Source organism: Lepus europaeus, chromosome 17 (genome assembly GCF_033115175.1).
Source record: "Lepus europaeus isolate LE1 chromosome 17, mLepTim1.pri, whole genome shotgun sequence".
NCBI classification, from domain to species: Eukaryota; Metazoa; Chordata; class Mammalia; order Lagomorpha; family Leporidae; genus Lepus; species Lepus europaeus.
Window position 1 is genome coordinate 2066311 of NC_084843.1, and position 70365 is coordinate 2136675.

At 52.7% G+C, this 70365-nt stretch overlaps 1 protein-coding gene and 1 pseudogene across 2 annotated transcripts; one reads left to right on the plus strand and one right to left on the minus strand.

Moving 5' to 3' along the window:
- Positions 1–8159: 8159 nt before the first annotated feature.
- On the plus strand, positions 8160–48908 carry C17H10orf143 (chromosome 17 C10orf143 homolog). 2 transcript variants are annotated; one of them, XM_062214496.1, is made up of 5 exons: positions 8160–8552; positions 32327–32464; positions 32561–32623; positions 46502–47045; positions 48218–48908. In XM_062214496.1, the coding sequence occupies exons 1-4, from the start codon at positions 8484–8486 to the stop codon at positions 46625–46627; spliced, it is 396 nt and encodes a 131-aa protein (XP_062070480.1). In that variant the 5' UTR covers positions 8160–8483; the 3' UTR covers positions 46628–47045; positions 48218–48908. The 2 variants fall into 2 exon arrangements, with proteins under 2 accessions (XP_062070480.1, XP_062070482.1); XM_062214498.1 differs by lacking the exon at positions 46502–47045.
- A 6123-nt stretch (positions 48909–55031) lies between these two features.
- Positions 55032–55997, minus strand: LOC133776313 (ADP/ATP translocase 2-like; annotated as a pseudogene).
- Between the last annotated feature and the right edge of the window lie 14368 nt (positions 55998–70365).

Here is a 70365-nt window from a genome sequence, read left to right on the forward strand (position 1 = left end):
CAGCGTGGCATCAGTCATATTTCCACATGCTGGGGGCTTTCTCCTTACTATGTTGTGAGGACTGAGAGGCAAAAACACCCCATAATTTATATGAAAATACATGCCAAAAATGGATTATCAAACATAACCAATGTGATTTCATATCCTCGAAAATAAAAAAATTTAGGATGAAATATAAAACATCACGCTCGGATTTCAATCCACTGTTAAAGAAACAACGCGCGATCTGGCAAGTGCACTGCGGTACGGCAGCCGACAAACATCGCTGGGTAGTTAGAAGCAGGGACAGGTGTGTAGGAGATACAGGTAATACTTCCCATTCCAGTGCAGAGCTACTGATCTGACAAGGCGCATTTTGGTTTATTGATATTTTCATTTTATTTATATTTGCCTTTATATCAATATTTTACTTACAGCAACTATCAAGAAAATGCAAAATGACAGATTAGAAACTTACCTTCCATATGTAGCAAAGTGTTTAAGGTTATATTATGGGATGGAATTTTTTAAAGATGTATTTATTTATTTGGAAGTCAAAGTTAGAGAGGGAGGGAGAGACAGAGAGAGAGAGGGAGAGAGAGGGAGAGAGAGAGATCTTTCATCTGCTGGTTCCCTCCCTGGATGCCACAACTGGGGCTGGGCCAGGCCAGAAAGCCAAGGATCAGGAGCTTCTTCCAGGTCTCCCATGTGGGTGGCAGGGGCCCTATTCCGCCGCTTTTCCCAGGCCATTAGCAGGGAGCGGGATAGGAAGTGGAGCAGTGGGGACTCGAACAGGTACCCATACGGGATGGCAGCCGTGCAGGCAACAGCTTTACCTGCCGTGCCACCACGCCAGCACCTGTGGGACAGGTGTGAGCACACATTGCACGGTATCGTCTGACCTGGGGAGAGCCATGCAGCATTCAGCACTTAGCTGTTTCCCACGGTCCTCTGAAGCACAGAAAACAATCCAGGGAACTCTGACCACAGAGGTCTGTGTGTTACCGTCCTGGAAGCTGAAAACCGGTTTTCTTTTTTTGCCTCCACAAAGTACTCCTGGATTATTACATGGACTACATTTAGAGAAACCTGATCCTGGATTATGCCATAAAGGAAAATTCAGTCTAAGGTAGTAGAACGTTGGAACAAAACCACGAGCCTCACCAAATCAGGTGTGGGCTGTCCAGGGAGAAGGCCGTCCTTCAGCTTCTGACCCTCTTAGGGTACAACAGCCTGTCCCGCCCACAGCCAGAGGGAGGGACACGGGTCAGTGCCCTGGGCCCTGCAGAGCCTGGGCCCCTCCCAACCAGCTAGTTTTCAGAGACATCTTGGTTTGCACCCCCGGTTTCTGTGCAATTGCTACATCTCCATGGGAGTGAGCACACATGGGCCGAGGGAGGGTGCGCATCCTCATGTCTCATCCTCCCCAGTCTTGGGGCCTCTGCTGCCGGCGCGGAGGGGCCAGGGGCAGTGGCACCTGCTCCTGGAGGCCTCCCTGGGGCTTGGCTTGAGCAGCTGTCACACAGCCAGCTTGACAGAACCTGCCCACTCCTCCACACTGGGCCCCGCCTGTGCTAGGCCCAAGGACGCAGGTCACTGGAGCGCCCCTGCTGTGTCCAAGAGAGAGCATGGCCAAAGCGACGGAAAGCTGGTGGCTTCTCTGGGGGCTGAAGTCAGAGCAGGAGCTGCCGGATGTGACACTTGACAATGAAGGGATGGCCTGTGGGATCAACGGATGCTAGTAGCAGCTTGGCCATGGTGGAGGGGCCAGGGAGGAAAAGAGGCCAAGGTGCGAAGGGCCCTGCAGGTGCAGGCCAGCTCCAGGCTGCCCTGGAGGGAGCCGGGGAGGCAGCACCGCCCGAGCCTTAGGGAGACAGAAGCCCTCAGCCCTGGCACGTTGCTACACCTGCCACTCCAGAGGTTCAAGAACACCCTGCCCCGCCCAGCAGGGCTCACTTGCTGTGGAACGAAGGCCCGCAGGGCTCCCGAGGAAGCTGGCTCCCCTTGTTCTCACGAAGACTGCAGCTGACTGGGGGGCTTCACACAGGAGCCTAAAGGCCGCGGAGCAGCAGGAGGCGGGAAACCCACCCAGAGCTGTGCTGCTGAAGCAGCCGCAGCTTCGTGCCCGGGGCCGAACAGGGAGGCAGCCCTGCCCAGTGACCTGGAGGAGGATCGAGGGGCGCCTGGGGGACTGGCGCAGTGTCTAGTTAGCCCAGTTGCTTCCCGAGTGCCTGCTGTGTGCCTGGCTCTGGACTGGACAACAGGCACGGGGTTTGGGGGATGCAAACAGAACATCTGTCAGTGCGAGGAAAAAAACCGACCCCACAGAGAGGAGTGCCAGGGAGAGCAGCAATGGGCTACTGGCCGGAGCGCTGGTGGCTGCTGGAAGTGGGGTGCTGGGACCCGCTCCCCTGCGGAGGGGACATTTCACTCAAAATCAGAAAAACATGAAGGAGCAAGCGTCTTGGCAACGGTGATAGCGGTTACTGCTGGTACAGTATCTAAGAAAACTATTCCTTATAAAGAATGGCCTGGCGGCAGGCTTTATATGACAGCGCATCTAGCCCCAGCCTGAGACAGTCACACCCACATTGGGAAGCCTGGGATCAAGTCCCACGTCTGCTTGTGATCCAGCTTCCAGCTGATGTGCCTGGGAGGCAGCAGGGGTTGCTCAAGCACTTGGGTCCCTGCCAGCCATGGGGGAGACTGGGATGAGGGCCAGGGCTCCTGGCTTTGGCCTGGCCCAGCCCCCACTGTTGTGGGCATTTGGGGAGTAAACCAGTGGATGAAAGAACTCTCTGGCCCTCTGCCTTTCAAATAAATATAAATAAATAAGCTTTAAAAAACCAATAGCCTGGAGTAATCTTTTTATTCCTTTTTACAAAAATATTTCTTTATTTATTTTTTTTCTTTATTTTTTTATTTCTTTATTTATTTTATTTTATTTCTTTATTTATTTTATTTAGGGGCCAGCGCTGTGGCATGGCAGGTAAAGCTGCCGCCTGCAGTGCCGGCATCCCACATGGGTACCGGTTCAAGTCCTGGCTGCTCTACTTCTGATCCAGCTCTCTGCTATGGACTGGGAAAGCAAGAGAAGATGGCCCAAGTCTTTGGGCCCCTGAACCCGTGGGAGATCGTGGGAGAACGTGGGAGATCGGAAGAAGCTCCTGGCTCCGGATCAGCACAGCTCTGGCTGTTGGGGAGTGAACCAGTGGATGGAAGACCTCTCTCTCTCTCTCTCTCTCTGCCTCTCCTTCTCTCTCTCAGTGTGTAACTCTTTCAAATAAATAAATAAAAATCTAAACAACAACAACAAAAAAGAGTTGAGAGAGAGAGGAGGGAGAGACAGAGCTCCGCCATCGGGGGGGGGGGGGTGTTCACTCCCCGCCGCGGTTTCCCCTCCGAGCCACACCGCCGGCCCCTATTTTATTCCTGTTTTGCAGATGCAAGAACTGAGGCTCAGAAAAGAACACACCCAGCGCACATCCCTGGTCTGGAGCCAGAAGTGAACCAACTCTCCAGAAACTTCCTGGACGCCAGCTGGCCCAGTGCTTGTGGGCAAAGAGGAGACAGCTGCACCGGGTCCAGCCGATTGAGAGCTCCCCAGACTGCACAGCCAGGGTCTCACTTAAAACTCAGAGTACCCTCTGAGGTAGGAACCAGGGGCTCCGGTTAGAGCATCTTTCTCCTGAGCCACGCCCTCTGCAGGTGGCCAGCGAGACCACGGGGACGCACGGAGAAGCAGCGTTGTTGTAGTCTCCATGCACTTCGTTTGGGTTGTGGTGAACACTTGCCAGCGTGGCCGTTTTTCGGTGTGAGTGGAGCACTCACACACTTAGCGCGGAGCCAGTCACCACCGCCCACCCCCGGAACGCCTTCATTCTCCCAGACTAAAGCTCTGTCCCAGGAGACACTGACTCCTCCCAGCCCCGGCCCCACCGTGCCACTCCGGCTGGTCCCTCTGCTCCAGGACCTCAGAAAGGGGAATCGGAGCTGGTCTGTGACTGATTCCCTCTCATTGGTATGATGCCTTCCCGCCCATCCTCCTTGGCCATCAGCGGACGCGTGGGCCCTCCCACCTGTTGGCTCCTGTGGTGATCCCACTCTGACACGCGTGTACACACCTAAGTGCCTGCTCTCAGCTGCTCCCCATCCCCACGAGCAGGGTGCAGGGGAGCCAATGTCTTCACATCCTAGCAGGCACTTCTTTTATCTTTCTAAAAGGTTTATTTATTTGAAAGGCAGAGTTATTGGGGGCAGGGGGAGGAGAGTGAGAGGGAGAGAAGTCGTCCATCCACTGGTTTATTCCAAATGGACCATTTATTACAAATGGTCACAATGGCCAGGGGTGGTGGGTGGCAGGGGCCCAAGTCCTCAGCCACCTTCCACTGCTTCCCCAAGCACATCAACTCCCACGAGTGGATCCCAAGTGGAGCAGCTGGGACCTGAGCCAGGCACTCACACGGGTGCCAGCACCCAGGTGGTGGCTGCGCTCGGCACCACAGCCAGCCTTCTCTCTTTTCTTGCCCTGACGGCTGAGAAGTGGGCCCCAATCTGGTTTGGATGTGTATTTCCCTAATGAATAACGGTATTGATTTTCATGTACTTACTGGGCATTGGTGTATTTCCTCTGGAGAAATCTCTATTCAAGTTGTTAATTTTTTTTAAGAATGATATTTGAAAGGCAGAGTGACTAAGAGAGCAGAGAGGCGTCTTCCACCTGCTGGTGCACTCCCCAAATGCCCACCGTAGCCAGGGGTAGGACATGCCTAAGCCAGGAGCCAGCAACTCCATCTGGGGCTGCTACGTGAGTGGCAGGAGCCCAAGACCATGGGCGTTAGCAGGATGTGAGATCAGAAGCAGGGTGTTGGGTCTTGAACCAGGCACTTTTTTTTTTTTTTTTAAACAGGCAGAGTGGACAGAGAGAGAGAGACAGAGAAAGGTCTTCCTTTGCCGTTGGTTCACCCTCCAATGGCCACTGCGGCCGGCGCACCGCGCTGATCCGAAGCCAGGAGCCAGGCGCTTCTCCTGGTCTCCCATGGGGTGCAGGGCCCAAGGACCTGGGCCATCCTCCACTGCCTTCCCGGGCCACAGCAGAGAGCTGGCCTGGAAGAGGGGCAACCGGGACAGAATCCAGCGCCTCAACTGGGACTAGAACCCGGGGTGCCGGTGCCGCAGGCAGAGGATTAGCCTAGTGAGCCGCGGCGCTGGCCAAACCAGGCACTTTGATTCGGGCTGCAGGTATCCCAAGAGGCGGCTTAACCTGTTGTGCTGCAACACCCACCCCATTTTGTCAATTTGTCATTTTTTTATTGTTTGTTGCTAATTTTGTAGATAATCTTTATAAAGTTCGGATAGTAACTCCCTATCAGATATATGATTTGCAAATATTTTTTCTGATTCATGGATTGCCTTTTCACTGTTAATATTGCAATTGGGGCACAAATTTTAGATTCTGATGAAATCCAATTTAACTGTTTTCACGTAATATGCGAGAATCTAATATCATGAGCCTTTCCCATATTTTCTTCTAATAGTTAATACATTCACTTAAAATTTTAAAATAACGAGCACTTTGAAGCATCATTTTATAAATGATATTTTTTTAAATTGAGATACTGGGAATTTAAACAGAGCAGGCAAACAACAGCGAAGGTCGGTGTACATCGCAGCTGGTGCCCAAGTGACGCATGTTCGGCAGTGTGTATATCCCGTGCAGGGGCCCCACGGCCGGACCCTCCGTGACCCAGCGGTCGGCTCGGGCCATCTGTTAAAGACATCAGGCCCCGAAGTGGGTTCTCACTCAAGGCTGAAGCCTGAGCTGTTTACTTGTAAGATCTGACCTTCTGAGAAGCCAGCAGAGAGATGAGAGTTAGACCCCACTAAGCCAACAGGATTCCTCTCACACCCTAAGGAACGGAACCTTGGAACAGCCCACCTGCAACGTGTCGTCTTCCTGCTTCCCTGCCTGCCTGCAGCTCCCCAGCTCTCCTGGGTCATCACAGCACCCTACGTGTGGACTGGAAGCTGTCTGGTTCCTGAGTCCCTAATGAAGACAATTCGATTTCAGGAAGTAAATTGTCGAAATGTTTGTTCTCGGCCCATCGCAGCAGCACAGCGACGCTGACCCTGGGTAACAGGGCAAACCGTCTCCTCCACACCGCAGGCCCCGAGGCTGACAAGCAGACACAGCACATTCTATCCAACTCGCAAACACTAAAAAGTTTAATTTTTTCCTGCGTTTGGCACAAACCCTGTTGGGCATCGCCTAAAACCTCCACTACAGTATGGCGCCTGGCGGATGGGCGAGGGGCGTGTCTGCGGCTGCCGTGGTTAAGCTACCTAAGATCAGACCACGGCAGGGATAGGTCCGCTTTAGTTCTGGACACGTGGACAGTGCGTGACCCCTATACTTTACTGCAGGTGCCCCTGTGCGTGGTCCACCCGTGCCTGCGTGACCTTTTCTGCCTGGCTCCCCTCCTGCGCACGTCCTCCGTCAGCTTTCTAAGCCTGCACACGTCCTCAATAAAGCGGTTCCTGCTTCGACAGAACTCCCGGGTGCTGTGGTGTGTTCATCACCCGTGGACCTTACCTCTCCCGTTCGTTCACCTGGTTGGGGAGTGTCTGCAGCCTCGGGCTTGAGACCCCGACAAAACCCACTTGAATTGAGAACACTTACAGTCTTTGTATATCCCGTGTAGGGTGACTATTTGAGAACATTCATATATTTTAGCTGCCAAAGTATTATTTGATTAGAGGGGCAGTCCCAGATGCCCCTGGGGTGTCTCATGAAATACAGTGCACACATCACCCTTTTAAACCACTCAAAATACTCATTGTTTGTTTGGCTTAGAAATGTAAACATCCTGAATTTCAAGACACCACAAACAGAAAAGTCAAGGCCCAAGAGCAGTGATTTGTCTACCATACAACCAATGGAAGGACAGCTCAGGACATAAAGAGAATTCAAATGTTAACAAGAAACCGATGAACTATTTAATCGCTACTAATTAAGGAGAAGTAAAATCAGCATAGTTATTCCTGTACATGACCTGCAGCAGTACAGGAGGGCTGGCCTGGTGGGGAGCCCGCCTGGGGCGCAGGTTCCAGTCCTGGCCGCTCCGCTCCAGATCCGGCTCGGGCTCCCTGCTAGCACCTGAGCAGCAGCAGGGGCGGTGCCCGCACCCTCGTGGGAGGCCCGGACGGAGCTCTGGCTCCTGGCTGCTGGCCACTTGGCAAGCGAACCGTGGATGAAAGAGCTCCCTCCCCTCTTGTCTCTCTTTCAAATAAACTTTTAAAAAAGCAGCCGGAGAGAGAAGCATTAAGAAGAATTTTTAAACACACCGCTGAACACAGAAGCAAGTCCTTTAGAATCACAGCGTGACACCAAAATCAATCAATCGATCGATCGATCAATCCTGGCTTCCAGAAGCACCGCAGCCCCGCGGGTTCCGGCGGAGACGGCACCAGCGGTGGCGGTGGCGGCTGCACCCGACTTCCAGGCCTTAAATGTCACGCACCTTCCCGCGTGCCCTGTACAGGGAACCTGCAAAAACACGCGGAGACACGGAATTAACGCATGCTTACCTGGCTGCGAACAATTTTAAAATTCAGTTTTTTTAAAATAACACCATTTCCCAAGAGCTTTGGGACCGTCCGCTCGCAGGGGCCCACGGCTTCCCGACGGAGGACACCGGGGGCAGGGTCCCGGGAGCGAGCGAGACCCCCGCCCCGCCGGGGACCAGGCCGCGCCGGCTCCCCGCGCCGATCCGGACCCCACCCGCGGCCGGCCTGGCTCCGCCCCAGGACCACCGCGGCCAAAGCCGTCAAGGAGCGGGGCCTGGGTCCGGCAGCCCCTCAGCGGCCGGCCGGGCCTCAGTTTCCCCTACTGCGCGGCCAGCGGACCCGGAGGCGGAGTAGGGCACCTCCGGGGCGTCCCCACTACAGACCACGCAGACACCAACCCCACACCGCCCCGGCACGCGTAGTCCAGAGCCGGTAGCCACTCCGGAAGTGAGGAGGCCGCCCCGGGACTACAACTCCCAGCGACGCCCCACGGCAGCCTCGGCCGTAATGATTGGCCTGCCGCGCCATCTGTCAGCCACAGGAAGAAGGCTGCCGATAGGGCGCAGGGACCAATCAGAAGACAGAGGAGGCGGGCATTGCTCCATCCTCTGGAGACCGGCAGTCAAGATGTGGCGGGGATCCTGAAGTGGGTTCCTGGGGACCTGCGGTTGATTCTGTAAACCGAGAAGGGACATACTGGCTAGTCGTCGCTAAAGACTGACCTGGAGAGACGCGCGAGCCCCACAGGGCCCTAGTCCCCAGGAGACTCTGGCCTCCACTACTCCTGCCTGCGGCCATTGCCTCGGAGGCTCACGTGCTGCCCTCGACGCCCCACCCCTTCCGCCTCCTCATTGGCTCTCACGGGACACGTGCGGAAGGGGGTGTGGCCGTGGGCGCGGCGGGCGCGAAGAGCCGCGCGGACTCGGGCGCGAGGCCGCATGGACGCCCTTGCGCTGGGCCGGTGGCGACGGCGGAGGCAGGAGGAGCTCCAGCTTCCGGGGGAAGCGGTGAGCCCCGGGGCCTCGGCGTCAGGGAGGGGATGGCGGGCGCGCGCGCGGGGGAGCCCCCGGCGGGCCTCGCACTTCCCGGCTCGGCCCTTCCTGTGAGGCGAGCGGGCGAGTCTCCCGCGCACACCTGCCGGGCGGGGCGGGGCCTGAGGGGGCGGGGCGCCCGCGCCTGCGCAGACAGGCGGGACCCGGCCCGCGGAGCGCTCGGTGCGGCCCCTGTGCCTCTGGCTGACCGCCTGCGGCCGCCCTGGCCGAGAGAACGGGGCGAAGGGCTGGTGACGGGAGGAGCGCACCGGGAGCCGGGGTGGGGCCTCAGGGAGACGCCCGGGAGGAGCAGGGGTCGGCAGGCCGGGGCTGCGGGAGCGAAGCGTTTCGGGGAGGGGGCGCCGTCCCTAAGCTTGCGGCCGGGGGCAGCGGCGTCTGGCTGACTGGTCCCCCGCCTCTGCGTGCAGGTCGGCTGCGGCTTGAGCGGCCGCTGTCCGGCCTTCGCTCTGTGTTCCCGTCTGCTGGGCGCGGGGTCGGGCTTCCCGGTTATTCCAGGCAGCGTTTTCTGCAGAGTGACCGCTCTGTGCGCTGCGCTGTTGCCCCCGGTCCCAGCGGCTGAGTGAGTAGGGTCTGTGGAGCTGAGCAGGGTCCCTGAGGGTCATCGGGGACCTGCATTCCTTCCTGACGCCGCCCCGGGTCAGGTCCCGTGTCCGAGCTGGTCCCCTTTCTGAGCTGTCGCCACCGCCGTGCGAGAGCAAGGTGACAGGAGAGACCGTGGTCCCGTGTCCGAGCTGTTGCCACCGCCGTGCGAGAGCAGGGTGACAGGTGAGACCGTGGTCCTGTGTCCGAGCTGTCCCCACCGCAGGAGAGCAGGGAGACGGGAGAGACCGTGGTCCTGTGTCCGAGCTGTCGCCACCGCTGCAGGAAAGCAGGGTGACCGGCGAGACCGTGGTCCCTTGTCTGAGCTGTCCCCACCCCCGTGCAAGAGCAGGCTGATGGGCGAGACCGTGGTCCCCTGTCCGAGCTGTCCCCACCGCAGGAGAGCAGGGAGACGGGCGAGACCGTGGTCCCCTGTCCGAGCTGTCCCCACCGCAGGAGAGCAGGGAGACGGGCGAGACCGTGGTCCTGTGTCCGAGCTGTCCCCACCCCCGTGCAAGAGCAGGGTGACAGGTGAGACCGTGGTCCTGTGTCCGAGCTGTCGCCACCGCCGTACGAGAGCAGGGTGATGGGAGAGACCGTGGTCCTGTGTCCGAGCTGTCGCCACCGCCGCAGGAAAGCAGGGTGACCGGCGAGACCGTGGTCCCCTGTCCGAGCTGTCCCCACCGCCGTGCAAGAGCAGGGTGACAGGTGAGACCGTGGTCCTGTGTCCGAGCTGTCCCCACCGCAGGAGAGCAGGGAGACAGGAGAGACCGTGGTCCCTTGTCCGAGCTGTCCCCACTGCAGGAGAGCAGGGAGACAGGAGAGACCGTGGTCCCTTGTCTGAGCTTACTGCTCCAGCTGCTCTCCGGAGGCGGAAGGCGGTGCTGACCCCAGTGAGGGCCCAGGCTGCAGCAGTGCTGTGAGAGGTGGCGGCTGTGCCTGGGAGGGGGGCCGGCAGGTGCAGCAGAGTCCTGTGAAGGGAGGAGCCCCCGGGCGTCACCGGAGCTCCTGGGAGCACAGTCCTGCTGTCCACTCCAAGGGGGGGATGGGAGAAAGGGATGAATTCCTGGTAGCCAGCATGGGCCTTTCCTTGTCTGGGGCCCATTTCCTGCAGATGTAACAGCGCTGACAGGGCGTTCACTGTTTAGATTTCCCAGTAATCTTTATTATTCCCATTGTGAATGAAGAAACTGGTGTGCAGAGAGGTTAACGTCCTGGCCTTAGCGGTGCTGGAGTTGGGTCTTAAACCCCAGCCGAGTGGCCTCTGAGCCTGCCGCATTGACCACTGGGCCACCCAGCTCCCCACCGGAGGCTCCACAGCGGTGAGCTCCGCTGGCCACTGTGAAGGACGAGAAGTGTGATGCCGGGGCTGTGGGCACAGGGAGCCGGAGGCCGCTATCGATCAGCGAGCTCGGGATGGCTGGATGGGGGGAACCGTGAGTGATGGAGTTGAGTGCCGTGCTCGGGGTTGCAATACTTCCTGACGGTTGCCAAGAAGAAGGAGTTGGATGTCTTATTGCCGTGGTGTGCACTGCCTCTTATTTGATAAAGGTCTTGTTTGTGTCGTACTGTGTCCTGGTCTTTGATCTAATAATCCAGATGCAGTTTAATAAAGTATCTAAGTTCTTGTCCCAGGTTTTCTCTCTCTCTCTCCTTCTTCCTTTTCCCTGTCCGCCCCCACTCCACACGCACACGCAGACGTACACACACACACGTACATGTACACACACGTCCACACAGACACACACCCCTCCAGGGTTTGTTTACGGAGGAACCACAGCTGTTTTCCTCTTGTGTTTTGACCTGGTGATGCTGCTGTCTGCGCCTGTGGCCACCATCAGAGTTTTAGAATATGCCGGGGCCCAGACCCATCTCTGATGGCCTTGCGAGTGACTGTCAGGCAGAGGCAGGCACCTCCTATGATGCTGAGTGTCCCAGCCGCCACACGTGTCATTGCAGTGAGCTCAGCTGAGCTGCTGTGGTCCAGGTGTTGCCATTGCACAGTGCAGCGTCTGTCGTTCCTGTTGGACACTCTGTTCAGGCACGGGCAGCAGTGTGTTGAATGAGACCAGGGGCCTGAAGTTCGTGGTCCGGTGTCCCCACACTCCTGGTTAGATTTTCTCTGCGACTCCAGTGGCGAGTCTCCACAGAAGGCTCCCTGCCTGCCGCGTGCTCACCAGACTCTGTGTTGGGGTGAACATGTGCCCAGAGCACACTCGGCCTTCATCTCTGCTGAGACGCCTCCCCGGAGCTCAGCAGAGAGCAGGTTCCCGGGAAGACAGCGCCCGAGAAGCCTGGTGACGAGCGCAGAGGGGCGGAGCCGGAGGGCTGTGTACGTAGACAGGTGGCGGGGGAGCTGCCTGAGGAACTGGCTCGGGGCTCCGGCTGCTGCTGCAGCAGCTGAGAAGTCTCATGGCGGCTTGCCTGCCGGCTGGCGGCCCTGGGGTGCCGGGAAGTGACTCAGTCCAGGTCCGAGGGCCTCAGACCCAGGCCTGAAGCCCGAGTGAGCGCCAGCAGAGGGGCGGCAGCCGAGAGTCCCGGCGTGGAGGCCAGACGCTAGTGCTCCTGCAGGGACTCAAGCACGTCAGGCTCTCGGAGCAGGGGACCCGCTCAGGGCCCATCGGACCCCCGGCCAGTGCCTGTGCCGCCGGCGCTGGGCCAGCTCTTCTCATCTGCTCCACTCAGACCATGCTGGTCGCCTTTGGAAGCCCCTCACAGACACACCCAAATACCTGCTTCCTAGGTATTCCTTAGTCTAGCTCAGTTGACACCTAAAGTTAACTGTCACACCTGGGCCTGACAGTTGTGTTAGCGTCTCCTGGATTAATCTGCATTGATCCAAGATCTTTTTCTTTTAAAAAAATTATTTATTTGAAAGAAAGAGGCAGGGAGAGGGAGAGGTCTTTCATCCACTGGTTCACTCCCCAAATGGCCACGACAGCTGGGGCTGGGTCAGGTGGGAGCCAGAAGCTTCGTTCAGGTCCCATGTGGGTTCAGAGGCCCAAAGACTTGGGCCTTTCCCAGGCACGTTAGCAGGGAGCTGGATTGGAAGTGGAGCAACTGAGACTATAACCGGCACCCATACGGGACGCTAGCACTGCAGGTGGCAGCTTTACCCGCTACACCATAGCACCGGCCCTTTCTTTGTTTTTAAATATTTATTTCTTTGAAAGTTACAGAGAGGAAAGGGAGAGACAGAAAAAGATCTATCTTCCATCCTCTGGTTCACTCCCTGAATGGCCACAATAGTCAGGGCTGGGCCAGACCAGAGCCGAGAGGTTCATCCACGTCTCCCACATGGGTGCAGGGGCGCAAGCACTTGGGCCGTCTTCCAGTGCTTTTCCCAGGTGATTAGCAGGGAGCTGGATCAGAAGTGGAGCAGCTGGAACAGGCAGGACGGAGCCCTGCCGGCATCACAGGCGGCAGTTATATTCACAACACACAGTGCCAGCCCCAAGAGCTTTTTCTCTGGCTTTTGAGTGCAAGGGTTAGGTGGCCCTTTTCTTCTGTAAATTTTCTCCATTCTTTGTCACTGTTCTTTAGAAATAGATTTTAGGGGCTGGCACTGTGGTGCAGTGGATTAAAGCCCTGGCCTGAAGCGCCGGCATCCCATATGGGCACTGGTTCTAGTCCCGGCTGCTCCTCTTCTGACCCAGCTCTCTGCTATGGCCTGAGAAAGCAGTGGAGGATGGCCCAAGTGCTTGGGCTCTTGTACCCATGTGGGAGGCCCGGAAGAAGCTCTTGGCTCCTGGCTTCGGATCGGCACAGCTCCGGCCGTTGCGGCCATCTGAGGAGTGAAGCAGCGGATGGAAGACGTCTCTCTCTGTCTGCCTCTCTCTCTAACTCTTTCACATAAATAAAATGCATCTTTTTTTAAAAAAGAGAGATTTTAAGGATATGTTGGCTCATTTCTTGGCCGTATGAGTATTTGACTTTACCATTTTTGTTTCTTTGTACTTATTTTTAATAGTATATTTGGGGTATAATTTGATGTATATCCAATTGTACATACAAGTATTTAAAGTGTGCAATTTGGTATTTTGGCTGTTGTAAATAATACTCTGAAATCCATGCACAAGTGTTTTTTAAAAGTTTTTATTTATTTGAGAGGTGGTGTTACAGACAGGGAGAAACAGAGAGGTCTTCTATCGGCTGGTTCACTCCCCAGATGACCATAATGGCTGGACCTGAGCCGATCCGAAGCCAGGAGCCAGGAGCTTCTTCCGGGTCTCCCATGAGGGTGAGGGGCCCAAGCACTTGGGCCATCCTCCACTGCTTTCCCAGGCCATAGCAGGGAGCTGGATAGGAAGAGGAGCAGCCAGGAGTTGAACCGGTGCCCATATGGGATTCTGGTGCCGCAGGTGGAGACTTAGCTCATTATGCCACAGCGCCGGCCCCAGGTACACATTTTTTAAACATTTATTTATTTGAGAGGCAGAGTTACAGACAGAGAGGTCTCCCATCTGCTGATTCACTCCCCACATGGCTGCAACAGCCAGAGATGGGCTGAACAGGAGCCACGAGCTTCTTCCAGGTCTCCCACGCGGGTGCAGGGGCCCAAGCACTTGGGCCATCTCTGCTGCTTTCCTAGGCCATTAGCAGAGAGCTGGATCAGAAGAGGGGCAGCCAGGACTCGAACTGGTGTCTGAATGGGATGCTGGCACCGCAGACAGGGGCTTAGCCTACTACACCACAGCACCGGCCCCATGGACAGACTTTTTTATTGACACACGTTTTCCTTTCTCTTGGGTGTTTCCATAGCTTTGGAATGTCTCGGTCATACGCTAACTCTTAAGTTTAGCCAGTTGTGGTACAAGGTGGCCAGCCCAGTTTACGTGCCCATCAGCCCCGTGTAAGTTCTGATTTCTCCACCTCGACACCACTTGTCATTTGTGTTATGATTACGGCCGCCCTAAGTGGATGTGGAGTGTCACCTCCCTGGGCTTTCGATTTGCCTTTCCTGAATACTGGTGATGGCGCCGAGCCTCTCTTCACGTGTTTCCTGACCGGTTGTCCATCTCTTTAGTAGACTGTCAGGTCCTTTGCCCTTTTAGAACTAGGTTGTCTTCTTTTCATTGTTGAGTTGTAATAGTTCTTATATTTCCGAGATAGAAATTCCTTATTGGATATATGAGTTGTGATTTGCAGTAATCCTCTCCCAGTCTGTATCCCGTGTTTTCTTCTAGGAGTCCGATAGTTTTAGCTCTTACGTTAGATCTGTGTTCCGTCTGAGTCAATTTGTCAATATGGTGTGGGGGCTCAGCTGCCTTCCTCGGTTTGTGGGTGCTCAGTTTTCCCAGCACCATTGCAGAAAGCACTGTTCTGTCTCCCCATTAATTGCCTTCGCACCCTTATTGAAAATCAATCACTGTAAATGGAAGTTTTTCCCCAGCCTGAATTCTCGTCCATTGATCAATATCTGTCCTGTTGGTGCTGCTCTGTCTTGGTCACTGTAGCTTTGCAGTAGGTGTTGAACTCTGGAAATGCGTGTCTTTCGACTTTGTGTTCTGTTCTCAGAATGTCTGAACATTCTTGACTTTCTGATCTGAGGGCCTGCTTGTCCGTTTGTGCCCAGAAGTCAGCCGGGCTTCACAGGGATTGTGTCAGATCTGCAGATGATTGGTGGGCAGGGCCACTTCAGCAGCCTTAAGTCTTCTAATCCATGAGCATGGGATGTCTTTCCAGGCGTCATTGATTTCTCTCTATTGCTTTTCTATTTACTATCTTCCTCATGTTCACTTTGATCTTTATTGCTTCTTTTCTTCTGTTTACTTTGGATTCAGTTGCTCTTTTTTTCAAGTTTCTTAAGGCAGCAGCTGAGGTCACTGGCTTGAGACCTTTCGTCTTTTCCACTGTAGATATTTAGTGCTATGCGTTTTCTCCAAAACACTGCTTTTATACAAATTCTAGTGCTTTTTTAAAAGATTATGTTTATTTGAAAGTGTGACACAGAGGGAGAGACAGAGAGAGAGAAATCTCTCCACCGGTTCAGTCTTCATGCTGCAGCTAAGCTAGGTCAAAGCCAGGAGCCTCGAGCTCTGTCTGGGCCTCCCTTGTGGAAGGCAGGGGCCCAAGCGCTTGGGCGGTCATGCACCGCTTTCCCAGGTGCATCAGCAGGGAGCTGGGTCGGCTGCAGGGCAGGGACTCAGCTGGCGTCTGGTACGGGATACCAGCCTCTCAAGTTGTGCCACGATGGCAGCCCTAAATTTTTTTTTTCCAGCTCAAAATGCTTTAAAATCTTCCATTTAGTTTCTTCTTCGATGCATTAATTATTAGTGTGTTAGTTCCCCGATATTCAGAGATTTTCTAGAAATCCTTCTGTTAGTGTTGTCTAATTTAATTCCACTGTGGCCAGAGAACATACTTTATGATTTGGATCCTTTAAGTGTATTGAGACTTCTTTTATGACGCCAAAGGTGAGTTTTGGGAAGTCTGGCTTCCGCTGTTGCTGACTGAAGAATTCCCTAGATGACTGGTAAGTCGGGTTGGTTGACAGTTTGACTTAAGTCTACATCCTTTATGGCTTTTCTTCACGTCCTGTGAATCTTTGTGAGAGGGCGTTACAGACCTCTGACGTCCGTGTAGATTGTCCAGTTCTGCTTGTGGTTCGCGTGAGCTCGTGAGTGGGTACAGAGCCTGAAGAATTTTATGTCCTTGATGAGCTGATGCTTCTCTCCTGTCTGTACTGTGCCTTGTCTGATGTCAGTAATCCCAGCTATCTCCTGATCACTGTTAGCGTTGTATATAGTGTTGCATCTTTTTTATCTACTTGTGTCTTTATTTTTAAAGTGAATGTCTAGTAGGCAGACTTAGTTGAGTCTGTTTTTATGTATTCAACCTGATAATCTCTGCCTTTTCATTGAGCTGTTTGTTAATTTAATGTGGCTATTGAATAAGTAGATTAAAATTTATCATCTTGCTATTTGTTTTCTATTATTTGTTTACTCTCCCTTATTTTGGCTTAATAGGATTTTTTAAATAATGTTTCCTTTATTGGCTTATTAGCATAACGTTGTTATTTGCTGTGTGATTTAGAGCATGCCTGTTGGTCTTAGACTAGCACAGTCCACCTGCGGGGGACACTGCACCACTTCACACGTAACAGCTTTCTGTGTGGTTCTAGTCCTGCATTCGCTTTGATGTGTGCTGCAAGCTGGTATTGTGTTGTGAACCATTTCGGTTTAAAAGGATCATCTTCCTTTAAATAGGTTTCGGTAACAAGAAAAAGACCTGTTTGTCTACACAGTTCCATTTCTGGTGCATTTGCTCTTTTGCTTGGGTCCATACTCCACCTGACGCAGTTCCCTCACCGTCTCCTACAGGACAGGTCTGTCGGTGATAAAACTTTTGAACTCTTGTATGTGTGGAAAAGTCTTTATTTCACTCATTTTTGAAAGATGTCTCCCCTGTGCATGGAATTCTACATTGATGTATCTTTAAAGAAATCTTGAGAGACTTCCTCTGTCTGGCTAGGATCATTTCTAATGAGAAATCTGTCCACTGTCTTTGTTCCTCTGTGTGCGTCTTTTTGTCTCTGGCTACTTTCTTGAAGTTTTGCCTTAGTCAGGCTTTGAGCATGTGCTCATCACACAGAGTTTCCTAGATATGATTTTGTGCTTGAGGGTACTTAGATTCTTGAATCTATGAGTTTATGGTTTTCAGTAAATGTAGGACATTTTCAACCATTTTATCATCAAAAATATCCATTCCCTCCATTTTTTGGAGCTACAGTCACACAGCTCTTAATGTTTCTTGAAGTCTTCCCGTAGTTCCTGCTCCTTTGTTCATTTAAAATAAAATCCCTTGTGTCTGGTTCTGCTGGTTTCCGTTGCTGTGCCTTCGTGTTCACCGCTGTCTGCTGCGGCATCTCAGGTGCTGTTAGCTGCAGCCACTGCGTTTGTCACCTTAGCCGTCACCTTGTAACGTCTGACGTCTTCCTTGTCTCTGTTTAACATGTTAAAACATACATAATTATAATAACCCTCTTAATGTTCTCTGCTAATTCTCATATCTCTGTCAGTTCTGGACTTTTTTTTTTAATGTGTAATTTTTTCATCTGTTTGAAGAGTAACAGATCTTCCATCTGCTGGTTCACTCCCCAGATGCTTACCCGAGCTAAAGCTGGGCCAGACGGAAGCCAGGAACCTGGAGCTCCATCAGGCTCTCCCATGTGGGTGGCGGGTGCCCAAGCACTATCGTCTGCCTCCTGGGACGCATTCGCAGGGAACTGGATCAGCAGCAGAGTAGCTGGGACTGCACCCACGCTCTGGTGCGGGGTGCGGCCTCCCAAACCATGCATGAACCGCCTGCTGCACCGGGACCAGTCTGGGGGCTGGTTTTCCTCCTGTGGCTCATGCTTGCTTTTCTGCTGCTTTACTGGTCTAGTTATTTTTGGTTGGATGTCAGGCACTGGAAATTTTACCTTGTTGGGTGTTGGGTGTTTTTGGATTCCTATAAATAGGCTTGGGCTTTGTTTTGGGATGTAGGTGACTTACTTTTAGGGTGTGTTAGGTCAGATGGGGGTCAGGCGCAGCCTAATTGTTCCCTACTCCCAAGGTGGGATGCTTCTGTTTACGTCAGCTTGTGCCCCAGGAATCCTGCAGTTTCCCCAGCATGTGCAAGCACCAAGCGCTGTAATGTTTAACCCTTTCAGGTGGTTCTTTCCCTGGCCTTGGGAAAGTCCCTCACCTGTATAAGCTGCCCAGTGCTCAGCCAGATACATGCAGATCTTTGTATTTCTCTCTCTCTACTTCTGTCTTTTTTTTTTTTTTAAGATTTATTTATTTTATTTGAGAGGCAGAGAGAGAGAGAAGGAGAGAGAGAGGTCTTCCATCCGCTGGTTCATTCCCCAGGTGGCCGCAACGGCTGGAGCTGCGCCGATCCAGAGCCAGGAGCTTCTTCTGGGTCTCCTCGTGGGTACAGGGGCCCAAGCACTTGGGCCATCTTCCACTGCTTTCCCAGGCCACAGCAGAGAGCTGGATCAGAGGTGGAGCAGCTGGGACTTGAACCGGCGCCCATATGGGATGGCGGCACTGCAGGCAGCGGCTTTGCCTGCTATGCCATAGCGCCGGCCCTGCTTCTGTCTTCTGTCTAGCAACTTGGCCTGTGAACTCTGGCCACCACGGCCTCCCTATCCCAGGTGTCCAACTCAGGGAGCCCAGCAGGCTCTGCTTGGCTCCACGCCCAGCGCTGTGGCCCAGAAGCTCCAGGTGGTGGATGGTGATCACTGCTCTCCCTTACCTCTGGTCAGTTTCTCAGAATCCCTGGTTTAGTTTGTTTTGTATGGTTTTGGTTGTTTTGTGTAGAAGAGTAAATCCAACTGCTGCAGTTTGGCCCGAAGAGTAAGTTGGATACGAGAATAAATCTAAAAGAGGAAACGCACACTCACGTGTGTGAAATCAGGCCCGAGCGTTCTGCACGGTTGGAACGTGTTCATTCTAAGTACTTTCTGTCCTTTTTGCACTTAGAATATTTGTAAGAATGTCTCCTGGAAAAGTTCATGTAGACAGCGTACTGTGCAGCAACTTCACGGTTAACTCGGATTTCTACCGTGTGACTGTTCTCTGGAGTTTGGCGCATCAGCTGCTGTGGCTGTTGGTGCGTCCACCTCCCCTCTGGACTTCTCTGGTGGGTCGAGGGCAGCCTGCCGACTCCCACACCCAGGCCCACACAGGCCAGACCGTCTGTCTGGAGATGGCCGAATGTGGGCCTTTGGGAAGGGCAGGGCATTTCTAGTCTGCTTCCCATTGGCTCTGATGCAGCTGTGGAAACTTGGATGTGCGTGAACTGTGAAGTTCCTGTCTGACGCTTCCACTAGTTCTCAGGGTAGGAATAGCTGCTCCCAGAACGGGGGAGGGGAGAGCACGTGCTGTGTCCCCTCCACGCCGGACGACTTGTACTCGCACAGCGCTAGCACTGGCACAGGTGAAGCCAGTGATATTTATTAGCAGAACCGTAGGAGTATGTTGATGGCTCTGAGTGAGCCTGGGGGGTCTAACCTGTGAAGTGAGCCGGCTGAGAGGTAAACTTGCTTGTCACTTGCTGAGCGAGATCCCCTCCGTGCAGCCCTAGTGAATGCCGGCTGATGGTGTGGACTCTCCACAGAACACTCATTTGCCTTAATTCTACATAATTGTAACCCACTCCTCAAGAAACAAGTTATTAAACTCTCATTTTTTAGAAGGAATAATCTGTGGAGCTACTTCCTGCTGTCAGTTCCACTCAGTTTAATTGCACCCAGCCGTCCTCACATCTAGATAAGGAAATTGATCTATAATGATTCCTCTTTGGTCACAACCCTAGAGGCACATGTTCATTCTGATAGCCACACACAGTCTAACTGATTTCTGCTTTTTGGCAGCTTCCTTTACATAGGACGTGGAAAATGAGGGAGGTCAGGAGGGAGGCAGTTCTCCGTGGCTGGGGTGTTTTCGCAGGTATCTGCCGCTGTTACGGTGTGAACAGGATTTGGCTTCCAGACGCATGAGGATATTCACACCCCGAGTCTGACGTTAACAGTCTGTGGAGCGATTGCTCGGAGTGAAGGCTGCTCCGGTAGGCCGTCGTGGATGCTCTGAGGGCTGTTCTCTGGAGAGGGGTGATTATTCAAACACCTGGCCGAGCTCCTCGACTGGCTGTGGGATCACCCCTCTGCCACCCTCCAGCCTCACCAGACACCTGAACCGATGGGGCTGTCCAGCCCCGGCCGTGAGCTTCCACCCATAGGCTGAGAGTGAACCCTCCTCCTTCCTGAGAGCTCCTCTCCGGGACCTTGGTTAAAGCAACAAAGCTGGTCAATACCGATGTATTTGGCAGAGGTCCCAGAACGGTGAGACGTGGCTCTGCTTCTTTGATTACCAAAGCCCAGAACCACACAAAGCACATGGTAGGAATCAGAACATACCTTCTGGTGAAGAAATGAAGGGAGGATCATAGAAATGCATAGAATTTTCTGTGTTTTTAGAGCATCATTAATTTGAGGAATATTACAGAGCACCTGGGAAACACCGTTAGTGTGCCACGTGATCACCTTCTGTTACCAGGACTGTAGCTCGTAGGATTTCTCGTAGCTGTCATCAAGACCGTGTTGTTGGGGACCAGCATTGTGATGTAGCCGGTTAATCTGCCGCCTGCGATGCCAGCATCCCATATGAGTGCCGTTTGGAGTCCCAGCTGCTCCTCTTCCGATCCAGCTCCCTGCCAATGTGCCTGGGAAAGCTGTGGAAGATGATCCAAGTATTTGGGGCCCTGCCACCCACCTGGGAGACCCAGATGGAGTTCCTGGCTCCTGGCATCGCTTGGTCCAGCCCTGGCTCTTAGAGACATTTGGAGACTGAACCAGTGGTTGGAAGGTCGGTCTCTCTCTCTCTCTCTCTCTCTCCCCCCCCCTCCCTTTCATTGTCCAGGTTTAGAATGTCTGGTTGCCTTCAGAGCACTCTCTGTGGGGAGGCCCCGTGACCGCTAAATCCATTTCTGTCTCCATGGACTCTTTCACTGCACCTGACCTTCCTGACTGTCACCTACAAGGAAGCATATTTCAGCAGCCTGTTCCTTTTTGTGGCTGAATAACATTCTGTTGTTTGGATGTACCACGTTTTGTTTATCCATTCATCTGCTAATGGACATTAGGGCTGGTTTTCCTTTTTGGCAGCCATAGTGTTGACAATTCGCATACAGTCACTGTGTGGACTTGTTTTCCTGTGTTTTCGGCAGGAACCTAGGACTGAAATTGTTGGCTGTTATGGTGGGTTTATGTTTGGCTTCTGAGAAACTACACAGTTTTCCAGAGCGGCTGCACCACTTCACATCCATCCCTGCCACCACATGCGTTTTCTAAGGCCTGATGATGCGGAACCCCTTTTCGTGTGTTTAGTGGCCTTTGATGTACTTTGTTGGATAAATCACTAGTCAGATCATTTGCCTGTTTAAAAATTGTGTTATCTTCTTGGCCAGTTGAGAGAGTTTTTAATATGTTTTGAATGCAAGTCCTTCATCATAGCTATGCTGGGTAAACATTTTCTTAAAGAATGTGCTTGTCTTTTTCATTTTTTAATGGTATTATGCCTAAAAGATGTGAAGATTGATGAAATCCAATTTCCAATAGGTTTTTTAGTGGGTCATGCGTGGTGGTATATCTGAGAAAGCTTTACCTTTCCTAAAACCATAAAAATTTCGGCCAGTGCCGTGGCTCAATAGGCTAATCCTCCGCCTGCGGCGCCAGCACACCGGGTTCTAGTCCCGGTCGGGGCACCGGATTCTGTCCCGGTTGCCCCTCTTCCAGGCCAGCTCTCTGCTGTGGCCCGGGAGGGCAGTGGAGGATGGCCCAAGTGCTTGGGCCCTGCACCCCCTGGGAGACCAGGAGAAGCACCTGGCTCCTGCCTTCGGATCAGCGCGGTGCGCCGGCCGCGGCGGCCATTGGAGGGTGAACCAACAGCAAAGGAAGACCTTTCTCTCTGTCTCTCTCTCTGTCCACTCTGCCTGTCAAAAAAATAAAAAATAAAAATTTCTTCCAATTTTTTAAACATTTTATTCATTTATTTGAAAGGCAGAGTTATAGAGAAGCAGAGGCAGAGAGAGAGAGAGAAAGAGAGACAGACAGACAGACAGACATCTTCTATCCACTGGTTCACTCCCTAGATGGCCACAATGGCCGGAGCTGAGCCGATCCAAAGCCAGGAGCCAGGACCCTCTTCCTGGTCTCCCATGAGGTTGCAGGGGCCCAAGGACTTGGGCCATCTTCTCCTGCTTTCCCAGGCCATGGCAGAGAGCTGGATCAGAAATAGAGCGCCAGGACTTGAACCAGCACCAATATGGGATGCCGGCACTGCAGGTAGTGGCTTTACCATCTACACCGCAGCGCCGGCCCCATCTTCCAATGTTTTCTAAGCATTTTGTACTTTCCATTCTTATATTCAGGTCTCTAATCCACATTGAGTTAATTTTGTGTGTGATGTGTCTATAACTGCTTTCCTTAAGATCCTTAATTTTAATTAGAAGAGTTAGATTGATCGTATACTTACATAATGTAGCAAGCGTAAAAACTAGCCCTTACCAAGTCTGGTGTGTGCGTTTGTGACTTTCTAAAAACCAACAGTAGGGGTTGGCACTGTGGCATAGCATGTAGAAAAGCCACCTGCAGTGCCGGCATCCCATATGGGCACTGGTTCAAGTCCTGGCTGCTTCCCTTCCAATCCAGTCTCTGCTATGGCCTGGGAAAGCAGTGGAAGATAGCCCGAGTTCTTGGGCCCCTGCACCCACATGGGAGATCCTGAAGAAGTTCCTGACTCCTGGCTTCAGATCGGCTCAGCTACAGCCGTTGTGGCCAATCGGGGAGTGGGCCAGTGGATGGAAGACCTCTCTCTCTCTCTGCCCCTCCTTCTCTCTCTGTGTAACTCTTTCAAGTAAATAAATAAATCTTCAAAACAAAACAAAACAAAGGTAAAGGCAAGGTTCTGCCTGCTCTCCCCGAGGCTCCTCGAGGTCTCCACGCTCCCAGTGGAAGCCGCTCCCTTCCTTGGCTTGCTCATCCAGGCTTGTTCATCTCATGTTTGTTTTCATATAAATTACGGTTTTATGTGGATTTACCAAGGATTGCATTACCGAGTTCTAATGATTTGCATTGGTATTCCACTTTATAGCATACATGAATCTATGTGGGTATGTACAGCAAACGTTGTGGAAAGTGGAATTAAAGGGAAGTGTTTTGGTGGGAAGATTTGGAAATCTTTACACACCGTTTTTCATGATACGCATTTTCCCTTGAACTTTTTGAAGACCCCTGGTACTTCTGAGCCGATCTTGTGTCAGAGAGGGTGGAGTGTGTGCACCATCTCTGTCTGATGTTTAGAAGGAGCCATTGCTTTGCTTTGCTGATGGAAGGAGAGTGCACAGGGTTGTTCTGTTGCAGAGCTCTAAAGAGCAGGCACCGCTCTCTTCATTCTCCGACTCCTCTGCCCGCAAAGCAGGGAGCTGGACCCCTGGAGGTGGCTGGTGAGGTGGAGGCCAGCCAGGTGGAGCTGGCACTGCCCCGCCCTGGACACTCTCTGCCCTCTGGCCCAGCTGTGTGCTCCCAGGAGCATCTTAGAAACACCCCTGTCTGGCCTCCCAGGGCTCACGCTCATCAGCCTGGAAGACACAGCTTTGAGGCGGATTTTGGGCAAGTTGGGTGCCCTCTGGACTCCTCGCTCGGAAGCCCACTTGGGCCCACCACCTCCAGTAAGGGAGAATGTTCACGGGCACAGAGGGGCCGCCTCACCTGGGGCAGGCTCTGGGCTTCTGAGCCCTGTGCCAGCTTTGTCTTCGTCCTCCGTGGAGGCCACGCCATGTGTGCCTTGTGCTTTAATCCCTGCCTGTTGAGAGGCGGCTGCTGTGTGGCTCAGCCGTGAAGCCGGCTGCCCGGGCTTCCTCAGTTCTCGTTAAGTAATGGGGTTTTCATATACGCTCAGGATTCTAATTCTGTTTATGCAGTGCGGTTGTCTCGTTAGCATGGGGGTAAATCTTCATTGCCTTTGAGGAAGGCTGAAAGGGAGCAGAAGAGAGTGAGCCATTTAGCACGGCGGCCTGGAGTTAAATGCCTCTGCAGAGGTCATTTTTCTTCGGCCCAGGCCAATCCATGATAGCTGACTATTTGCCAATAAGTGTGTAGATCAATACCACCTGTGGTCAGCTCGCACTCGCCACAGAGAGGAACAGAGAGTGAATAATTCAATCTACTGTGCACACAATCCCACTTTCCCTGGAGGAGCCAGCCCTCTGCCCACCTTGGTGTGAGGGCACAGCTTCCTCTTTCTCCTGCCACAGGGTGCGTGGGCCCTGACCCCTCGGCCACCTGAGCCACTCGAAGGAGATTGGCTCATCACCACGGATAAGCACGAGTCTGCTGACCTTAATCACCAAATGTCATTTCACCACACAGAAATGTTTAGAGAACAGAGCGCCAGATGGGTTTCACTTTTCATCCGGAAAACATAGGTTCCAGTTCATCTTCATCCATGCTTCTTTGCTTCCCTGGTTTAGCAAACCTGATGGTACTCGGAAAAGAGCAGGGGAAATAATGTTGCTGCTATTAGCCAACTATGATGTTACTGATGGGGAAATTGAAGCATGTGGCAAATGATGTGGGGAATTTTTAATATTTCTACTCTTTCCCTTTATCCCAGATTATTGAAAGCAAACCAGTTCCAACACATCACCTCTTTTGCTGTGTAGAAATTGAGCAAATCCTGAACAACCACAGCTCTAGGGCCTTGGTCTTACTTGCCTCTGACGCCACCTGACTCAGGTGGGGACACAGGAGGCGATGACCTGGAGAAGCTGAGGGTGGTTCGTGTGGTGGCCGTGGTGGCCCATAAGGATTGGGTGTATTTTGCCATCCAGAACACAGCCCGGGAGTGACACTTAACACGTGTGCGTCAGCCTGCTTTCAAGTCACAATTCTGAACTTTATCATTAATGTAAACCTTTGTTTTAAGGTTTGTTTTATTTATTTGAAAGGCAGAATTAGAGAGAGAGAAAGAGAGATTCCATATGCTGGTTCACACCCCCAAACGGCCACAGAGGGCAGGTCCGGGCTGAAGCCAGGAGCCCTGAGCTCCATCCCTGTCGGCCACGTGGGTGACAGGTGCCCGAGCACTCAGGCCATCTTTCACGGCTTTCCCAAGCACGTTAGCAGAGAGCCGGGCTGGAAGCGGAGCAGCTGGGGCTCACACTGGCACGCCTGGGATGCCGGTGTCCAGTGGCAGCCTGGCTTGCGGCACCACTGCTGCTCTTCCTGTAAACTCTCAGGGAGATACCTTGCAGCCATGCAGGCATCCCGTTCCTGAGTCTTTCGCCGACTGGTGTTGGCGTCTGTTGGTGGGACTTCCCTGCAGCCTTCTCACTGTTAGGCTTGCTTGATGGCTGTCCTGTGCCTTCCGCTCCATTGTGCGGTTGTTTTTGTCATATGGACTCAGGGGTATCTTTTTGTTATGGGTTATAAACCCGTGCTATTGTTGTTCAGTTTACTGCTTAAATTGTTCCAGCTTTGGCCACTGAAGTTCACTGGATATGATTGCATCCTTTACAAAACTCCCAGGGGGGCCGGCGCCGCGGCTCAATAGGCTAATCCTCCGCCTGTGGCGCAGGCACTCCTGGTTCTAGTCCCGGTTGGGGCGCCGGATTCTGTCCCGGCTGCTCCTCTTCCTGTCCAGCTCTCTGCTGTGGCCCGGGAGGGCAGTGGAGGATGGGCCCTGCACCCGCATGGGAGACCAGGAGAAGCACCTGGCTCCTGGCTTCGGATCAGCGCGATGCGCCGGCCGCAGCGGCCATTGGAGGGTGAACCAATGGCAAAGGAAGACCTTTCTCTCTGCTCTCTCTCTCACTGTCCACTCTGCCTGTCAAAAAAAAAAAAAAAAAAAAGAACTTCCAAGAGTTTTGGTCCCACCGCGTATTTCAGATTCATCTTGTGTTTCCCTGCTGTGTCCCTGGATCAGCTGCTTCCCGTGCAGCTCGGATTGCGTTGGTGGAAGGAAGGTCCGTATGGGTGTGTGATACACCAGCCCACGTGTGCACACTCAGCCTTGTGTGTTCTGTCTCTGGATGCGGATGAAGCTGGACTCACACTAACGTTTCCAGTTCCGTCAACACCTCTTCCGTTAGGCTCGTTGTAGCCCTCCCTTTGCAGGTTATTTCTTGAACAGTGAAGAGCTGGTCTCCCATTATTGATTCAGTGCCGACAAACTAGTTTCAAAATTGCAGTCCTGTGAGCAGCAGCAGAATATGATCTGTGTGTGGCTCTGTCTTTAGCCTTTGAGTTTGCAGTCCAAGCAGTACTTTCCCATTTCTTGGGGTTTTTCTTGTCTTTGTTGTGGCTGGGTTATTCATCGCTAATGCATTAGGTTCATTTGTTTGTATTCCATTTGGAGCCCCCCACCCAGACATCCTGGTTGATTTCAATTGTTTACCTGTATTTTAGGTATGTGAAAAATTACTGTGGTGCTGGGAGAGCTGCCTGCTCCCTCTTCCTAGCTGGTCCCAGGCTGCTGGTCTCCCACCCCTCCCTGCACTCCTGATGAGTTCTGCTGGGTCTGACCTGCCTGTCTCTCTCGCACAGATGAGCAGACAAACAAGTCTTGAATCATCTTTTGTACACAGACGATGACAGGGATACTTCTTGTAGCTGGCTTTTCTCCGGTTAGCAGTATGTTCTAGAAGTTACTCCGCAGCCGTGCACAGCACTCTGCCCTCCTCTTTTCCACTCCTGTGTAGTGCTGGGGGGTGGCGTGATCATCAGCCACTCTCCTGTGTGGGGGCACTGGGGGTGTCTCCAAGGCATCGCAGCTTAGCAGTGCAAGCTGACCACCTGGCACACGCGCTTCTGCACGTCGTTGGAGGTGCCTTTAGGGTAGATGGCCCACGGAACAGTTGCTGGGTTAAAAATACGTCCACAGCCTTGTCGGTATTGCCCAATTTCCCTGCAGAATTTGCATTCCCAGCAGCACCTCAGAGTCCTGTTTCCCTGGAGACGTGGTGACAGGGGCCGCATCGCACTTCCATGTTTTCCACCTGTTAGATGATGAGTTCTGAATGGCATCTTCCTTTGCATTAACCTCAGTAAGTGTGAGTGTGAACACTTTTTCGTATGATTGAGAACCATTTTAATAACTTTTTTTGTAAACTGTGTAAGTCTTTTTACCATTTTTCTTTAAGGTTTTGGGTCCTTTATCACTAGTTTTTTATGAGTTTCAGGCATTAGGATCCTCAGCCCTATTTCTGTGGTGTGTGTTCTAAGTGCTGTCTTCCATTTTGTCAGATAGTGTTTGACTTTGTTTAGGGAGTTCGGGATTGTTTTACCCTGCAGAAGTTTTTGTTTTTATGCAGTCAGATCTATCAGTCTTTTTTTTTTTTTTTAAGATTTTATTTATTTATTCGAGAGGTAGAGTTACAGACAGTGAGAAGGCGAGGAGACAGAGAAAAAAGGTCTTCCTTCCACTGGTTTACTCCCCAAATGACTGCAACGGCTGGAGCTGTGCCAATCCAAAGCCAGGAACCAGGAGCTTCTTCCAGTCTCCCACATGGGTGCAGGGGCCCAGGGACTTGGGCCATTTTCTACTGCTTTCCCAGGCCATAGCAGAGAGCTGGATCGGAAGAGGAGCAGCTGGGACTCGAACCAGCGCCCATATGGGATGCCGGCACTAAAGGCGGAGGATTGACCTGTTGCACCACAGCGCTGGCCCCTATCAGTCTTTCCTTTGTTGCCACTGGGTTTTAAGTCATAGTTAGAAACATCAAGGTTAACCGAGAGTTCGCTCATTCTTTCCAGGGAATTTGCAGTTGTTTGTCGTTAGATCTTTCACGTTTAGATCCCTAATCCATTTGGCTTATTGGTGTGAGATGCAGATCCAGTTTTCTTCTTTGCCCAAACAGCTTCGCAGTTGTCCCGGCACCATACATTGACTTGAGATGCCAGGTTTCCATATGCATTTGGCTTTGTCCCTGGACCTGCGACTCTGTCCCGCTAGTCGGTCAGTCTGTCTACACAGGAGCACCGTCGTCGGGGGTGTGGCTTTCCTGGTTATCCTTGCATGCTTGTTTTTCCGTGTGACCTCTAGGTCCAGCTTGGCAACTCTGTACATGGTTCATGGGTTTTGTGATGGGATTACCTTGAACTTACAGACAGAGAGAAGCATCATGTTTGTGCAGTCACACCATCCCACCCAAGAACAGGGGCTCTCTCTCCACTTGTTGGTGTTTTCTGATGCATCCTGCAAGAACATCTCAACGTCTCCTAGTATCAGTTTTGAACAGTTCTTAAGTTTAATATTTATTTAATCTTTGCTAGAATTATTTTAAATGGAGTTTTTTCTAACTAGTTATTGTTTGTGATTGAAAGTTGATTTTTTTTAAAGGTGTATTTTATTTATTTGAAAGAGTTACAGAAAGAGAGGGAGAGACAGAGTGATCTTCTGTCTTCTGGTTCACTTCCTAAATGGCTGCAACAGCGAGGGCGAGGCTGGACCAACGCCAGGAGCTTCTTCTAGGTCTTTCCGTGGGTGCAGGGGCCCACGGACAGTGAGCATCACCTGTGCCTCCCAGGGTGTGCATGAGCAGGAAGCGGGATTGTAAGTGGAGCAGCCAGGACCTGAACCAGTGCCCACATGGGCTGCTGGCTTCACAGGCGGCAGCTGTACCTGCTACACCACAGCACTAGCCCCAGCTGTTGATTTTTGTGAGCTCTTTTATTGAGTTTTATCACTGATTCTCTGGGGGTTTCTAGGTAGATGATCATTTCTACAGACACCGCTAGTATAATGTTCAACAGAAACGGAGATGGGGACATCTTTCCCTTGTTCTGTTTTTGTTTTCTCAGAGGCTTAGAATGTTTTTAAGATTTTATTTGGGCCGGCGCCGTGGCTCACTAGGCTAATCCTCCGCCTTGCGGCGCCGGCACACCGGGTTCTAGTCCCGGTCAGGGCACCGATCCTGTCCCGGTTGCCCCTCTTCCAGGCCAGCTCTCTGCTGTGGCCAGGGAGTGCAGTGGAGGATGGCCCAAGTCCTTGGGCCCTGCACCCCATGGGAGATCAGGATAAGCACCTGGCTCCTGCCATCGGATCAACGCGGTGCGCCGGCCGCAGCGCGCCTACCGCGGCGGCCATTGGAGGGTGAACCAACGGCAAAAGGAAGACCTTTCTCTCTGTCTCTCTCTCTCACTGTCCACTCTGCCTGTAAAAAATAAAAAAATAAATAAAAAAAAATAAAAAATAAAAAGATTTTATCTGAAAGTAAAAGGCAGATGAGAGAGAGGAAGAAAGAGATGGAAAGAGAGAAAGAGATCGCCTGTCTGTCGGTTCATTCCCCCAATGCCCACGACAGCCTGGGCCAGGCAGAAGCCAGGAGCTAGGAACTCAGCCAGGGCTCCACGTGGGTGCAGGGCCCCAGCCCTTGAGCATCACCTGTGCCTCCCAGGGTGTGCATGAGCAGGAAGCTGGAGTTTCCTCGTTTCTCAGAGCCCAGGCCTCATTTAGAGAGAGCTGTGGGCCTGGCTGCTCCTGGAGCTTCGGCAGCAGTGCCCTGCGACCCTCTGGTCTGGTGCTTCCAGCGAGGCAGCGTGATGACTGATCCTTCTGTGGAAATCACCTGTTTGCACCCGCCAGCAGAAATGAGGTCAGCTTTATGACCTTAATTTCTTTTTTTAAGATTTATTTTATTTATTTGACAGGTAGAGTTACAGTGAGAGAGACAGAGAGAAAGGTCTTCCTTCCGATGGTTCACCCCCAAATGGCTGCAGCCACCGCAGGAGCTACGCTAATCCGAAGCCAGGAGCCAGGTGCCTCCTCCTGGTCTCCCATGCGAGTGCAGGGCCCAAGCACCTGGGCCATCCTCCACTGCCTTCCCGGTCCACAGCAGAGAGCTGGCCTGGAAGAGGAGCAGCCGGGACTAGAAACCAGTGCTCACATGGGATGTCGGTGCCGCCGGCAGAGGATTAGCCAAGTGAGCCACGGCGCCGGCCCCTTATGACCTTAATTTCCTTAGGAAATTGTCTGTTTCTTCTCATTTTCAGGTTGATTTTCAGAAAAACCTGCAAAGTAGTACCTTACCTTTAAAAAAATGTATTGTTTTCTTGATTATTTCCCTTGTGTGTGCATTTCTTAGTTTCTACATCGGTGCTCCTCATTTTTTCTTGGTCAACTTACTGGTTTATCTGTTTTTTTAATCCTCCTATCCTTCCCCCCTCCTAGGAAAAAAAGGCTTAGGACAGGTGTTTGACGTGGCAGTTAGAGTGCTGCTCAGGAGGTCCAGGCCCCACATCCGCGTGCCTGGTCTGCATCCCGGATCTGCGCTCGGTTTCAGCTTCCGCTGCTGGGCGGCAGGTGATGCCTCAGGTCCTTGGTCCCTGCCACCCAGGTGGGAGACCCGGACTGAGTTCTGAGTTCTGAGCTCCTGGCTTCAGCCTGGCCCGGCCCTGATGTTGAAGGCATTTGGAGAGTGAACCATTGCATGGGAGATCTTTGTCTGGGTCTCTACCTTTCAAACAAATAAAAATAAATGAATGCAGATTATTTTTATAGCAGGGTTTATTCATCAGCTCTGTTGTCTTTCTACTTTGCACCTCATTAATTCCAACGTTTCCCTTTATTTTGTTCCTTGTATTGTCCTTTGGTTTCCTTTCTGTTTTTTCTTCCAGTTTTTTATGAGCCCGGAATTATTAATGAATTACTTTTTATTCTTTGTCTTTATTGCTAAAAGTGTTAGTGCAATGAATTTTTCTCTGGTTGTTGCTTTAAACATATTTCACAGATTACGGTTTGTGGTGTGTGCATTGTAATCTTTCTCCTTAATTCTGTGTTTTCAGTTTATGGTCTTTCTTTCACCTAATAGGCAGAGGTAATAGGAGGAGGTAATAATGGGATTTTAGAATTTCCAGGTGGACGACGAGCTTTGCCGTTTTTTGCTTTTGTAGATAATGAGCATTTCTGTTGCTTTTTGATCAGAAGGTATTATTTGCAGGGGCCAACGTTGTGGCGTAGCAGGATAAGCCATCACCTGCATCACTGCCATCCCACATGGGCAGCGGTTCAAGGCCTGGCTGCTCCGCTTCTGATCCAGCTCCCTGCCAGTGCACCTGGGAAGGCAGCAGAAGATGCCCCATGCTTGGGCCCTTGCCACTCACCTGGGTGACCCGGATGGTGTTCGGGCTCCTGAGTTTGGGGCTCCTGGCTTCTGCCTGGCCCAGCCCTGGCCATTGGGGCCATTTGGGGAGTGAACCAGTAGATGGAAGATCGCTGTTTCTGTCACTCTCTACAAATGCCTTTCAAATAAATAACTAAAGTGAGAGAGACAGAGAGAAAGGTCTTCCTTCCGATGGTTCACCCCCAGATGGCTGCAGCCACCGGCAGGAGCTACGCTAATCCGAAGCCAGGAGCCAGGTGCCTCCTCCTGGTCTCCCATGCGAGTGCAGGGCCCAAGCACCTGGGCCATCCTCCACTGCCTTCCCGGTCCACAGCAGAGAGCTGGCCTGGAAGAGGAGCAGACTTTTAAAAAGTCTTTAAAAAATCAATGGAAGTGCTGTCTGCATCCTTGGGCGATCCCAGTCGCCAGGGCACTGCCGGGCGTGTTTCTGTAGGAGCTGCCTTGCGGGACGACTGTGTGTAGGCCCTGCGTCCTCTTATTGATGTTTTGTGCATTTGATCTGCATTTGACTGACCGTGGCCTGTCCAGGTCCTGTTACCCCCTGTGTCTGTCTTCGTCTGTCTCCTGCAGTCTCTACTTCATGAAAGCAGTGGTTGTCATTCATAGATGCCCATGAGTTCTGGAAGTCAAGAGCGAACCCCAAGAAATTATGTTACGTGGTTCTGGGTCCAATACTTTTTGCTTTAATTTTTAAATATCTATTTTAATGTGTTTTAGAGAACAACAAACCTAGCACTGTGGTATGAGGCTTCTAGACTGAATAGATCCATTAAGTTAAGAAAAAAAAAAAAAGGCTGTTTAGAAAACATTAAGTTCACGCTAGCGCAGATAATACACAAAACTGGCAAGAGTAACTGTGGCGGTGGGGAGTGGGGCAGGGCCATGGGGAATGGGGCGGGGCAGTATTGTTACCCTAAAAATACGCAAGGTTTTGAGACACTGGAACTGGACGCTTATTTCCTGTAGCCTTAGAGGATTTTGAGGATTTTATAATTATCTTTTTCAGTTCATGTGAAAGCAAACACCAAATGTTGATTTTCCCAAAGGTTATCGATGTGAGCTGTGTAACTTTTGAAATAAACAAAATTAATTTGCTCTTCAGTGCCAGCAAGACAGAGGATTATTTGTCTGTGAACTATTCATTTTGCATTAGAAAATTACGTGAGCACAATGTGTTGAACATATACCTAGTTTCTTGATAGGTTTTGCACACTTTCAACATCAGAACGCCAGTCACAATGGTTTATTATAAGAATTTCAGCCAACTTTGTTTAAATGACCATTCTAAATGTATGGAGCTGAGCACGTGTCAGCAGAGCTCACGCAGAACCGACGGCTGTCTCGCGGGAGCCGTTTCCCCAACGTCCCATCCAGGTTCCTGCGGCTCGGGGTCTGCGTGTACTCCTGCGTTCTTTGAAAACAAACTCAGCTACAGCACCGGGTGCTTAACCAGGCCATCACAAGTGAAATTTTGTTTGTTTCAGAAACGAGTGTGCAGGCGATCAGAAGCCAGTGCGCCCGAGCGTGGGTGCCACCAGGTGGGCACAGGCGTCCTGGCGTCTGGCAGCACAGAGGACCCTGCCACCAGGCCCGAGGGTGGCCAGGGGAGACCCAGTGCAGTGGTACGTTCCTACCTCGCCCCCCAACCCTGCAATGTCTTCACAAGCAGTGTAAGCAGTGTTGTTCTGATGCGTCTGCCGCTGTGCTTTGTTGACCAGATCCTGCAGAGCGGCTCCAGGAGCTCCGCCCCGCCTTGCCGGAGGTGTATTGCCGGGGAGTCTGTAAGTGTTAGCCCTCTCGCCGTGGCATGAAAGATGGGCTTCTTACATTAGACCCACGAAGCAACGTTACCACAAACCCAGTTACAGGGCCGAGGAGCGAGGGCGTACGTAAGAAGGCGGAGACTGAAGCTTTCCTTTGGTTCCGTTGAGGGGCAAACCGATTTGTTTCCAGCTTCCGACTGGAAGTAGAAATTGTGAATGCATTTAAAATTCATTCTCAAAGGCAATTTTTAGGGAAAAAGCCACTTGATTTGGTGGAAATAGACACTCATTTGTGGACACCTTGGAGGAAAGCGCCAACCTTCCCCTTTAATTTCCAAATAGGAGTCAGCACTGTGTTTTCTCCCTGTAAACTCCTCCTGTGTTTCTGTCAACTTCACGTGAACTGCAGGTTTCGGGAGGAAACAGGAGGCTCGGCGCTGCCAGATTCGAATTCTCACTCTCCTCTCTTGGGCAGAAACCATAAAGCACACGTTAGCATAATAATGCCTTTGTTATTAATTTTGAACTTCCTCTAAGAACAAGTTAATATGTTTTTGATAACCTCTATAATTCTTGGTTTTTTTTTTATTTTAAGTTTGGAATCTTAATATTGCAATAAAATAGAATTATATTTAAACTCCACATAGAAGCCAGGAATTTGTGTCTGCTGTGCACGTGTGTGCATGCATTTCTGAGATTGCCCCCCAAAGATCTTCAGAGAAACACATCACTGTGTTTTTGATAAGCACAAGATTGAGTCAGTGAATCACAGAGGTCCTCGGCTGACACGTCGCAGGCTCCTGTGCCCTGGGGTGCTTGACACTGATTTTGTTTTAAACAAAGACCTAACATCATGACAGCCACCATCCCAGTGAGCCTCTGGTTACAGGACTTTGTTAAACAAATTAGGAGCAAAGTTTCATGTGAAACTGGCTCCATGAGTTTGTAGTTTGCTGCTTTTTGTACTCTACCTTAAGAGAGATTCCCACAAGTCATGTTGTATTCTATGGTGTAATTCAAGTAGTGATGCAGCAATTTGAATTTAGTATCTTCAGGTTGACTCATTCAACTGCCAAACATAGCTTGGCATACAGACGAATCGCACTCTGAGCACTGGGGCGTAGCGGGTTGAGCTGCCGCCTGCAACACCAGCAGCCCTTGTAGGCGCCAGTTTGAGTCCCAGCTGCTCCACTTCCTACCCAACTCACTGCTGAAGGGCCGGAGTTTGGGGCACCAGATTCTGTCCTGGTTGCTCCTCTTCCAGCTCTCTGCTGTGGCCCGGGAAGGCAGTGTAGGATGGCCCAAGTGCTTGGGTCCTGCACCCGCATGGGAGACCAGGAGGAAGCACCTGGCTCCTGGCTTTGGATCGGCGCAGCGCTGGCCGTAGTGGCCATTTGGTAGGTGAACCAACGGAAAGGAAGACCTTTCTGTCTCTCTCACTAACTCTGCCTGCCCAAAAAAAAAAGAAAGAAAAAAAAGTGCCTCCATTTGGGGGCCCGATTTCCTGTAAAAGCTGGGTCATGCAGGGGAAACCGAAACTTAGAACAGAACAGCTCCTTAGCTTCACCATATAAGGAAATCCCCTGGGTCCGAACCAATCAGGAACAACTGCGTTGGATCAGGAAGTGCCAGAAGTGACCCCAGCCAATCCACTGTTACGCGCACCCCTCCACGAAGTGCCCTGCTTTAAAAGAGGCTCCCAAGCTCGGCTGGGGGTCTTCCTCTGCCCTCCGCTGCACGGTTGGTTAGGCGGGTCCCTGCCGCGGCTTGTACTTCTGAAATAAACCTTGCTCTTGCATTTCGGGATGTTCGAGTCTCTGGCGGCGTTTGAGGATCCAACAGTCTGGGCACAACACTGCTAACGTTCTGGGAAGGCAACAGAAGATGGCCCAAGGGCCCCTGCCCCCACATGGGAGACCCAAATAGAGTTCCAGATTCCTAGCTTCGGCCTGGCCTAGCCCTGGCTGTTGCGACCAACTTGGGAGTGAACCAGATGGAAGATCTCTCTGTCTCCCTTTCTCTTTAACTCTGCCTTTCAAATAAATAAATAAGTAAACAAATCTTTAAAAAAAAAGAGAAATGTGGCCCCATTCCGGTGGTTGCCCAGCACCCTTCCTGTGGCTGCCCCATTTCCATGGACTGCGTCTCTCAGGTTCCCCACCTGTGGGCGCAGGCGCTCCCAGCGCTCCCCCCGTGATTGGGCCGTTCGGCTAATAGTCTGTTTGAGCAGTAGGACCTGCTGGATCAGGGCTTTCCTGCCTTTGTAATTCCCCAGGCTTCTCTCTGTTAGGTTTCACAGGAAATGAATCTATGAGCAGAAAACCTACATTGATATGTAAACATCATTTTTTTGGTTAATGCTCAATATTCTTTTCATCTAAATTTCAGAAACTGACTTTAAAAAATCAGTTTCCTTTTATTTGTAGTCATTCTCAATAAAATTTTACCCAGGCTTGGGCGTTTTAATATTTACACCCACTATTTCTAAAAGTCTTATGTAAATAAAGATTGAAATGTGAATTTGAAAAGTCACACCTCTTGATATTTGAACAGACTATAGCTGCATATATCTTCTTTTTCTAATAATATGGCTAGTTTCTCTCCTAAGCTTTTAAAATAATAAGACACTATTTTTGTATTCTAAAACATGAAAAGGTTCAGTGTTAAATAAAAAGCAAATAGTATTTTTAGAGATGCCAGATCCCAGGGAGTAGTGCTTAACAATAAACCACCGATGGGCAGCAATTCTGAATTCCAGAAGACTTTATTATAGTCAGGGCTCCATTCACAGAGGCGTGTCCATCTGCACACGAGCCCGCCCCTCCCACCCGTGGTGCCTGCAGGTGACGCTCTGTGGCGCCCTGGGACCAGGGAGAAGCAGTGGTGGCTTGTGTGGATTTCCCAGCAGGCAGCTGGCACGTGGTTCAGCGTGGGTGGGGGTCTCCCTGCTGAGCGCCCTCGCAGCTGGGCTGTGGTCCATTTCTGACCGCAGGAGGTGCTCAGCTCCACTCCGGCCCCGTGTCGCCGCCTCGCGTGGTGCTGGGTCCCGCTCTCCTGTCCCTGTGTTCCCCGCCGTTCCCCAGACCTCTTCAGACCCGTGTCCCAGTTTGACTTCGTCTGTCCTGTGTGAACCCCTCTCGCTCACTGTCACAGGGTGCTCTCAGGCATCCTGATGCGGCTTATTCCAGGGGTTACTGCCGCCGTTCGGCTCGGGCTACACATTGCGTCCAGAAGCGTCTCCTCTTGTGCCAAGCTGCCCTACTGGTGTCCCGTCACAGGACCAAGGGTGGTGGGAACCCGCGTTGTGGCGTTTGGTGGCCGCCCCAGCCCAGGGCCCGATGGCTGGCGCCCTGCTGCTGTGCGCTGTCCTGCACTGTGTGTCCAGGGGCAGTGCAGAGACCCCCGTCCCCAGCACAGCTCCTCTCCTGGCCACAGCCTCGGCAGCCAGCTCCTTCCCCAGGCCAGCTGCTCTGGCTTGGCACAGGGGCCATGTGGCAGCTGAGAGTAATGTGGAAACCAGGCTGTTCTTTGGAGATTCAGACCAATTAAGTGAAATCTAATGAGGCGCCCGGGGTCTCCGGAGTAATCAAAAGAAGATACAGGCAGAGAGGAGGGGGCTTGTAAGACAGACAGGCTAGGGAGAGTGGGCTTAGGAGGTCTGTGGGGGATGGGGTGAGGCGCAGCATCCAAGGTGGAGCCTCGGCCACCCCCACCCCTGCTTTGTCCTGCGGGGCTCCCTGCCTCAGTCCCGCAGCTCTGAGCTGTGGAGGCCACGTTTCCCACGCTCCTTGTTCTCTGGCCTCTGGGTAGAGTCGCCGGCAGGACCTGGGAGCTGAGCTGGGCTTGGGGAGAAGCCGGGGCATTTCTCCCTCTGCCCCTGCCTGCTGGGGCTCCCATGGAGCAGGCCCAGTGTGGTCCCACTCTTGTTAGGGGGTATCAGCTCCTGGCCCTGTGCTGGGGGCACCTGCTCCTGGCCCTGTGCTGAGTGGCTGGTTGCCTCTCCCTGCCCTGTGTGGCCCTCATGTCTCCTCCTCCTCAGGTGTTGGTAAGTCCTGTGGTCAGTTCCCTCCCTTTGAAATTGAAGTACTTGGACTGGACCTGACTTGGCTGCTCAGCTAATAGATTCCCCTGAAATAAAAACAGTTGTTCTGACAGACACAGGCTTCGGGGCTCAGGGCTTCGGTCCAGGCAGCTCAGCGTGGAGGAGCTGACGGAGCCAGTCCCAGCTGTCTGCCACTCGGGCACTGCTGCAATTGGCTTTTGAAGCTGCCCGTCACTGGTGCTCCTTTGACTTCTGATGTATGGGGTGGTTGGGTTTTATCACTCGGACTGCGGTGAGTTGCCACTGAAGCCCGTATGCCCAGCTGCTGCTTCTTGGTGCCATGGAGCCCCGATTGCGCCAGACGGGCTGTGTGCGCCAGCGGGGTCGCTAGCATACCAAGCTTTACTTCATTTGCAGGCAGATACCAAGGACGCGGTCTTTTTAAAGATATAGTTATTTATTGAAAGAGTTATAAAGAGAGAGAGAGAGAGAAATTGTCCATCTGCTGGTTCACTCCCCAGATAACTGTGACAGCCAGGGCTGGGCCAAACCCATGCCAGTGGGAGACCGAGAGGAAGTACCCGGCTCCTGGCTTCAGATTGGTGCAGCGCCGGCCAGAGCAGCCATTAGGGGCGTGAACCAATGGAAAGAAGACCTTTCTCTCTGTCTCTCTCTCACTGTCTAACTCTGCCTGGCAAAAAAAAAAAAAAAAAAACATGCCAGGAACCACGTGTCCCTGTGTCCCATGTGGGTGCAGGGCCCTAAGCACTTGGGCCATCTTCTGCTGCTTTTCCCAGGCCATTAGCAGGGAGCTGGATGGGAAGTAGAGCAGCCAGGACGCAAAGCTGCACCCATATGGGAGGCAACAGCATTACACACTACACCACAATGCTGGCCCCAAAGACATAGTATTTTTTTTTTAATTAATTTATTTGAAAGGCAGAGTTACAGAGAGGCAGAAGCAGAGAGAGAGAGAGAGAGAGAGAGGTCTTCCATCTGCTGGTTCACTCCTCAGATTTCACTCCCCAGATGGCTGCAATGGCTGGAGCTGTGCTGATCCGAAGCCAGGAGCCAGGAGCTTCTTCCAGGTCTCCCACGTGGGTGCAGGAGCCCAAGCACTTGGGCCATCTTCTACGGCTTTCCCAGACCATAGCAGGGAGCTGGATCAGAAGTGGAGCAGCTGGGACTTGAACCAGCACCCATATAGGAGGCCAGCACTGCAGGAGGCGACTTTACCCACTGTGCCACAGTGCTGGCCCCAAGGACATGGTCTTAAAAAGCCTCCACATTCTTACTCACTTTCTGATATTGAAGTCCAGTGTCTGACAGTACTGTGCACATGTGAGTGTGTGCATGCAAGCACGTGTGTGTGTGCAGTGCTTGTTTATGTGCATATGTGTGGCTACTGTGTACATACTCATGTGTGCATATATGTATCTTGCATGAGTATATGCACACGTGTGTCTTGTAGATGCTGTATGTGTACATGTATGTGTGTGTATGGAGAGAGGTGGAAACAGCAGAGGAAGGAAGGTGTTTGATCCAAACCCACTGTTTCGGTTCAGTTTTCCCTGTGGGGACAGAGGGAGGAGCCACAGTATGATTATTCTGATTCTACACGGTTGCCTTTTTTCTTTGTACTTGCGTTTATCTCTAAATGCAGGGCCTTACAAAGCTGTGGCTGTTCCATCTGCATAGCTCCAGGTTATTGGGAATTGCTTCTTCCTACCTCTGCATTGTCTACAAATGGTGGCCCCTGCCTTCCTGGAGGCCTGCAGGGAAATGCAACCCACCCTGGTACTTGGCGAGGTCTGAGTGTCAAGGCCGGGACAGAGGCCAGCGATGACGATGGAGCGTTCCCACACAGATGAGGAAGGCTCGTGTGCAGGGGTTCACTGTTCGCATCCTGTTTCAGCAACAGCTGGTTCTTACCAGTCCTTTCCTCTTGCATTCCAAGAGTCAGAAGGCATCACAGTCATGGGGGGTCCCCCGGGACTCCTCTGGTCATTGTGCAAGGACCAAGACCTCCCGGGACTCCACTGGTCATTGTGCAAGTACCAAGGTCCCCCGGGACTCCTCTGGTCATTGTGCAAGGACCAAGACCCCCCGGGACTCCTCTGGTCATTGTGCAAGTACCAAGGTCCCCCGGGACTCCACTGGTCCTTCTGCAAGGACCAAGACCCCCCGGGACTCCACTGGTCTTTCTGCAAGTACCAAGGTCCCCCGGGACTCCACTGGTCCTTCTGCAAGTACCAAGGTCCCCCGGGACTCCACTGGTCATTGTGCAAGTACCAAGGTCCCCCGGGACTCCACTGGTCATTGTGCAAGGACCAAGACCCCCGGGACTCCACTGGTCCTTCTGCAAGGACCAAGGTCCCCCGGGACTCCACTGGTCATTGTGCAAGTACCAAGGTCCCCCGGGACTCCACTGGTCCTTCTGCAAAGACCAAGACCCCCGGGACTCCACTGGTCCTTCTGCAAGGACCAAGGTCCCCCGGGACTCCACTGGTCATTGTGCAAGTACCAAGGTCCCCCGGGACTCCACTGGTCCTTCTGCAAGGACCAAGACCCCCTGGGACTCCACTGGTCCTTCTGCAAGTACCAAGGTCCCCCGGGACTCCACTGGTCCTTCTGCAAGTACCAAGGTCCCCCGGGACTCCACTGGTCATTGTGCAAGTACCAAGGTCCCCCGGGACTCCACTGGTCATTGTGCAAGGACCAAGGTCCCCCGGGACTCCACTCGTCCTTCTGCAAGGACCAAGGTCCCCCGGGACTCCACTGGTCATTGTGCAAGTACCAAGGTCCCCCGGGACTCCACTGGTCCTTCTGCAAAGACCAAGACCCCCGGGACTCCACTGGTCCTTCTGCAAGGACCAAGGTCCCCCGGGACTCCACTGGTCATTGTGCAAGGACCAAGGTCCCCCGGGACTCCACTGGTCCTTCTGCAAAGACCAAAGTCCCCCGGGACTCCACTGGTCCTTCTGCAAGGACCAAGGTCCCCCGGGACTCCACTGGTCATTGTGCAAGGACCAAGGTCCCCCGGGACTCCACTGGTCCTTCTGCAAAGACCAAGGTCCCCCGGGACTCCTCTGGTCCTTCTGCAAGGACCAAGGTCCCCCGGGACTCCTCTGGTCCTTCTGCAAGTACCAAGGTCCCCCGGGACTCCTCTGGTCATTGTGCAAGTACCAAGGTCCCCCGGGACTCCACTGGTCCTTCTGCAAAGACCAAGGTCCCCCGGGACTCCTCTGGTCCTTCTGCAAAGACCAAGGTCCCCCGGGACTCCTCTGGTCCTTCTGCAAGTACCAAGGTCCCCCGGGACTCCACTGGTCCTTCTGCAAGGACCAAGGTCCCCCGGGACTCCTCTGGTCATTGTGCAAGGACCAAGACCCCCCGGGACTCCACTGGTCCTTCTGCAAGGACCAAGGTCCCCCGGGACTCCTCTGGTCATTGTGCAAGTACCAAGGTCCCCCGGGACTCCTCTGGTCCTTCTGCAAAGACCAAAGTCCCCCAGGATTCCACTGGTCATTGTGCAAGTACCAAGGTCCCCGGGGTTCCACCTGTCCTTCCACAAGTACCAAGGTCCCCGGGGTTGTCCTTCCACAAGGCCAAGGTCCCCGGGGTTCCACTTGTCCTTCTGCAAGGACCAGCTGTGCACCACACCTTTTCCCATAGGGTCCGCAGGGCTCCTGGGGTTCCCTGGCCTGGCCCGGCCCTGCCAGTGTCCAGATGAGGAAAACCAGGCCCTCGGAGGTGAAGTTGCTGAGCTGCCGTGTGCCGTGGTCAGAGGGGGCAGGGGCTCAAGCCTCACTGGAGCCCTGTGCTCTTTCAGCCCTTCTGTCTGGTCAGTGTGTTTGCAGCCCACGGGCCAGCCGGACTCCCACTCCAGGCTCACCCGCTCTGAGAAGAGTGGCAGTGACGGGGTGGGTCTGTGTAGGCCATGTTCCCCGAGACAATGAGAGGTCCTTGGCTAAGGCACATGGGCTCATGTGTTTGAACCCTGAAGGAATAGGCTGGCCCCTGGCAGAGTCTGTGTCCGTGTCGCCAATCGGAGTCACAGAGTGGATGAGGTTAGTAGATCCCTGATCACATTTTCAGATTTAGCTTCTCGTAGAGTCTGACCATAATTGTTTCCTCTGAAATGCACATACCTGGAAACGGCTGTTATAAAGTTTCAGGGTGTTATTTAGGTCATTTCCAGGCCTGAAGGAGCTGAGAGGCTCCAGGTAACTAAAAGAAAATGCCACGTAGCTCTCTTAGAAACACGTTAGACTGAGCCGATCAGAGCGGCCCCCTGCTCTGACAGAGGCAGAGTCCAGGGGTAAGAGGGTAAACACACAGGTAACCACATCTCAAGAGAAGGTGCAGACACGTGCTGCAGCGGCCGTCAGTGGGCCCTGGCTGTCCCAGGTTTTGTCCTACAGTGGGGCCAGAAAAAATGTCCTGAGATAGAAGTGACTTTGGCCTAACAGAGGTGTGGGAGCTGAAATTTGAACCCTTGCATAACGCTGTGCGCCCTGAAGATCTGACCATACCTTAAAAGGGGAATGGGCCGGCGCCGTGGCTCAACAGGCTAATCCTCCGCCTAGCGGTGCCGGCACACCGGGTTCTGTCCTCTCTGCTGTGGCCCGGGAGTGCAGTGGAGGATGGCCCAAGTGCTTGGGCCCTGCACCCCATGGGAGACCAGGAGAAGCACCTGGCTCCTGGCTTCGGATCAGCGTGATGCGCCAGCTGCAGCACGCCGGCCGCGGCGGCCATTGGAGGGTGAACCAATGGCAAAAGGAAGACCTTCCTCTCTGTCTCTCTCTCTCACTGTCCACTCTGCCTGTCAAATAAATAAATAAATAAATCACTGTCTCTCCTTCTTCCTCTCTAACTCTGCCTTTCAAATAAAATTAAAAAAAAGAGGGAATGGAAGTTAAAATGTAGGCTCCAAATGTATCCTATGCCAGTGGTACAGTCACAGCATTAACACAGAAATAGACCCAGATGTCAGAGTGGTTCAGGTGCTGTAGGACTGCCTCCACCATCAGTGCACACACATTCGGAGGTAAAACACCCACTGAGGATGGGATCGTAACAGATCCACCACTTTGGAGGCAGCCAGCAGAATCCACGGCGCCACAAATCGGAGATGAAAGAGGCTGAAGTTCACTATGAAATATTTACAATTTTCAAAAACAATAAAGAAATGGAGCCATAATAAAAGAAGGCAGTGTGAAACATAGAATTGGAAGGTCACAAAAAAAAACTGAAAGTAAATGATATAGTCATTGAAATGTCTTTTGAAAAACCATCAGATTAGACACAGTTAAAGACTCAGTGAGTCAGGGCATAGATCTGGGAAGTCATCTCAGACAGTGGGGGAGAAGAGGTGACAAGTGTGCGTGTGTGGGCGAGAGCGTCAGAGGCTCAGCGGGTGACCCACTAGGAAATCCAGAGGGGAGGGTTTAGAGACTGCTAGAAAGGGACATTTAAGAACGTGACAGGGAATGGAAGGAAGGCAGGCGCAGCCAGATGGCAAAGTGGAGGAGGTCTCCTGTCAGAAACCAACGTACATCACCAAGCTATGCTGATCAAGGCCATGTGGTGTTGACCCAGGGACAAATGGACCAATGAAATAGAGTCTTGAAGCATGAATAGACGGCAGTTGAGAACAAGTTTTTCTGCACATTGTGCTAGGACAGTTGGCTAATCCACGTATGAAGAAAATAAAATTAGATTTCAGCCTCATCCAAAGATCAGCTTTGGGCCTGGCGTGGTGGAGTGGCAGGTAAAACCGCCCCCTGTGATGCCGGCATCCTAGATAGGTGCTGCTTTGAATTCTGGCTGCTCCTCTTCCAGATTCCCTGCTGTTGGACCTGGGAAAGCAGCAGCAGATGTGGCCCAAGTCCTTGGACCCCTGCACTCATGTGGGGGACCCCTAAAGAAGCTCCTGGCTCCTGGCTGTGGTCTGATCCAGTCCTGGCCGTTGCGGCCATTTGGGGAGTGAATCAGTAGATAGAAGATCAATCTCTCTAACTGTGCCTTTCAAATACATAAAATAAATCTTTAAAAATCCATTTCACAAGTAGGGGAGGGTTAAAGAATCTAAATGTTATACGTTAGTAATAATGCTGTAGAAGGACTCCCATTCAAATGTTGTCTTCTGTCGATGAGTTAGTATTGATGCTTCAGTGTGTGTGTGTGTAGCACGTCTACTATTAATGATTTTTCTGGTTTTATCTGAGGATGTCTTAATTCCTCTATCATTTTTGAAGCATAGTTTTGTTGGATATAGAACTTCTGGTAGACTCTCTCCACCCCCACCCCCAGCACTTTGATTATGTTATCTCATGGCGTTCTGATTCCCACGATTTCTGATGAGATGTCAGCTGCTTTCAGTATTTGGTTTCAGATAAGCCTACCTACAACGTGTCTAGTGTAGATCTCAGGTAACCCTACTACGACCTGTCTAGTGTAGATCTTAGATAACCCTACTACGACCTGTCTAGTGTAGATCTCTTGGCTTATCCTGGTTGGAGTTGCTTGAGCTTCTTGGTTGTATAGATTGTTTTTTATCAAACATGGGAAGACTTTTGGCCATTATTTCCCCAAATATTTTTACAAGTTTTCACAGTCTCCTTTTCCTCTGAGACACCTGTTTGTATGCATATTGATACACCTGAATATAGTGTCATATGGCTCTCTAAGGCACTGTAATTTTTTTTCACTCTTTTTTCTCTTGTTCTTCAAACTAGATAATCTCAGTCGACTTCAGGTTCACGTACCTTTCTCCTGCTTCAATCTGCTGTTGAGCCACTTTCATAAATTTTTCATTTTAGTTGCTACACCTCAACTCCAGAATTTCTGTTCTATACACACACACGTATACAAAATTTGTCTTTTGTTATCTTCTATTTAGTGAGATAATTTTTAGTTGGTCTACATTTTTTTAAAAAAGATTTATTTATTTATTTAAAAGGCAGAGTTATGGAGAGTCAGAAGAAGAGACAGAGAGAGAGGTCTTCCATCTGCTAGTTCACTCCCCAGATGGCCTCAACAGCCGGAGCTGGGCCCATCCAAAGCCAGGAGCCAGGAGCTTCTTCCGGGTCTCCCACGTGGGTTCAGGGGCCCAAGCACTTGGGCCTTCTTCTGCTGCTTTCCCAGGCAGGGAGCTGGATCGGAGGTGGAGCAGCCGGGACTCGAACCAGCACCCAGGTAGGATGTTGGGACTGCAAGCAGTGGCTTTACCTGCTGCACTACTGCGACAGCCCAATCCACATTCTTTTTTTTTTTTTTAAGTGTTTTTCTTTATTTGAAAGGAAGGGGGGGTGGGATGAAAGAAGGTGGCGGGGAGAGAGAGAGGTTGCCCATCTGCTGATACATTTCTCAAATGCCCACAACAGCCAGGGCTGGGCCAGGCTGAAACCAGGAGTTAGAAATTCAATCCAGGTTTGTTGCATGGTTGGCAGGGACCCAACTACTTGAGCCATCACCTGTTGCCTCCCATGGTGCAGATGATCAACAAGCTGGAATTGGCAGCTTAAGCCCAGACACACTAATATGGGACGCAGGCCTCCTGCATGGCGGCTTGAGCACTGCAGACGCCTGTCCCTGAGACGGTGCGGTCCTCCTACCTTCCTTGAATTCCTAATTGTGTTTTTCCTGAGCCCTTTGAACATATTCAGATTACGTGATTCAGTCCTTGTCGAAGAAGTGCAGCATCCGGGCTTGTCTTCAGTCTGCGCTGCACGTCCACTGCCCATCTCTGCACTCTGCCCAGCAGCTAGCCCGTGTGGGCCACATGAGTGGGCGTCTGGCTCTCAGACTTCCTTTGGGTCCAGCCACTCGGGGACGTGGGGCAGGCAGCAGACTGGACAGAGGTTGGAGAGGGAGGACAGGGCACTTGGCTGTGCTCCTTGGCCAATGTCACTGCTCCTTTCTGGCAGCCAGAAACACAGAACACAGAACACATTCTCCTCCCAGGTTCTGACAGCCTTGTACTGAGTGCGTAGCTCCCTTCTGAATCCTGTTCACAAATCCCATCTGTTTCCTGTTGGGCCCCTAAGGAAGAAGGGTTCACACCCACCTCAGAGTAGTATGATTACCTCCAGCGAGGGAGGAAGAAGAGGCAACAGTGTATCTTAAATCTGCACCATGTGTACATAGGTGTCACAAGGCTGCCTCTTCATACGAAGACTGGGGCCGGTGAAATAGGGGGGTGGTCTGTAAGCCCAAGCACTTATTGTAGGCCTCAGGAGAAACCTGTGGAGAAAGGACACCATTTTGTAGCTGTAAAGGTGAATTTGCTGTTAGAGAAAGAAAGCGATTCCTCACGGAAGTGGCAGGGATGCTAGAGCTCTCCGACACAGAGCAGGCTGCTGGTACTGGTCGCACGGTTGCTCAGGGAAAGGCAGAGGGCCGCAAGCCAGCTTCTGCACATGCAGGAAGGGTGGTTTGATCCAAAAGGGACAAGGGAGTGTGACTTGAATTATAACAGACCTGCCACAGAGGAGGGGTGGCCCTGCCGGCCTGGTAGGCAGAGCCCAGGGAGGAAGAGTCTACCCTGAGAGGTAGAGTTGGACAGCCCGAAAGCTCGTGGGCTGTGGCAAGCACCCCGTGAGGGGTCACCGCGGTGAGAGCGTCGAGAGGCCTGTCAAGGCTGAAGTGGGAAGGCAGGTGCCCGGCCGGGAACACAGCCAGAAGCAGCCCACCCGGAGCCCCCTTTATCCCCTCAAGAGAAGCAATGAACGCTTCCTCTCCAAAAGCCTGTCTTTTGCTCTGTGGGAAAGTATTGGAATCGTGTTTTACCAAAAGTAGTATGTTTGTCACTGTAGCTTTTTGGGTCACTTTTGAAGCCTAAGCAAACAGGAAGCAAAGGACCCTAATTGTCCACAGGAAGACATCAGCTGCCACGAGTCCTCACCCCTGGCCATGTCAGTGACAGGCTCCGTGCCCAGCGGTCCTCAGCAGATGCGCCCTGCGGCTTGTGTGTGTCATCTGTGAAGCTCAGAGCCCAGACGCCGGGCATCTGTGCCCCCCCCCCCATGTCCTGGTCAGGCACAGCACCAGGCTCACGTGTGAGCTTCCTGCTCTGAGGGACAGTCCCCAGCTGGAATGTTCCAGAAAAGTGAATCGGGTGGCCGGCCTTGAGAACTTTCCCGAGACAGGAGCAGTGGGGCAAAGGTCAGAAGGAGCAATGTCCGCAGGTTCTCCAGGTCTAAGATTCTGGATCTCGATTGTCTTGTCGATGGGCTCTGTCTGTCTGGTCCCAAGTGGTGGTGGTGTTATTTTTTTTTTTTAAGATTTTATTTGTTTGAAAGGCAGAGTGATGGGGAGACAGAGAGGTCTTCCCTCTGCTAGTTCACTCCCCAAATGGCTGCGGTGGCCAGGGCTGCCCCAGGCCCAAGCCAAGAGCCTGGAACTCCATCTGGGTCTCCCACGGGGTGGCAGTGCTCCGGGTACTCGCGTCATTTTCCACTGCTTTCCCGGGTGCATTTGCAACAGCTTGATCGGAAGTGGAGCAGCCAGGACTCAAACCCACACTTTGATATGGGATGCTAGTGTCACAGGTGGTGGCTTAACCTGCTGCATCCCCGTGTGGTCCCTGTCCTGTCCCAAACCTTTCCCATTCCACCTCCAGCATGTCTTCTGATGCCACCCTCTGGGGCAGGACAGGAAAGGGGCCTCGCCCAGAAACCCCTTTCTGTGTTTTGAGCCGTGTGATGGGCATGAAGATGATGGAATTACTTACAGAGCACTGTCTCCTCGCTCGATCGCTCCATCTCTTCCCTAAGTGAGGCCCCTTGTCCCCTGACCCCACCTGCACTGCTCACCTCTGTGCCTTCCCGAGCTTGTTCTGACCTTGTCCCTAGCCGGTGCCGTTCCCAGAGCTGCAGTTCCCACTGGGCTCCAGCTGCCGAGGGTCTCATGACAGAAGCGTCTCCTGGCCCGTGGCATTCAGGAAAGGCCGCCTGCTCTCCCCACCGTTAGAGCCTTGAGGAGCATTAGATGACTCAAGACCTTGGGAAATGCATTCCGGAAACCAGTTATCCAGGGGTCCTTTGGTGAAGGAATGACTACCTGTTGACTACGTACTGCTGAGGCTCTTCTGGGAACCCCCGGCCTGTTGAGTAAACCCAGCGTCTTTATTCACCACGGAGTTCAGGGCCCTGCAGTCTTGGTGCCGCCTGGCATTCCACGCCTGCGTGTGCTCCTGGAACCCCTGGCTCCCCTCATGGAGAGCGTCTCCTGTTCTGAAAACGTCTGACCTCATGCTGTTCTAAGTGCCTGGGATGCCCCTTCCACCTCACAAGATTCTCTGACACCTCTGGGGGCCTGGTGCAGCCTTCGCAGCCCCTCGTCCGGTGGCAGGTGCCCCTTCCCTGGCTCGCATGGCGTCTGCTTCTCAGCACCCAGGTGAGGCGTGCGTGTGAACTCCACGAGGCTCTGAGTCTCCCTAACCTCTCCATGGCTTGGGGCAGCACCGCCTTCCTGGAAACAGGTGCATCACGCACTGGACCACTTTGTCCCCCCGTACTGCCCACCCCAAACTTCCTGGGCCTCAGCCAGCCCAGCCACCACGCGAGTCCTGGCGGGGCATGGAGGCCGAGCCTGCCCCTGCTCTCAGGCCAGGGACATTGCTGGTGCCACGTGTGGCCCGGTGTGACACAGGCGAACAGCGTCTGGCCAGCTGTCCATCCATCCCCAGCACGTGGTTCTCCCAGTCATGGCTGCGGGGAGGAGAGCGGAGGTGGAGGCAGAAGGGCTCGGGGGGGGGGGGGTTTATGATTCTGCACTTCTCTATGCCCCTGGGGACAAGCCCAGTACCTGACTTGCATATTGAGTCCTCGTTCAGTATTTAGACGTCATGTAAACTTTTTTATTAGTGTCTGATGTTTAGCCTGGTGGTTAAGATGCCTGTGTCTCACACCAGAGTGCCTGGTGCAATTCTTGGTGCCAGCTCCTGACTCCAGTTCCAGGCAAATGCAGACCCTGGGAGGCAGTGGTGATGGCTCAAGAAACAAGGTTCCTTCCACTCCCCGGGGAGACGTGGATTGTATCCCCAGTTCCTGGCTCCAGCCTTGCCTCAGCCCTGGCTGTTGTGAGCATCTGGGGAGTGAACCAGTGGATGGGGGAGCTCTCTCAAGTAAAATAAGCATTTTTTTTTAAATTTATAAATATGTAAATGATATTTTCATTCTCTTTTTTACCCTGGTAGTGCTGTAGGAGAGAAAGGAAGTAAAGCCGGCTAGAGCCTTTGTGGGTATCGGGCACTGTCGGGATGCTGCAGATCCCTAGTCAGAAAGCTCATGGAAGTGGGTGTCGGGAAGAAGCTGCCGGACTTCGGAACTGTCTGCACCCGAATGAACTTCCCTTTTAATTCACTTTCCACAAACTTTGTGAAGTGCCTTCATGTTTAAGATGCATTTTAATATGAGTATTTATAAACATTCTCCCTTCAGAAATTAAAACGTTATCTGCAGTTCTCCCGGCCACTTTAGTGAGCGCTCTGCGTGGGGACACAGCGAAGGCATATGGTTCGGCCAAAGTAAGTTAATGCGCACAATGGTGCTGTTTTGTCACCGCAGGGGCATTTCAGTCATTCCGAGAGTCCCTAGAAGATGCCAGCTGGGAAAGGAAGCCTGCAGCTGGGCACTGACTCCTCCACGTGACAGCAGGTGCTGGGCTCCGGCGGATGGGCTTTGCTTGGGCACCCACCTGTTTGAACAGCAGCCCAGGGCTCGCTGCCCGGCACCCACCGTCCTCTGCGTGGGAGCCTGCAGGCCCCACGTCCCTTCCACGGAGCCTCCTCTAAGTGTGTCCTGCCGGAGAGGGAGAGCAAGCGCATCATCTAAAAGTAAAACGCAGTCCGCGTCAAACTTCCGTGCGGCTTGGAGACCCGCGGCTCCTGCGATTGTGTCCGGCTTGGAGACCTGTGGCTCCTGCGATCGTGTCCGGCTGGGGACCCGTGGCTCCTGCGATCGTGTCCGGCTGGGGACCCGTGGCTCCTGCGATCGTGTCCGGCTGGGGACCCGTGGCTCCTGCTATCGTGTCCGGCTGCAGCCCTGCTCTGACGCTTTCCAGTTGTTTTGTGGATGTATCCAGGACTGCCTGGATTAAAATCTTTTTAATTAAAAGATTTATTTTTATAATTGAAATGCTCTGTAATCTTGAAGTGAATTTTGCTAAATGCTACGAGCCCATCTGTTCCGTGTAATTCTCTAACTGAAGTGATCGGACAGCACCCCTTTTATATTAAAATGGAGATTGCTTGTTTTCTCTTGGGTTTCCAGTGTCTCGTCTGCCCGTGGAGACTGGAGTTGCTGGCCTGGGTTTCCAAGCTTCCTGATACCCTGTTCACGTGATAGACAGGGTCCTGAGGGAACCACTGAAGTACAGAATCGAGCTCCAGTTTGTTAACCTGCTGGAGCCCGGGAGGACCTAGCCCCTTGGATGCCACGTGTTCTCATCACATTACTCACCAGGGAGTGTGTTCCCCGCCAGGGACCTCCTCCTGATTGGTGTTTGGAAAAGCCCCATCCATAAGCAGTGCTGGCGTTCAGTCTGGGAGCATTGCCTGTTGGGAGGTGGAGGAAGAGGGAGGTGAGACATGGCCGTGCCATCACAGGAGCGTTGTCTGTTGGGAGGTGGCGGGGAGGAAGGAGAGGCATTGGCAAGAGGCCTCAGGGACACTGCTGTTGGGAGGTGGAGGGGAGGGAGGGGAGACATTGAAGGTCACGCTCCAGCACCGTGTTGGTGACGTGGACCGTCCATTAGGCTGGAGGAAGACCCTGGAGCTGGGACTTCATTAGAGGTGCCAGTCCCTGCCCAGTCGGGGCTGTGACACAGGAGGTGTCAGGAGTGTGGCCTCAGAAGTCTGTGAAGAGCTTCCATTTGTCCTGTCTTCTAAGCAAGAGGCACGCTTTGATGTTTATGGAAAAGAAAACTTGGAGATCTGCGTTTTCTTCCTGTGTCAACTCCTCCTGGTCTGAAATCTGTGGAGAGAGCTCTGTGCATCCCTGCAGGGAGCTGTCTTGGCACTTGGTGCCACTCACATACAGAGAGCAGTGCCTTTGGGTAGAGAGCTGCCTCCCGTGGCCTCCCGTGGCCTCCCGCGGCCTCCCGTTCTCCTCTCAGCCCCGGAACATCTCGCCATGGACCTCGCTGGGTCATGAGGCTTCTCAGCCTCCTCCGCACGCCGGGTCTGTGCAAGGAGGGGAGCCCGCAGAGCCGTAGGCGCTGGCAGACGAGGGGCCCACGACGACGCCACCCCAGCGTCAGCCCCCGCTGCCTGCTGCACAGCCCTCCAAATCCAGAGCAGGCCTCCTTTTCTGAAAAACCAAAGTCACGGAAGACAGCAGCAGTGTGGAAACGCAGAAGGCGCGCTGGGCTGGGATGAGGGCCAAGGTCTCGGCCCACAAAGGCCTCGAGTGCTGAGGTCATGGAGGTGATGCTGGGTCCCAGCCGTGGGGCCCCCGAGGGTGTGGCCAGTGTGTCCTCAGGATCCTCAGGCTGTAGTAGAAGCCATCAAATAGGACATTCTGGAACCCTACACCCATGCTCGGCTCCCCCGGACTTTGCACACAGCTCAGAGCCCATCCCAGTGTGGCCCCTGGCCCGGGCAGGGGTCCCTCTGTGGCCATGCTGTCCAGGCATTGCGTCCTCCCCCCATCCTGCCCGATGGCTGTCACACAGTGTTCCACCTTGGAACAGACCATGCTTCCTGACGCAGCCGTGGGGCGGCCCTCTTGGAATAGCTGTCTGTGGAGCGGGCAGGTGCAGTGCAGGTGCAGGTGGACACAGAGCAGGCTCTGCCTCTGGGGACTGCAGTGTGGGTGCCATGTCCCGCTCATCCCAGGAGCCAGGTCCTCTCCTCACACACAGCCCTGTCCCTGCCAGATTAATTTGTCCGCACCACAGGTGCTAAAGCAGCCGAGGGAACAGGCAGGACCTGCGGGTGTCCCTGAAGGGGCTCAGCACACCCCACCAGGAGCGTGAAATGGGATTATCCCCTGCAAGTGCTTCTCTTTGTCTTCTTGTCAGAAGAGGGGGAGAAAGATGTCTTCTATGCCCTGAGGAAACAGAGGCATTTAGTGTGTGTATTTCCACTAGATAAGTTTTCCATTTGTTCTTTAATTATAATCTCTCATTATTTGGTTTTTCGCTCAGGGTTGAAACTGTCAAGGCATACTTTAATAATTTCACAGTTTGAGTTTATGGTGGTTTTAAACCACAGAAACAAAAACTCTCAGAAAATTCAAAAGCATTGTAAATAGTTAACAAAGATACCTTAACATCTTTTGAAATGTTTTGCCTTTTTATAAAGATTTATTTATTTACTTGAGAGACAGAGTTATGGACAGAGAGAGGGAGAGAGAAAGGTTTTCTCTTCACTGGTTCCCTCCTCAAATGACTGCAATGGCCAGAGCTGGGCAGATCTGAAGCCAGGAGCTTCTTCTGGGTCTCCCACATGGGTGTGGGGGCCCAAGCACTTGGGCCATATATATATATATATATTTATTTATTTATTATTTTTTTTGACAGGCAGAATTAGAGAGAGAGACAGAGAGAAAGGTCTTCCTTCCGTTGGTTCATCCCCCAAATGGCTGCTACAGCCGGTGTATTGCACCGATCTGAAGCCAGGAGCCAGGCACTAGGCACTTCCTCCTGGCCTCCCATGCAGGTGCAGGGCCCAAGCACTTGGGCCATCCTCCAATGCCTTCCCTGGCCACAGCAGAGAGCTGGACTGGAAGAGAGCAACTGGGACAGAATCCGGCTCCCCAACTGGGACTAGAACCTGGGGTGCTGGTGCCGCAGGCAGAGGATTAGCCAAGTGAGCCACAGCGCTGGCCCACTTGGGCCATCTTATACTGTTTTCCCAGGCCATCAGCAGGGAGCTGGATTGGAAGTGGAACAACAGGAACTCAAACCAGCGCCCATATAGGATGCTGGTACCACTGGCAGATGCTTAACTTCCTACTTCACAGTGCCAGGCCCTGAAATGTTTTACCTTTTTTTTTTTGACAGGCAGAGTGGACAGAGAGAGACAGAGAGAAAGGTCTTCCTTTGCCGTTGGTTCACCCTCCAATGGCCGCCGCGGCTGGCGCGCTGCAGCTGGCGCATCGCGCTGATCTGAAGCCAGGAGCCAGGTGCTTCCTCCTGGTCTCCCATGCGGATGTAGGGCCCAAGGACCTGGGCCATCCTCCACTGCGCTCCCGGGCCACAGCAGAGAGCTGGACTGGAAGAGGAGCAACCGGGACAGAATCCGGCTCCCTGACCGGGACCAGAACCTGGTGTGCCAGTGCCGCAGGTGGAGGATTAGCCTATTGAACCGCGGCACCAGCTAATGTTTTGCCTTTAAAAGTACAATTTTGGGGAATGAGTGTTTGGGACACTCCCACCCCATGCTGAAATCCTGGCTCCGGTCCCTGTTTCACCTTACTGCTCATGCTCACCCAGAGAGGTAGCAGGTGATGGCTCAAGTACTTGGGTCCCTGCCACCTACGTGGGAGACTGGGATGGAGTTCCTGGCCCCTGGCTTTGGCCTGGCCCACCCCTGGCTGTTGTGGGCATTTGGGGAATGAGATTCTCTCACTCGCTTGCTCGCTCTCTCGCTCTATCTCAGCTTAGGGGCAGGGGTTCAGCGCAGACACTGGTTCAGATGTCCTTACCCCATATTGGAGTCCTGAGCCCTGGCTTCTGACTCCAGTGCCTCTAATGGGCACCCTTGCAGGCAGCAGTGAGCTCTCCAGGACCTGGGTTTTTGCTGCCCTGTGGAAGACCAGCATTGAGTCCCTGGCTCCTGGCTTCAACCTGGCCCATTCCGGACTGTTACACGCACTTGGTAAATCAGCGGACAGGAACCCACTGTCTACCTGCCTCTTTCTGTCTCTGCCTCTCAGATAAGTATGTAAAAATTAAATATACATATAGTTTATTTCCATGTTTACTTTTAAAACATTTAAGAATTATACCTGACTCCCTACTTATTAAAGAAGAAAATGTTTAAAATAAATAAGTAAAAAATAAAAATTACAGTCCCATTACTTAAAAGTAACTTATGTTAACATTTTGATGTGTATCTTAGAAAAATTACCACCTAAGAACATACATACTCGTAGACATACACTTCCAGTGTTGACAGCATGCACAACTTTCATGCCAGTGAGAAGATGCCAGGTCACCATTTGTAAATGGTTACACGGTATTGCATCCATGGGAATGCCACACTGCTTCTCTTCCTAGTGAGTATTTAGGTCCCTTCTCTAGCATCTTTTTTTTTATATATAAAGAAAGCTTTTATTTAATAAATACTAATTTCATAGGTACAGCTTTAGGAATATAGTGGTTCTTCCTCCCATACCCACCCTCTCACTCCCACTCCCATCCCACCTCCTACTCCCTTTCCCATCCTATTCTTCATTAAGGTTCATTTTTAATTATCTTTATATACAGAAAACCAACTCTGTACTAAGTAAATATTTCAACAGTTTGCACCCACACAGACACACAAAGTATAAAGTACTGTTTGAAGACTAGTTTTACCATTAATTCTCATAGTACAACTCATTAAGGACAGAAATTCTACATGGGGAGTAAGTGCACAGTGACTCTTGTTGTTGATTTAACAATTGACACTCTGTTTATGATGTTAGTGGTCACCCAAGGCTCTTGTCATGAGCTGCCAAGGCTATGGAAGCCTTTTGAGTCCATAAACTCTGTCAGTAGTTAGGGCCATAAGCAAAGTGGAAGCTCTCCTCCCTTCAGAGAAAGGTACCTCCTTTGATGGCCCGTTCTTTCCACTGGGACCTCAACTCACAGAGATCCTTCATGTAGATCATTTTTTGCCATTGTGTCCTGGTTTTCCATGCCTGAAACGCTCTCATGGGCTTTTCATCCAGATCTGAATGCCTCAAGGGCTGATTCTGAGGCCAGAGTGCTGTTTAGGGCATTTGTCATTCTATGAATCTGCTGTGTGGCCTGCTTCCCACGTTGGATCCTGCTCTCCTTTTTTTTTTTTTTTTTTTTTTTTTGACAGGCAGAGTGGACAGTGAGAGAGAGACAGAGAGAAAGGTCTTCCTTTGCCGTTGGTTCACCCTCCAATGGCCGCCGCGGTAGGCGCACTGCGGCCGGCGCAGCGCGCTGATCCAATGGCAGGAGCCAGGTGCTTCTCCTGGTCTCCCATGGGGTGCAGGGCCCAAGCACTTGGGCCATCCTCCACTGCACTCCCTGGCCACAGCAGAGAGCTGGCCTGGAAGAGGGGCAACCGGGACAGGATCGGTGCCCCGACCGGGACTAGAACCCGGTGTGCCGGTGCCGCAAGGTGGAGGATTAGCCTAGTGAGCCGCGGCGCCGGCCGGATCCTGCTCTCCTTTTTAATTCTATCTATTGTTATTACCAGACACTTGGTCTTATTTATGTGATCCCTTTGACACTTATTCCTGTTTGTGTGATCAGTTACATACCTAAAATGACCACTTTAACATGTAAGATGGCATTCGCACCACGCAGCTTAGTGGGATCCTCCCACTGTTTATCTGAGGCTGTCACCTATCGATCATCTCTTTCCTTCTGCCTGCCTGCCTATGTATTTGCCCATACAAAAATTGCTATATAAACATTCTTACACTCATTGTTGTACAGTTTTTTATTTATGGTCATAAGGGTACATTCTAGATGTTGAATTTCTGAGTCAGACGGTTTTTTGCCCTTTGGAACAGTGGTACCAAGAACCCAGGTTTCTTCCTCTTCAACAACACTAGGCAGGATACACGTGTGAGTGTGTGTGTGTGTGTGTGTATGTTTCCTACCTTGGAGCATTTTAGCACACATGCACAGAAGGGAAGGCACATGGTGCCAGCATCCCTTTAGCTCCTGTCCAGCTCCGGCACCTCTGCTGTAGCTCTGTCCCCACCTGCTCCTCTCCCCCCTCCCCCAGGGCGCCCTATGTGGGAAGCAAACATCACATTGTTTCATTGGTAATTATTTCAGTGTGTCTCTCCCACAGAGGCATTTAGAAAGCATAACCACACTGTGATCACCGGTCCTGCTGCACCATTTACAGTCATTCCTTAGATCCTGAAACATCTAGCCTTTGATCAGACGTGTGCATGCTTCCTCGGTTCACAAGTGATTGTCCTGTTTGCTTTGTGCAGCCGCTTTTTTTTTAATTGTGTATATTTTTATTTCTTCAAATTATTTATCAGGAGTGACTGAAATAAAAAAATGTAATTGAGTCCCTTATCGTCATCATGGAAATGGCTTTAAGAGAAAACTGGTCAGAAGAGTATTGTTGCTTCCCATTTTCAGCCAGCACATAGTTGCTTTTGATAAGACAGACAAGAGCCTGTCAAGAATGCTCAAGATCATAAGACAGCAATGCCTGTCTACAGGGGAGCAAACCTAGGGAATAACTTCTGTGAGCTTCTCGATCTCATCACACAAGACAGGCACAAAAGCACCGCCCATGCCTCTGAGGACGCCGGACCGTGCACCCTTGGAAAACGCTTTGCCTCCTTCATCACGAGCAGTCTTCCTCCAGCAGTCAGTGTGCCTGTGCACACGATATCAGTTCCTTTACGCCCCGACTGCATCATCATGCGCCGACGAACAGTGTCAAATGGATAGGAAGTCAACCCAGCCACAGCAGTGCCGGACTGCGCGATCACACAGCTGATGAAGATGTGCATGTTCTTGGGATCTGGAAGCATTCCTTTTGTGGTGTCTTAGATACCGAAGTAGGCAGCTCGGTAGATGATAACGCCCTGTACAGACACATTAAAGCCTTGGTACAGGCCCCTAACCCCATCAGATTTGCCGATCTTAACCAGGCAGTCACCGAGGCCTCTGAATTCCCTTTCAGCTCCAGCTTTGCCCACGTCAGCTGCTAGACGGGTATGGGCAGAATCAAGAGGGCACACGAAACACGAGGATGTGGCTCCAGCAGCACCACCTGACGCCAGATTTCCTGTGAAGTAGCGCCAAAACTGGGTCCTCCTGTCCACGCCACCCAGAAACATCTGCTTGTATTTCTCTTGGAAGGCAAAGTTGAGAGCCTGGGTGGGGAAGTATCTGATGACGGTGGCCAGGTTACCATGCCAGAAGGACAGGACTCCCTGCTCCCTGGGGATACGAACCACGCAGTCTATGATGCCCTTGTATTGCTTGTCGGCAGTGATTTGCTTGCTGGCATGCTGCACCTGCAGCAGCAGCTTGACCCTCTCAATGGGCGCTGCCGCGGTCTTGGAGATGGCCGCAGCCACTCCACCTGCCAGGAAGTCCTTGGCGAAGGACACAGTGGCCTCTGTCATGTTGGAAGGAAAGAGGAGCCAGGTGACTGCGGGACAGGACTGGGCTGGGAACCGGCTTTGACTCCAGGACTCCGCAGCTGCTTTTGAATTGGAATTCCAGTAAGGTCCAAGTCTATCAGCCAAGGGCCTTCCACCCATCTCTCTGTCCACTGAGGTCCACATCTATCAGCCAAGGGCCTTCCACCCATCTCTCTGTCCACTGAGGTACATGCCTGTCGGTCAGGGGCCTTCCACCCATCTCTCTGTCCACTGAGGTCCATGTCTATCAGCCAAGGGCATTCCACCCATCTCTCTGTCCACTGAGGTCCACGTCTGTGGGTCAGGGGCCTTCCACCCATCTCTCTGTCCACTGAGGTCCACATCTATCAGCCAAGGGCCTTCCACCCGTCTCTCTGTCCACTGAGGTCCACGCCTGTTGGTCAGGGGCCTTCCATCCATCTCTCTGTCCAGAGGTCCATGTCTATCAGCCAAGGGCCTTCCACCCGTCTCTCTGTCCACTGAGGTCCACGCCTGTTGGTCAGGGGCCTTCCATCCATCTCTCTGTCCAGAGGTCCACGTCTATCAGCCAAGGGCCTTCCACCCATCTCTCTGTCCACTGAGGTCCACGTCTATCAGCCAAGGGCCTTCCACCCATCTCTCTGTCCAGAGGTCCATGTCTATCAGCCAAGGGCCTTCCACCCGTCTCTCTGTCCACTGAGGTCCATGCCTGTTGGTCAGGGGCCTTCCATCCATCTCTCTGTCCACTGAGGTCCACGCCTGTCGGTCAGGGGCCTTCCATCCATCTCTCTGTCCACTGAGGTCCACATCTATCAGCCAAGGGCCTTCCACCCATCTCTCTGTCCACTGAGGTCCACATCTGTTGGTCAGGGGCCTTCTACCCATCTCTCTGTCCACTGAGGTCCACGCCTGTCGGTCAGGGGCCTTCCATCCATCTCTCTGTCCACTGAGGTCCATGTCTATCAGCCAAGGGCCTTCCGTCCATCTCTCTGTCTGCTGAGGTCCACGCCTGTCGGTCAGGGGCCTTCCATCCATCTCTCTGTCCAGAGGTCCATGTCTATCAGCCAAGGGCCTTCCACCCATCTCTCTGTCCACTGAGGTCCACGTCTATCAGCCAAGGGCCTTCCACCCATCTCTCTGTCCACTGAGGTCCATGTCTATCAGCCAAGGGCCTTCCGTCCATCTCTCTGTCTGCTGAGGTCCACGCCTGTCGGTCAGGGGCCTTCCATCCATCTCTCTGTCCAGAGGTCCATGTCTATCAGCCAAGGGCCTTCCACCCATCTCTCTGTCCACTGAGGTCCACGTCTATCAGCCAAGGGCCTTCCACCCATCTCTCTGTCCACTGAGGTCCATGCCTGTCGGTCAGGGGCCTTCCACCCATCTCTCTGTCCACTGAGGTCCACGTCTATCAGCCAAGGGCCTTCCACCCATCTCTCTGTCCACTGAGGTCCACGTCTATCAGCCAAGGGCCTTCCACCCATCTCTCTGTCCACTGAGGTCCACGTCTATCAGCCAAGGGCCTTCCACCCATCTCTCTGTCCACTGAGGTCCATGCCTGTCGGTCAGGGGCCTTCCATCCATCTCTCTGTCCACTGAGGTCCACATCTATCAGCCAAGGGCCTTCCACCCATCTCTCTGTCCACTGAGGTCCACGCCTGTCGGTCAGGGGCCTTCCACCCATCTCTCTGTCCACTGAGGTCCACATCTATCAGCCAAGGGCCTTCCACCCGTCTCTCTGTCCACTGAGGTCCACGCCTGTCAGTCAGGGGCCTTCCACCCATCTCTCTGTCCACTGAGGTCCACGCCTGTCGGTCAGGGGCCTTCCATCCATCTCTCTGTCCACTGAGGTCCACGCCTGTCGGTCAGGGGCCTCCACCCATCTCTCTGTCCACTGAGGTCCACGTCTGTCGGTCAGGGCCTTCCACCCATCTCTGCCTCCTCAGTGTTCTTCCAGAACCAGTTTGCAGCAGTGTCAACTCTTATGTTTCGCGTGCTTCCCTGGCCTCTGGGTTTCCTGCCGTTGACACAGAAGCTTGGGCAGTCAGAATTCAGTTTTGACTTTTTTGCAGGTCTTCCTTTTTAATCCATGCCAGTCTGACCTTTGCTGTGGTTTTGTTGTCATCTGCATGCTGCGCGTTACATTTCTGGTTCCCTGCCTGCCCCGTGTGTCTGCTTTTGTGAACATCCCATCCTTGCTCGCTGTTCCCCGGGGAATGTGTGTCTTCTCACTGTTTTTTATTTTATTTTACTTTATTTATTTGAAAAGCAGAATGACAGAGCTCCCACCTGATGCCTACAGTGCTAAGGGTGGGCCAAGCTGACTCCAACCGCTAGTTCACTCCCTAGATGGCTGCAATAGCCAAAGCTGGGCCAGGCTGAAGCCAGAGGCCAGGAGCTTCTTCCAGGTCTCCCAGGCAGGTGCAGGCCCCAAGCACTGGGGCCATCTTCCACTGCTTTCCCAAGTGCATTAGCAGGGAGCTGGATTGGAATTGGAGAAGCCAGGTCTTGGAACTGGCGCCCATGTGGACGCCGGCCTTGCAGGCGGAGGCTTCACCCATGGTGCCTCAATGCCAGCCCCTCCTGGCTCTTTTTTTTTTTTTTTTTTGATGGGCAGAGTTAGAGAGACAGAGAGACAGAGAGAAAGGTCTTCCTTCCATTGGTTCACCCCCCAATGGCTGCTACAGCCGGCGCACTGTGCCAATCTGAAGCCAGGAGCCAGGTGCTTCTCCTGGTCTCCCATGCGGGTGCAGGGCCCAAGCACTTGGGCCATCCTCCACTGCCCTCCCGGGCCACAGCAGAGCTGGACAGGAAGAGAAGCAGCCAGGACAGAATCCGGCGCCCCAACCACGACTAGAACCTGGAGTGCTGATGCCGCAGGTGGAGGATTAGCCAAGTGAGCCGCGGCGCCGGCCCCCTCTTGGCTCTTCTTACTACTTTGTTCTTCCAGATCATTGCGTTAGATTTCAAAAGTAAAAGCCAAATAAAATATTGGTTGGATTTTCTCTGCATTTATTGATCTGTTGTGGGACAAGAAGGGAGTAGCTTTGCAATCCTGAGACTGAGCTCTTGGCTGGGAGACCTTTCCCAGTTTGTTGGTGTAGATCCTGTGTCATCTTTCTTGCTTGTAACCATGGTGCCAGGTGACTTCCTACAGTTGCTGCTTACCATTGCCTGTGCATGATCTTAGCAACATGTTCCACAGACAGGATCACACGGAACCCTCAGGTCCCAGGGAGCAGAATTAGAGAGGTCAAGCGGTCAGGCCACTGGGGTCCAACCCACCCAGCCTCTCCGACTGCAGCCTTTGCCTTCCTCAGACCCATGGCCCTGGTTCTCCGGTGGAAGCATTCTGCTCTCTGGAAGAGCTTGGACAGTTTTCCATGCCCCTCAACTTGGCCCCCACCTCCTGAGGCATGGATGGCTGGAGGCTGATGGGCCTGGGCTCAGCAGCTCTCTGCTCTGTGACGGTAGTGCCTGTGTCACAGCTCGCTGTGGGAGTCTGGATAGAATAACGTATTTGAGATGTGTAGAGTGGCTGCACATGCCCAGGGCTGCAGAACCCATCCAGTCCAAGGCCCAGGGCCAAGGAATTGGAGCCAGGCCTCTCTGCCATCCCAGCCTCCTCCTCCCGACCTGCTGCCTCCAGCTCATGGCTGGGGTTCTTGATCCCTTGGATCAAAGGACCCTCAGGAGCTGCCGGCCCGTCGGCTGCCCTCCAGGCTTACCTGGTAAAGATTTCTTGGCTGCTGGTGTCAGGTGCTCCCTGTTCCGGCTTTGCAGCCTGGTAGGGAGACTGGGCTGTCCTGGTGCAAACTGGGAAGGCCGCAGAGCGGGCAGTGGGGAGGTCGTGGGAGGTCTGCAGTGGGGAGGTCGTGGGAGGTCTGCAGTGGGGAGGTCTGCAGTGGGGAGGTCGTGGGAGGTCTGCAGTGGGGAGGTCTGCAGTGGGGAGGTCGTGGGAGGTCTGCAGTGGGGAGGTCTGCAGTGGGGAGGTCTGCAGTGGGGAGGTCGTGGGAGGTCTGCAGTGGGGAGGTCGTGGGAGGTCTGCAGTGGGGAGGTCGTGTGCCGTGGGAGCAGACTCGGTTGGGGGAGGTGAGAAGGTTCTGAAGTGGGTGGCAGGACCCCTGCACAGCAGTGTGAATGAACTTTATGCCACTAAGCTACAGTCACACACTTACGAATGATCAACATAAATGTCATAGATATTTTGTCCCAAGAAAATAAGCTTTTTATTTGATAGGCAGAGGAACAGAAAGAAACAGAGAGACACAAAGAGTTCTCATCCCCTGGCTCACCCCGCAGATGCCCACAGTGGCTGGGGCTGGGCTAGGCTGGCCCATTCCAAGGCTGGGAGCAGGAACTTAATCTCTCACATGGATGGCAGGGCCCTAATTATTTGAGTCATCGCTGCTGCCACCCAGGCCTGTGTCACAGGAAGCTGGGCCCGGGAGCCAGAGCCGGACTCTGACCCAGGCTCTGTGATGTGGGGCGCAGGTACCTTCACCAGTTGGCCAAACGCCAACCCCTAGAGTAAATTTTTATTTTTATTTATTTGAAAGGCAGAGAGAAAGGGGGAAATAGAGACAAGAGACGGAGACCTTCCAACTTCTGGTTCACTCCAAAAATGCCTGCAATTGTCAGGGCCAAGCCAGCTGAAGCCAGGACCCCACCCCTCCGTCGAGGCCCCCAGGTGGCTGGCAGGTACTCAGGTATGTCAGCCATCGCCTGCCACCTCCTGGGTGCACACTAGCAGGAAGCTGGATTGGAAGTGGAGGAGCTGGGACTCGAACCAGATACTCTGTACAAGATTCAGGAGTCCTAAATGGCGTCCTAACTGCTGTGTCAAGTGCCTGTCCCAGAATTTAAACGGGCAGGGGAAGAACTCCCCTCATCGTCTCCTCTCATTTCTCACTGACTGTGGCCCATCCGGGTACAGATTCTCAGCTCCCCACAGGGCGGCTGTCACCATGGAGCCGTGTGTGCAGGGACCCCCAGGGGCTCTCCCTCACCTGCTGTCGAGACGTCGCGCTTCTTTTTTATATCAGCAGTGATTTATACATTCTTTTCTAAAATTATTTCTTTGAAAGGCACAGAGACAGTCGTAGAGATCTCCCATCCACAGGTTCACTCCCCAAGTGCCCACAAGAGCTGGGGCTGGGCCAGGCTGCAGCCAGGAGCCTGGGATTCTGGGCTCCAGCGTGGGTGGCAGCAAGCCAACTCTCCGTTGCTGCTGCCACCAGGTGCCGCTTAGCAGGAGCCAGGGCTCAAACCCAGGCACTCGCACCTGAGAGCAGGCGCCCGAGCAGTCTCAGTTGCGCCTGCTACTCCCACGTCCAGTCTTCCCGTGCAGCTGTCTCCAGATGCTGCTGCCTGGTGGGGAGCTCACTTCCCCTGGAACCAGAGCAGCCGGCGCACGCAGGGCCGGCACCTACACGCGTGTTGCACCCAGCGAGTGCTGTGCCCAGCTCCGCGGCACCAGATCTCTGTTCTGACGTCTGAGTTTACGCCTGTGAAAATCATCACACAAAAGCAAACTAAAGCACGTTTAATCTCTTAAACTGCCTTGATTAAAGAGAATAAAATTATTTTAAAAAGACAGCCATCAGCCACCCGTGGACACATCAGCTAACGTGGCCTTTGTGGCTGCTCCTCTGTGAGGCCAAGGGACTTGTGTTTCAGGAGAGCTAAGTCAGTGACAATCAAATTTCTTAATCTTTTCAGATGTTCTTGACCAGCCTCTTAATAATTAATTGGAATTTGCAGAAGAAACCTCAGCTCAGGGAGCATAAGTGACTTTGCCAATCCCTGAAATTCGTTGATGATCAAAAACGACCTGTGGCCACGGGCGTGTCTTCTTTGGAGAAATGGCAACTCAGTCCCTTCGCCTGCTTCTGATCGGGTCAGTTCTCTTCTGCTGATGACCGTGTGAGTTCCTCAGGTGTGTTAGGAATTAGCCCTCTGTCAGGTATGGTGTACAAGTGTGATCCCCCCGCTCGCTACTCTTCCATCTGCTGGTTCACTCCCCAAAAGTCCAGAGCTGGGCCAATCCAAAGTCAGAAGCCGGAAGTTTCCTCTGGGTCTCCCACACGGGTGCAAGGGCCCAAGGACTCGGGCCACCCTCTGCTGCTTTCCCAGGCGCGTTAGCGGGGAGCTGGGTCAAAAGTGGAGCAGTTGGGACTGGACCCGGTGCCCCACGTGGGATGCCTGCGCCATGGAGGCGGCTTAACCTGCTGCACCACAACACTGGCCCCTGTAATACGTTCTGAGATCAGGAAGTGTGATGCCTCCACCAGGTATACAAAAAAACATGCCCCATGTCACTAGTTGTCTGGGAAATGCAAACGACAAGCCCAGTGAGATCCCACCTCACACCTGTTAGGGTGCTGCTGTCAACCAACAGATGAGTGTGGGCGAGGTGGAGGAAGGGGAGCCCTGGTGCGCTCTTGGTGGAAATGTAGACCAGCGTGGCCATTGTGGAAGGAGGACGGGGTCCTCTCAGCCACAAATAGATCTGGCTGTGGTCCCGTGAGCCCACTCCTGGTACACGGGCAAGGGAATGAAGCTAACATGGGGAAGAGACAGCACTCCTGTGTTCACCGCAGCGCTCCTCACGGTAGCCACAAAGTGGGAGGAACCTGGGAACCTGGGTGTGGCTGAAGAAAATACGGTGCATGCACACATACCCCAAACATACACACACACACCCAAACGTACACACACATACCCAAACGTACATACATACACACCCCAAACATACACACACATACCCAAACGTGCACACACATACCCAAACATACACACACATACCCAAACGTACATACATACACACACACCCTAAACACACACACATACCCAAACGTACACACACATACCCAAACGTACACACACATACCCAAATGTACATACATACACACCCCAAACATATATACATATACACACACCCCAAATGTACACACACACCCAAATGTACATACATATACACACACCCCAAACATACACACACATACCCAAATGTACATACATACGCGCCCCAAATGTACACACACATACCCAATGTACATACATATACACACACCCTAAACACACACGCATACACACCAAACATACATACATACCCCAAACACATACACACACATACCAAACATGAACACACACATATACATACATACACACACACCCCAAACGTACACACACATACCCAAACATACATACATACACACCCCAAACATACACACACATACCCAAACGTACACACACATACCCAAACATACACACCCCAAACATACACACACACCCAAATGTACACACACATACCCAAACGTACATACACACACACACACCCTAAACACACACACACAAACACACCATACACACACATACCCCAAACGTACATACATACACACACACCCCAAACATACACACACATACCCAAACGTACATACATACACACACACCCCAAACATACACACATATCCCAAACGTACATACATACACACACACCCCAAACATACACACACATACCCAAATGTACATACACACACAAACACACCAAATATACACACACACATACACACACACCCTAAACATACACACATATACCCCAAATGTACATACATACACAACACCCCAAACACATACACAAACACACCAAACATACATACATACATACCCCACATACACACACATCAAACATGCATACACCCCCATACACACATGTATACACATACATACCTCACACACATACACACATACCAAACACACACCCCAAACATACACACATACATACACCATATACCAAGCACATTCACATACACACACACATAAACATTTACCCCAAACATATACACACACCTACCAGACATACACATACACACACACCGAAACACACACATACATACACACACCCCAAACATACATACATACATACACACACCTCAAACATACACACACACAGCAAACATACATCAAACACACACACACATCCCAAACATATACACACCTACCAAACACACATCATACACACATACCAAACACACACATATCCCAAACACACACAAACACACCAAAGATACACATAGACCAAGCGTACACACACAAACACACCAAACATACAAACCCCAAACATACATACATGCACACACACCCCATATGCACACACTCCAAACATATACACACACCTACCAAACACACACACACACACCAAACATACACACACATACCCCAAACATATGCACACACATATACACACACCCCACGCACACGTACACACATGAACACCAAACATACACACATACAAACACACACAACGGGAAATTCCTCGGCCTTAGAAAAGGAAGAGATTCTGCTATGGGTGACAACATGGATCGACTTCAGGACACAGTGCTGAGGAGACAAGCCAGGCATGGAAGGACAAACACCTCATTGGGTTCATTCCCACCTGGACGGTAAGAGTGCGGAGCCTGGGGCCAGCGCTGTGGTGTAGTGGGCTAAGCCTTTACTTGCAGTGCTGGCATCCCATATGGGCGCCGGTTCGAGTCCTGGCTGCTCCACCTCAGATGCAGCTCTCTGCCATGACCTGGGAAAGCAGTAGAAGATGGCCCAAGTCCTTGAGCCCCTGCACCCACGTGGGAGACCTGGAAGAAGCTCCTGGCTCCTGGCTTTGGATTGGCGCAGCTCTGGCCATTGCGGTCATTTGGGGAGTGAACCAACGGATGGAAGACCTCTCTCTCTGTAACTCTGCCTCTCAAATAAATAAATGAAATTTTAAAAAAGGGGGGAACCCATACAGGCAGAGTCTAGAATGGAGGTGCTGGGCTGGGGGCGGGGCACTGCAGGTCGGCCCAGACAGACGCATTCTAGAGCCTGCTGGGCAGCACCGCCCCCATGGACACCAACCCCGTGTTCACTGTTAGAAGGATAGTCCAAAGGCTGAGTGCCCTTCTCACAGCAGAATTAAAACCAAAACTAAAGGAGCCGTGACCCACGGAGGTGCTGGGAGGGAGGGTCGCTCTCGCTCCTTCTGTCCAGTGGGGCTCAGGCTGCCTCCCCCTGCCCGGGAAGGGGCAGCTTCTCCTGGAGCAGACTCTGGAGAAGCCCCCTGGCGGAGTGGGAGGGGACTTGGACAAAGCCCCCTTGTCTTTCCAGGTGGTTCCACTTAGCACGTGGTTTCACTGGCATCCGGAGTGATTGACAGATGCACTTGGGACCCCTTGTCCGAAAGCTCAGGCCCCAGGGAAGCCCGCGGCAGCTGCCATGGAGCCCCGCAGCTGGCCAGGGCGCTCAGGTCCAACAGGGACTCCTGCGGCCAGCGCCCACGGAGGGTCTGGCTCCGTGGCCCCTAGAACGCTGTGCACAACGGTCTCTGTCTTCGCCGACGACACAAACCCCGCAGCTGCGGAGCTCGTAGGGCTGCACTCCGTGCTCTCCTGGAGACTTGGAGAAGTTAGGTTTTTTGCAAAGCATCGGTGCCTGCCCCCGACATGCACTCCCTGTGTTTACAGCTTCCGTGAGAACCTGAGCGCACCCCAGGGCCGGGGGCTGCATCTGGCTGCCGGCGGCTCCACCTGCGTTCCGCTGAGTTAGCACCGGGCGTCCTTAGAACACACGCGTTCCTAGTGCAGGAGCTCCCAGATGCTCCAATGATGCTTTGTTTACCCACGGGGCCACCGAGGCCACGGGAGAGCGAGGCAGGTGAGCCGGCCACTGGCGTCACCCACGGGCGCCCAGGTCTAGTCTTTCACTTAAATTCCGCATATTTATAAAAAATAGCTTCTAATACTGCAAGAGGCAGCTGACGTGATTAGCTAGGCACAGGGAAACTGATCACAAGAGTCGTGTGGAACCAAGGCACGGTCCCCCACAGCCACCCGGCATCCGACCTGGCTGGGGCCGGTGGGTACCACGGGGACTGCGTCAGGCCGCCTCAGCGCTCCCAGCTCCCACGCAGCCGCCTCCAGAGACCACGCCTGTAGCTGGAGCCGCCTGGTCCCAGGGGGCCTGGGGTCACACCCCTGGACCGGGTGGGGAGCACAGACCCCGCTCCCCTCAACTCAAGGAGCTCAAACTGCAGAGTTGGGTGAGCCACCCCTCCCCCGCCCCCACCACCAAAGCTCCCGGCATCGTGAGGGACCCAGGAGGAAGTGGCTTCTGTGGGAAGGGTGTTGTGGGAGTGGGCGAGGGGGGAGCTGGAACTGTGGGGCCCCCGGCCACGTCAGCAGCAGCCATCACAACCTGACCAAAAGCACGCACGAACACCAGGAAGGGTTAACAGTCCATGCTGGCGTTTTTGTTCTGGTCATATTGTTTCTCTAACGTTCCTTAAAATGTTCCTCCAAAAATTCACTTTGAATAAGGAGGACACTGACAGCAGTGCCGTTGAGTTCTGTGACGGCAGCCAGCACTGGCTCTGTCCTGCCTGCACTGTGCACAGTGGCTCAGGAGACCCCCACGCCCCCCTCTCCCCGGACAGGTTTTCTCATCTGTCTTGGAGAGGAGGAAGCGACTGGCCAAGGCCACACCACTGACCCCTGGCCAAGGTCAGTGCTGAAGCTGGTGGACCCTGGACGAGGGGCTCCCGAGCCTTCTCTGTGCTCAAGAGCTGTCTCCATGGCTACTGCTCTCTGTGTCCGAATCCCTTAGAATAACTTAGCAACCAGAGTTAGAGAGCTCAACCAGAGTTAGAGAGCTCAGTCACAGTTCTTTGCTTAATTTGGATGCCTCTTATTCGAGATACAAAGATGTGCTGTGTGGGGCCAGTGTAGTGGTTTGAGTCACTGCCTGCAAAGCTGGCATCCCATATGGGTGCTGGTTCGACTACCAGCTGCTCCACTTCTAATCCAGCTCCTTGCTAATGTGCCTGGAAAAGCAGGGGAGGATGGCCCAAGTCCTTGGGCCCCTGCACCCACGCGGGAGACCTGGAGAACGCTCCTGGCTCCTGGCTGCAGATCACCCAGCTCCGGCCATTGTGGCCATTTGGGGAGTGAACCAGCAAATAGAAAACCTCTATTTCTCTCCGCCTCTCTGTAAGTCTGCCTTTTGGATAAAATAAGTAAATCTTTAAAAATATATTTTATTTTACCTTTGAAAGCTGTAGTACAGTTACACCTCCACGCACCGGGGGTCCTACACACCAGAGCTCTGAGGCCACGGCCAGGCCCCCAAGGCAGCTGCAGCCAAGTGAGCTGTGGAGATGAGGAGGTCCGGGCTGTGAAACCTGGGCTGCAGCAGCACTTGGGGTGCTGGTGTTGGACCTCTCAGTTGTAGAGATGCCCACTTGCTCGAGAGGACGCCCAAAAATCCAGACTCCAGACCAGTTGATGCAAAAAGCATGAGGTATTTATTGTACGTTTGCGCAAACGGGCCCCCACCTAAGGCGGTGAGGAGCCCTGAGCGGCAGTTTCACACAGGTTATATAGAGGGATAATTAGCATACCGGAGAATGCTGAGGAGAGTGCTGAGGGAACCAGCTGAAGAGAATGCTGAGGGAACCAGCTGAAGAGAATGCTGAGGAGAGTACTGAGACTCTCCGAAGGGGGAGTGGCAGCTCTGCTCTGGGCATGCCTAGAGGTTCTCTAAAGGGGATAGACTTTTCCTTCCCAGAGAACGTGCCCGCTGGACCCTGGGGAACATCTAACCTCTTAAGAAGCCCCTGATATCTGCCCAGGCCTAGTTTCTTGTCCCTCTCCCCCATAAGGGTCCTTCATTCCCTCCTTTTCTTTTTGCAAAGATTTTAATCTTAAAATCTATTGAACCGGCCTGGGGAGAACCTGCCTCACTGGAGGGAGGAAACTCTGTTCTTGCTGGACTGGGTTAGGTTCCACGTTAACAACTGCGGAACATGGGGATTGGAAAAACAATGGGGAAAGGCCAGGAACATCATAAATATTAAACAGTTTTTTTTTGAAAGTCTTAGCTTGAGTGGGTTCTGAGTGCGCTGGAGCTTCCATTTGGCTGGTCTATCCGGATCCTCGGGGCCCTGAGGAGGTGGTGCTTGCTTCACGTGTGAGGCGTGGACCCAAGCAGCGATTCCGTCGACCTTGAGAGCGGTGGAAGTTGTCAACAGCACAGTGAAGGGGCCTTTCCACCGGGGCTCTAGAGTCTTAGATTGGTGCCTTCGGACATACACAGCATCAAGGATGTGGAATGGTTGTCGTCTTGGGTTGGTAGGCTGCTGCAAGAGGTTTCCAGACCTGGTTCTGGATGATCTGGAGTGCTCTCAACCGGGCCTGTAACTTAGGGGCATCGGCAACGGAGTCACTGGCAAGGTCAAGCAAGCCTACTACTGGTGGGGGCCCTCCATAAAGGATTTCGTATGGTGTCATCCCGCAATGAGAGGGTGTGTTTCGGACCCGGAACAACACCATAGGGAGGAGTTAGACCCAGTCTTTAACACCAGTCTCCAACGCTAATTTGGTCAAGGTCTCTTTAATTGTTCTGTTCATTCTTTCTACCTGTCCTGAACTTTGGGGTCTATAGGCACAGTGCAATTTCCAATTTATGCCTAATGCTTTGGCCACCAACTGACTTACCTGGGAGACAAACGCTGGGCCATTGTCGGACCCGATTACCTTAGGCAAGCCGAACCGGGGGAAGATCTCCTCTATGATCTTCTTGACGACCACCTGGGCGGTTTCCCGTTTTGTGGGGAATGCCTCAGTCCATCCGGAGAAGGTGTCTACAAAAACTAGAAGATACTTATTCCCATAACTGCCCGGCCTTATCTCAGTGAAATCGACCTCCCAGTTGATTCCTGGTCGGTCTCCTCTTACCCTAGCTCCCTCCGGGAGCTTGAGGTGTCTGGCATTTACCTTGGCACACGGAACACAGGATTCAGTCACCTGCTGGGCTAAAGAGTCAAGTCCGGGGATGTAGTAAGACTGCCTATCTTCCTGTAAGGCTGCTTTTAGCTTTTTGTATCCCAAATGAGTCCATTGATGGAGGCTGGTAATTATTTCTTTAGCCAATTGATGTGGCAAGACTATTTTCTCTCCGAGCCTCCAAACCCTTATTTGTTCATCATACTCTGCACCGAGCCGCTGAATCGTATCTAAGTCTTGGTCCGAATAGAGGAAAGGTGGTTCCCTCGATACTTGGGTGGGCTCAATTGTCTTTAACGGGAGCACCTGTTGGCTCAGGGCTGCCGCCCTAGCGGCCTCGTCTGCCATCCTGTTTCCCCTTGCTACGGAGTCGTCTCCTCGTTGGTGCCCGGGGCAATGAATTGCTGAGGAGAATGCTGAGGAGAGTGGCAGCTCTGCTCAGTTTCAGCGGCAAGGAGGAGGTCGTCCACATATTGCAGGAGGACCAGGTCCGGATGGTTGACTCGGAAGTCGGCCAAATCTAGGTGCAGAGCTTCATCAAACAAGGTAGGCGAGTTTTTAAATCCTTAAGGCAACCTTGTCCAGGTGAGTTGTCCTGAAAACCCGGTCTCTGAGTCTTTCCACTCAAAAGCAAAGATGGATTGGCTCTGAGGGCTCAGTCTTAAACAAAAGAATGCACCTTTTAGATCTAACACAGTGCACCATACGTGGGTCGGAGGCAAGGTACTTAGCAGATTGTAGGGGTTGGGCACCGTGGGATGCATATCCTCCGCTCTCCCGTTAACCTCCCGCAAGTCCTGTACCGGGCGGCAGTCACCCGTACCAGGCTTCTTTACTGGTAGTAGGGGGGTGTTCCAAGGTGAACGACAAGGTTTTAAAATGCCTAGGTGTAACAGTCTCTGGATATGTGGCCGGATACCTTCCTTAGCTTCCTTGCCCATCGGATATTGACGAACTGACACGGGAATGGCCGTGGGCTTCAGATCTATGATCAAGGGAGGCCGGTTGACGGCCAGCCCTATTCCCGCAGTCTCTGCCCAGGCCTGAGGAAAATCTGTGAGCCACTTGGGGTCCAGGGGAGCCATGGTGGACGAGGGCCTCTCGAATAATCGGTGTTCGTCCTCCAAGCGTAGTGTTAATACCTGGAGGGGCCGCCCTCCTGAGTCTGTGATGGTAGCTCCTTTCTCATGGAAGTGAATTTGGGCTCCTACCTTCGAGAGTAGGTCCCTGCCCAGGAGGGGGTAGGGGCAGTCTGGCACTAGTAAGAACGAGTGTGTCACAAGTCCTGTACTTAACTGGACCTCTCGATTGGTTGTCCAGCGATATAACTTCCCTCCAGTTGCCCCCTGAACCCAAAAGGCCCTTTTTCTGAAGTCAGTACCGAGTGCTGGGCTCCCGTGTCAATCAGGAAGGTTACCGGTCTGCCCCCCACTTCAAGGGTTATCCTGGGCTCAGGGGGGGGGTTCCTGGCCCTGACTCACCTAGTCGTCTTCTTCCAGGGACAGGATTGGAACTGGTCTCCTCTTTGGTCCCTGTGTTTTCTTCGGGCAGTCTTTGACCCAGTGTCCTCTTTCTTTACAATAGGCACATCGATCTCTTTCCACCCGAGGCTTTCGT

What these genes read in the sequence shown, in the direction of transcription:
- C17H10orf143 (XM_062214496.1), top strand. Translation starts at nt 8,484, where the DNA reads ATGGACGCCCTTGCGCTGGGCCGGTGGCGACGGCGGAGGCAGGAGGAG. An exon ending in TCCAGCTTCCGGGGGAAGCG is followed by an intron (nt 8,553 to 32,326) that starts GTGAGCCCCGGG and finishes TGTTTGTTTCAG; the next exon opens with AAACGAGTGTGCAGGCGATC. An exon ending in AGGGGAGACCCAGTGCAGTG is followed by an intron (nt 32,465 to 32,560) that starts GTACGTTCCTAC and finishes TTTGTTGACCAG; the next exon opens with ATCCTGCAGAGCGGCTCCAG.